This window comes from Bombina bombina, chromosome 3, assembly GCF_027579735.1.
Source record: "Bombina bombina isolate aBomBom1 chromosome 3, aBomBom1.pri, whole genome shotgun sequence".
In the NCBI taxonomy this organism is placed as follows: Eukaryota; Metazoa; Chordata; class Amphibia; order Anura; family Bombinatoridae; genus Bombina; species Bombina bombina.
Genome location: NC_069501.1, coordinates 830,984,179 through 831,056,267, shown reverse-complemented (window position 1 = coordinate 831,056,267; position 72,089 = coordinate 830,984,179). Strand labels below are relative to the sequence as shown.

The window sequence follows — 72,089 nt, the reverse complement described above, 5'->3', positions numbered from 1 at the left end:
AATGCTGGTGTTGACTGTCCCTTTAACTTTAGTTGTGACAGGTGTATAGGTTGTAATGTTTAACAGTATGGTTGTTTTGGTTGTCTTTCCTATTGTCTGTATTATATATTAATGATTGTTGATCCAAAGGTACAATCTGACTTATTGCTTCATCTATATTTTCCTTATTGTATCCCCTTTGTAGGAACTTTGTTCTCATGATATCTAGTTGATGAGTTTTCTTAGTTATGTCTTTATTATTGCATACTACTCTCAGTAGTTGTGATTTAAGTATGTTCTTTTTAAACTGCATTGGATGATAACTATCAAACTGTAATAATATGTTTCTTTCTGTGAGCTTAGTGTAAAGTGTTGTATTGAATTTGCAACTCCATTGAAATTTTTGTAAATGCATAGATCCAAAAAATTTACTTCTGTTTCACTTGTTTCCATTTTGAATTTGATTGACTGTTCACAACTATATATATAAATATCAGAAAAGAGAGAACAGCACTCCTGAGATGGAACAAAAGCTAGAATAACTTCCATGCCTGCTCATTTCAATTGCAACTCAGGGTGCACGTTCTTTTAGCACACGTTGATGCCTTTCCACAGAGAAAAAATATGATGTAGCCTATCAGTCTGATCCTGCCCAATGACAGTCCAGCGCCGAAATACCAGGCAATTCTTCTCTGAACAAAAGAAACCACAACCCCAGACGATCGTTTCGGCCTTCTGTGGGCCTCATCAGTGAGGTGTAGTTGTATCTCTCTAAGGGCATGAGTGCAAGGAGTCCACGTCTGGTTTCCCCCATTACTCTGAGGGAGACCTAAGATTAATTTGCATAATTATCAGAAAAGAGAGAACAGCACTCCTTAGATAGAACAAAAGCTAGAATAACTTCCATGCCTGTTCATTTCAATTGCAACTCAGGGTGTATATATATATATATATATAAAACAAAAGGCAAAGATTGCACTCACAGTTCTTTTTCAAGTAAGTAAACAAAATACTTTAATGTAACGTTTTCGGGGATCTGGTCCCCTTCGTTATTTATATACAGGGAGTGCAGAATTATTAGGCAAATTAGTATTTTGACCACATCATCCTCTTTATGCATGTTGTCTTACTCCAAGCTGTATAGGCTCGAAAGCCTACTACCAATTAAGCATATTAGGGGATGTGCATCTCTGTAATGAGAAGGGGTATGGTCTAATGACATCAACACCCTATATCAGGTGTGCATAATTATTAGGCAACTTCCTTTCCTTTGTCAAAATGGATCAAAAGAAGGACTTGACAGGCTCAGAAAAGTCAAAAATAGTGAGATATCTTGCAGAGGGATGCAGCACTCTTAAAATTGCAAAGCTTCTGAAGCGTGATCATCGAACAATCAAGCGTTTCATTCAAAATAGTCAACAGGGTCGCAAGAAGCGTCTGGAAAAACCAAGGCGCAAAATAACTGCCCATGAACTGAGAAAAGTCAGGCGTGCAGCTGCCAAGATGCCACTTGCCACCAGTTTGGCCATATTTCAGAGCTGCAACATCACTGGAGTGCCCAAAAGCACAAGGTGTGCAATACTCAGAGACATGGCCAAGGTAAGAAAGGCTGAAAGACGACCACCACTGAACAAGACACACAAGCTGAAACGTCAAGACTGAGCCAAGAAATATCTCAAGACTGATTTTTCTAAGGTTTTATGGACTGATGAAATGAGAGTGAGTCTTGATGGGCCAGATGGATGGGCCCGTGGCTGGATTGGTAAAGGGCAGAGAGCTCCAGTCCGACTCAGACGCCAGCAAGGTGGAGGTGGAGTACTGGTTTGGGCTGGTATCATCAAAGATGAGCTTGTGGGGCCTTTTCGGGTTGAGGATGGAGTCAAGCTCAACTCCCAGTCCTACTGCCAGTTTCTGGAAGACACCTTCTTCAAGCAGTGGTACAGGAAGAAGTCTGCATCCTTCAAGAAAAACATGATTTTCATGCAGGACAATGCTCCATCACACGCGTCCAAGTACTCCACAGCGTGGCTGGCAAGGATATAAAAGAAGAAAATCTAATGACATGGCCTCCTTGTTCACCTGATCTGAACCCCATTGAGAACCTGTGGTCCATCATCAAATGTGAGATTTACAAGGAGGGAAAACAGTACACCTCTCTGAACAGTGTCTGTGAGGCTGTGGTTGCTGCTGCACGCAATGTTGATGGTGAACAGATCAAAACACTCACAGAATCCATGGATGGCAGGCTTTTGAGTGTCCTTGCAAAGAAAGGTGGCTATATTGGTCACTGATTTGTTTTTGTTTTGTTTTTGAATGTCAGAAATGTATATTTGTGAATGTTGAGATGTTATATTGGTTTCACTGGTAAAAATAAATAATTGAAATGGGTATATATTTGTTTTTTGTTAAGTTGCCTAATAATTATGCACAGTAATAGTCACCTGCACACACAGATATCCCCCTAAAATAGCTAAAACTAAAAACAAACTAAAAACTACTTCCAAAACTATTCAGCTTTGATATTAATGAGTTTTTTGGGTTCATTGAGAACATGGTTGTTGTTCAATAATAAAATTAATCCTCAAAAATACAACTTGCCTAATAATTCTGCACTCCCTGTATATATAGTATTTATATATACAAATAACATATTTCCTCATGTGGAGAACATTGGACTGTGAAATATTTAGAGTAATACACAGTATAACACTTTATTAAAAATGAATATTGCATAAAATGATTTGACATGTTTTCAGCTACTTAATATATACTGTACATATATATGTACATATGTTTTTGTGTTTTTGTGTTTATATGTGTTTTACTATACATATTTAACATTCCAGTTTTCTTCACTTACAGGATAATGTCCCTTTTATTGTTTAATGCATATATATATATATATATATATATATATATATATATATATATATATATATATATATATATATATATATATATATATATATATATATATATATACCTATACCTGCATATCTATTCCTATAGATATATAGTTATAGATATGTATCTATCAATAACAGTATGATATATAAATAAAAAAATATATTTAATAATAAAAAGTACATTATTTTCTATGTGAAGAACATAGGATTGTAAAATATGTGTTTTTTGCATCACGTTTCTCAATTTAAATTTTTTAACACGGTTATGTTATCATATTAGAACTTAGTATTCTTAAGGCATGTTATTGAAATATTACATATAAAATATTAATACAAATTAATATAAATTATTAAAAATTAATAAACATACTGTAAAATATTCTAAATAATCCATAGAATATATCTATATATTTTACAGTATGTTTATTCATTGTTAATCATTTGTATAGGTCTCTTGAATTCTGTTCCTTTTTTCACTCCTTAACTAAACTGTATGTCTCCTGTCTGCCACAGTTCCAGCTTGGAGACATACTGTACATGTATTGGGCTAGATTACAAGTGGAGCGCTAATTTGCCCATTTACAGGCACGTGATAAATATTTAGCCATTACAAGTGGCTGGTTATTGCTGCCGTGAGCTTGTGGTAGCAGTTAGTGCTTCTAAAATTAACCAGAGATCAGATCTCTGGTTAATTTTAAAAATGTGCCCCAATGTGGTGTGTATATTACCAAAAAATTTAAATTGCAGCATTTTAATGTTTAATAAAATAAATGCACCAGGCAGTTTTTGGGGGCTAAAGTTGGCAGTTGTGGGGTGTTAGAAAAAAAAATGACACTGAAAGTACCTTTACAATGAGGTCAATGGGAACTGTGTGTTCCCAGTAAATATTTTTGTATATGCTTATATACATATATATTTATGTTTTAATATGTGTATATTTACAATTTACTGCCATTCATGTGCGACTTACAACCTTTACAGCACTTTGGTTCTGTGCTGTGTTTGATGGCATCAGAACAAGACTCCTTCTTGTGAATGCAATGCTTCCCAGCAATGTGAACACGAGCATGCGTTCGCCTTGCTGTTAACTTGTAAAACCAGCGCACATTAGAGTGCGCTGGTATTACTCAGTGGAGCACAAATATCGCTTTCACAAAAGTGATATTTAGCGCTCCACTTTTAATCTGGCTGTTTCTGTGCACCTCTCTGGCATTGTTATATGAGTTTTCCTAGTTGCTGTATGGCTTTCTTATTATAAATGTTTTAAATATAATATTAGTTTATGTGTGATATGCTAGTTATTGTTTACTACTCTTCACATTTATGCTTTCCAGTAAGAAATCTGCAAATATATAGAACAATAGTGCAATATCGCCAATATAAAGTACAAAGATTGAAATAAGGCTTACCAGTTTGTCAATGTGTTTCGGCCCTTATATGGGGCCTTTCTCAAGACTCTTGAGAAAGGCCCCATATAAGGTCCGAAATGCGTTGACAAACTGGTAAGCCTTATTTCAATCTTTGTACTTTATATTGGCGATATTGCACTATTGTTCTATATATTTGCAGATTTCTTACTGAAATTGGCGGATTCACTATAGAGGACATCTATTGGAGGATTGACCACACTCTGCATGTATGGATAACCCACAAATTGTTTAACTTCTATTTTTTACATTGTTCACTTTCATATTTTTAATAACATTTATATACAATTTTTATCACATTTTTATCTCTGGCACTAAAGTTTTTTCACTTTTTTTGGCTTTTTTAAATTTTTGGATCACTTTTTTGGATCATCACTTTTGAGATTTTCTGATTGTTTTGATTTTTCTGTTTTTTCAATTTTTTGAATCTCACATTTGACTATTTCATCTTCTGGACACGAACATTGTTTTTTGAACTCTGCATTCACTGTGGGTTCTTTTGCAATCATTTATATAATTTTACATCATCAGTGGTAAGCACATAAGGAACACCACACCTAATTGACTGCATTGGACTACCAAGTTCATCTAGGTCTATCAGACTAAGATCAACACATTTGATTGGAAATTGGAATTGAGGGGGCATTACTAGATTTATCTGTATGGGCAATATATCTATGCATTATATGTAATCTATAAAGTCTAAGTTTTAGTCTAGGTGCACCTAGTATTCTAAGCGTTATTTATACAATCTGTATCGATTCTGTTTTTTATATGGTTTTACATACATATTTACATTCAAATTAACTCATTGGGGTAGGGTGTATTGGGCCACTCCAAAATTTGGTCAGTATCTTGCACGATTGACATATGTATTTTTTAATATTTTTTATATTGTTTTAATAAAGTAGGCATTGTTTTTACACCTCTTCTTAGGCACTTTTATATTGTTGTTAATATATTCGGTCTCAGGGTGAGCTAGAACACCCTTATATTTAAGCGACAGAGGAAGGTCCAATCCTAAGCGCTTTAACTCACCCAAACTTGTAAACTGACATATGCGTTTCACCCCTTAGTGCTATACATACTGGGGCTTCGTCAGGGCTTAGAATACCTTTGCTCAACCTCGATTTAAACACATTTGTTAGCCCTTCCTACTTAATTGGTTCCTTAGACAAATAGTTCCTTTCTCTAAATCCCTATATATACACTATTTACATCTATACATAGTAGTTAATTGAACAGTACTGTTTCAAAAAGTGTAAGAAGTCTTTCACTTACTTATTTTAAAAGAGCATAATGTCTTAAAAAACTACAAGAGCTCCTCTTTATAGGATTTCAGAAAATTTAGGCACACATATTCTCAGATTTTATTTTCTTACAGGCTTTCCAAAAATATATATATCAAAACACATATTATACTGTTCTTTCCTTTTAATTTTTTGCACTTTTTTGCAATGGGAAGTTACAAACCTCACCATGTAATTCAGATATATATGTAGAGAGGATAATTATAAAAAGCAGGCATAGTCACTTTTATAATTGAAACCTGATAGATACTTTTATTTTAATCTAAATATCCACGTTGCCTCTTTTTGCAAAAGATTTTTATTGACATTGCCCCTCTATTAAAAGGGTCACCTTTATCTATGCCCATAAATTTCAATGATAAGGGGTCACTATCATGGTACTCCCTAAAATGTCTCGCAACATTAGTGTCCCTATTGTAGGTTATATAATCCCTGTGTTCCTGGATTCTACCCTTCAGAATCCTCTTTGTTTTACCCACATATAAAAATGGCCAATTACAGTGCAAGAGGTAAACTACCCCATAGAGTCACAGTTAAAGAAAAACCTGATTGTATATTCTCTATCTTCACCACCTTTAAAATTTATGACCTTTTTCCATAAAGGGACAGTAAACACATTTTCTACATGGAAAGTTACCCTTAAAGGGACACTCAACCAAAATTAAACTTTTAATATTCAGATAGAGCATGTCATTTTAAACAACTTTCCAATTATCTTCCATTAACAAAATGTGCACAGTCTTTTTATATTTAAACTTTTTGAGTCACCAGCTCCTACTGAGCATGTGCAAGAATAAGTGTGTATGTATTTGTGAATGGCTGAGGTCTGTCACATGGTGTGTGTATGGATTTATGATTGACTGATGGTTGTCACATGGTACAGGGGGAGTGGAAAAAGACATAACTTTCAAAATTATCAGAAAAAAAATCTACTACTCATTTGAAGTTCAGACTAAATTCTATTGCATTGTCTTGTTATCTTGCATTTGTTGATTATGCAAATCTACTGTGTTGACTGGTCCTTTAAGTCCCCTATTCTTTCTCAACCAATCTGCTGTGCAGGGGCTTTTTTCATATCTACTATTAACAAGCTTATCTATTAACAAGCTTATCTCTAGGCTGATTGGTAGAATTGGATTTTGGAATATGCTTCACAATGATTTCAGTGAGATAACGATATGGTAGTTTGATCGATTGATTAATAAAAATATACTTTAATATATTTTAGTATTCCCTTTCTTTGTAAGAAAGAGGTTAATTTCTCCTTACAATATTCTTTCTTGACAATTTTCAAAATAAATTAACTCTTAAATGGTCTGCACCATTACCTTTATTATATAAGGGGTTTTTTTTTGAGACAGAAGTCTCTTCCATATATATAAACAGGTGAAACTCTCTCTCCATCTTTTAAGAAATTATATATATATAAATATATATATATATATATATATATATATATATATATATATATATATATATATATATATATATATACATACATACATACATACATACACACACATGCATTTGTTTTTAAAGAGATTTTGTCAGTATGCTTTTGTTTTCTTTCATTTTTTAAGGTTTAAATACTTACCTTAACACGCTGGAGTGCACACTAAAACCAATCCTCTTCTTTCCAGAGCCCCGGACACGCTAACAGGAGGTTTAAAGATGGTGCAGATCCTGAGTACTGAGCACGTTAAACCAAGTGTTAGCGTGTCCAATGCTCTGGCAAGATGAGGATCAGGTTAGCACACTCTCCAGAGCACGTTAAGGTAAGTATTTTTTATCTACAGTGAACTTTCACTCATAGCTTCTAAACATTTACTTTCTTGATCTTGATAAAGGACGGTAACGCTGCCGAAATGCATAGATCTGATCACTAACCCTTCAAAGCCAAGTCTGCTATAGGAGCTTAACAGATGCAAGTTATACTTTGTGAATAACGAGTATAAACTTAAAGTGAAAGTAAGTTTTCGGAACCACACTTTAATAACATCTATTCATCTTCTAAACTTCTATGTAAGTGCTACCTTTTTTATTTATTTTTTATTTAGTATTGTATGAACATACTAATATTTATGTTGCTCCACCCATCCGCTCATTTCCGGATTTTCCATTTTCAATAGTAAGAGTGGTCCCACCTGCAATACGCATGCGTGTCTCATGAACATGCTTGTTTGTTGTCATTCAATTCAATGAGACACACATGCGTACTTTAATTTAGGGGCATAAAGTTAGAATTCAGACGCCACTGGGGGACCTATCAGAATGTAGGAGATGATCTTCGTCATGTAAGAATATTTTATTTTTAGAGACAGGCGGAGTGATGGCGGTTTAGATTAGCGTATCTAAAGGTAAAATTATAGTTTTATTAGAACAAAAGAAAAAAATTAATGAATTAAACTCCACCTTAATTGATTTATACTTTCAGTTGTGACTTAGAGGTTCAGTATAGTTTACTTTCACTTTAATTCTTAATATCATGTTGAAGCGCTTCTGAATATAGCACGTATTTGTTTCTACTCACGTTTATATATATATATCATTCATTCAATGGATGATATGTCACAACTGTGAGTAAGTCAGGAGCCACAGATTCACTGAAAGCTGATAGCCTGCTAGTGAATTCAACTATACTTATACACGGAGATTGACCATTCTTATACACCTCAGATGCACTGTATCTAAAAGATTATTCTGCAAGAAACAACGGTCCAGGATTAAGCGATTTCGATTGGACATCTAACGATCACATTACCAGGAAGTCTTTGCTTCACAAAAGAACAACCGCTCGCGAACAGTAAGGTATTTCACAGCTGTGCACAGCAAGGATTAAATACCTTAGTATTAAACTATTATTATTATCAGGACTTTCCATGATTAATTTTGGATAACTCTATAAGATTAGTAACAAAGGAATCCTCATCATATCTAACAAACCAATATTTATCTGTGCACTTGCATTATCTATGTGTTTAACATCACCTTAATTTGTCATTTAAGTAATTTGCTAAGTATTTTGCTGTTTTCAACGAACTAGGAATACTTCATCTGTTTTTATACAATTTTAGACTCATTTTAGATTAATTTATATGTACTTTTTTATGCAAAATGTTGTTTTCTCATCGATGCCGGCATCTTGTGTATTTATACAGTTATCTATTTATTATTGATTGTCCATTTATACATTGGGGCATATTTAACAATGTGTGAGCAGACATGATACGAAGTAGCTTATCATGTCCACTGCACATCGCTGCCCATCGATAAATGCCGACCAGCATACGCTGTCGGCATTTATCATTGCACCAGCAGTTCTTGTGAACTGCTGGTGCAATTCCGCCCTCTGCAGATTTGCGGGCAATCGGACGCTAAAAGGGGGTGTCAATCAACCAGATCGTATTTGATCGGGTTGATTTCTGCCTGCCGCCTTAGAGCAGGCGGACAAGTTATAGAGCAGCGGTCTTTAGACCGCTGCTTCATAACTTCTTGATAACTTCTTGATAAATATGCCCCATAGTCTCATACGAGTTGAATAAATTAACTTTTTATCACTTGATATTTTAAGTCTTTATTTTATATATTTGTCAATATCTTTTGAGCGCTTACCCTAACCCCATACAATCACTTTGATCAGTTTTCATTTAGAGAGATTAGTGTGAACACTTGGGTATAGCAAACCGATTATTAGAGCTATCACACCACCCACACGTTCCACATGAAATACTTACCTTAACACGCTGGCGTGCACACTAAAACCAATCCTCTTCTTTCCAGAGCCCCGGCCACGCTAACAGGAGATTTAAAGTTGGTGCAGGTCCTGGGTACAATGAGCTCGTTAAGCCAAGTGTTAGCGCGGCCAAAACGAAAATTTTGTCTGAAATTAAATTATCTGGCCTGCAGAGAGAGAGAGAGAGAGAGAGAGAGAGAGAGAGAGAGAGAGAGAGAGAGATATTGCAGTATGTGAAAATCCCTTTTATATTGGACTAACACAAAATTTAAAAGACATCGTTATTTTTTTGTCGTTATTTGTGCCTTCCACAGCCCGTCACTGAGCCCCTCCAGTTTTCCTTTGGAGCAGATGGTTGTCACCAGCATTGTGGGCATCACAGCAATACAAAATGCACCCACTGAACTATTTTTTTTGCAAGTCTCTAGAGGTCTTAAGCTTTCAAGTTTCTTTCTCTCATGTCTTTTCTTATAAAATCTTACTGATCTGCCCTTCAGTCTTCTGTTTCATTTATGCTCTTAAATAAAATATTTCCGTTTCCAGGATAGCCATTTTATAGGGTTTGTGTTTATAATCTGAATTTGCATATTTGAATTAAAATTGAGAAAAATGCCTTTTAAAAGTAGCTAACCCATGAATATGCAACCCTACTGGGAGAACAATGACCTTCAAGGTATTTATTATAAAAAAATAATAATGCCAAAATAGATTTATTATATTTTTATAGGAACCCAAACTCAATATTAATTCACCACCTGTGTTGCTTAATAGATTTTGTCTAGTGTCATTTCCTCCTCTTTAGATTAAGCAGATTACAGGAGTATTACCCTCACCCACCAATGGCTTCATAGCTTCACCCACTCTGCTCTGCACATTAAACACCCACTGTATATTTTACACAGTATGCACATAATATTAAATATTGTATTATTCAGTCTCATCTGTACATTGCAGGAGATACATACTTGCAGATTGGAAATAATATTTTGATACAGGGTTGTTTTACAGTTGACCCAATTGTCAGAGCAGTAAAGCAAATGTGGTTTCCATAGTCACACATTCTAATGCCAGGCATATACCTAAAGGTAGATTTTTATTTACCAAAAATAACCACTGTACTGGGAAACTAATTACAGTTAACAAGTATGTGCTTATTTTTTTGGGTTCTCTCAATATTGATACTGACTTCTCTATTCAGATGCCGGCATACATACATAATTCTTCATTTTTGAGAGATAACAGTTTTGTTTTATGAAGTACAAATGTTGACAAATATAACCCCCAGTCTGAAGAAAAAAGATACACACGCTAAAATATTTTTCTTTCTTTAACCATATGTCCTTTAAATACATGCAGCTACCTCTGAGCACATGGTTGATTTATTCATACTGACAGTCAATTCCAAATGTATACAGATTTTGTGACAAGAACAATGCCCTTGGCTTTATTAAACATGTGTCTGCAACAAAGTCCACAGAAGTGTAGTTTCACTAACAGCCTTTCTCAATAACTCCTGTGGCCTTCTATGTAGTAGACCATTTGTTAGAGAACAAAGAGGTGTTTATGGTTTAGTGAATGCATTCTATATGAAATGTGAGATTAGTGCTAGATGATCTGGAGAGGCTGCTAGTGAGTCTGCCCACTGTTTTTTTGACCATTTATAACTTCCTTTCATAATAAACTTTGAAACTGACTATAAACATATTCTAGATTTATTTGTAAGAACTTACGAGAATTCTCCTTGATTGAATTAACCAGCCAGGAAGGAAGCATGTTATACTGATATCTTATTTATTCACAAATTCGTAAAACATTAAGGGCTTAAGAGTTAACTGCACTTGAAGTAAGCTTTTTGCACGCGTTGGGTTGCGCTCGTATTATGAGTTGAAAATAAACAGTCTAACTTAGAATATTGCGCGTGCGATAACCTATTCCCCAATAGAAGTCAATGGAGCAAAAAAAGTGAATAAATAAACTAACACCCTACTCATGCACAAAGACGATCGCATATTCTCAAGTGTGCCAACCCGACATGAGAATATCAATATTACACATTCCAATGTTCTTCACGTAGCAGAATATGTTCTATTTATTCATAAATACATATTATATATATATATATATATATATATATATATATATATATATATATATATATATATATATATATATGATTGGAATTTTGCACAATTATATATTTATACCTATATATATATATAGATGATTATAACTATAGATATATACAGATATAAGACAAACAACAGGTATTGGCGCACATCCAAGCACTTAAGTCCACATATATTCTTTTTACATATTAATTTCATATTTAAATATGCTGCAAATAATTTTGCTACTAAATATTCTTTGGGATCTTAGTCACACAATATGGCCATATTCTGCTCAGCCAGTCACCACTTACAAGGTGTCCCAAGATTGACTGGTCCTTATATATTTCTACCTATATATATATATATATATATATATATATATATATATATATATATATATATATATATATATATATATATATATATATATATATATATATAGATGATTATAACTATAGATATATACAGATATATATATTTAAAAATACGCAGAACATATTCTGCTATGTGCAGAACATTAGAATGTGAAATATTTACAGTAAATACACACTATAATATTTTATTAAATTTGAATATTGAATAAATATGATTTTACATGTTTTCATCTACTTAACTGCAAAGGGGTCCAATGCACAAATATATTTAACATGCAAGTAGAATGTAGCAGTCCAGGAACCCTGATCTGCAAACATGCAGTACTCAGGTTTGAGCTGGTCAAGTTTAAGGAAGAAAATGACAGCTGTTAAGAACAAATGCATCAAGGGGTTGCCCCTGTGATGTAAGAGTTAAACAAGTGTACAAGGGGATAACAGCGCTAACAAATTCTTGTATCTTTAAAACAATAATAAAATGAATCAATATATATATATATATATATATATATATATATATATATATATATATATATATATATATATATATATATATTATTTCAATACCAGTCAGTGTTTATATATATAGAAAATCAATATTCTCATTAGTGTAGAGAGTATCACAGAGAGTCCATTAAGTGATCTTTAGTAAAATGAATCCCCTTACCAGAATTTACCTCAATCATATGAGGTAAGTTGCCGCACTGGAAGGGGTACTGGGTTGCTGATGTTGGTAGATCTAGTATGCCAGTATATACTTCTACAGTCTCGTCCACCTCTTGGAGTATGTAGAGAGGTTCGTCCAATGGTTTCCTTCCAGGTTATATGTAGATATGCCAGCCACCTCTTGGAGTATGTAGTCTTGATATGCACTTTTCTCACAGGCTGAATTCCTGTGAGGAGCGGTTACTGATGATCAGTTGCGGCCACAGAAGGAACAGGATACCGTGAGGTGAAAGAGAGCATTACCTGCTTGTAGTACTACAGCGTAATGCAATAGCGGTGAGACGCACAGGCCTGGAGGCGACTGACAAGGTGTGATGACGTCAGTGAAAACTCTGTTCGGCAGTGTCCACCGAAGTAACAATTACCTGCTCTCTTCCTGACTATGGTGCATTGTGGGGATAATATATATATATATATATATATATATATCAATTGATTCATTTTATTATTGTTTTATAGATACAAGGATTTGTTAGCGCTGTTATCCCCTTGTACACTTATATATATATATATATATATATATGTGTGTCTTTATTTGTGTTTATATGTCTGTAAATACATATGTACACATATAAATACATATGTACACATATCTAGACATATACATACATATACATCTTTAGACATGTATATGTATGCATGTCTATGTTAAAGCCATTTGACAATTTTTGGGTCACAGCATCTCCAAAACTGGCAAGTCTTGTTGGGTGTTCCCGGTATGCAGTGGCTAGTACCTACCAACGTGTTGCAAGGAATGACATGCGGTGAAACGACGTCAGGGTCATGGACAACCCAAGGCTCATTGATGTGCATGGGGAGTGAAGGCTAGCCCATCTGGTCCGATCATACAGAAGAGCTACTGTAGCTTAATTTGCTGAAAAAAATAATGCTGGCCATGATAGAAAGGTGTCAGAACACACAGTGCATTGCAGTTTGCAGCATATTGGGCTGCATAGCCACAGACCATCCAGAGTGTCCATGGTGACCCCTGTCCACCACCAAAAGCTTTTGTCTAATGAATCACATTTTCTTTTAGATCAGGTGGATGTCCGGGTGTGTGTGCATCATTTACCTGGAGAAGAGATTGCAGCAGGATGCACTATGAAAAGAAGGAAGGTCAATAGAGGCAATGGTATGCTCTGGGCAATGTTTTGCTGAGAAACCTTGGCTCCAGGCATTTATTTGGATGTTATTTTGAAACATACCACCTACCAAGAGATTTTGGCAGACCACATAAACTCTTCAATGGTGTTCCCTGATGGCAGTGGCCTCTTTCCGCTGGACAATGCACCCTGCCACACTGCAAAAATTGTTCAGGAATGGTTTGAGGAACACAACAAAGAGTTTATGGTGTTTAATTGGCCTCCAAATTTTCCAGATCTCAATCTGATTGAACATCTGTGGGATGTGCTGGAAAAAAATAATCTGATCCATGGAGGCCCCCCCTTGCAACTTGCAGAACTTAAAGGATCTGCTATTAATGTCTTGGTCAAACGGATCCGCGATCTTCAAGATAAAAGTCTTTTATTGAACAAAATATTTAAAAAAGTATGTAGGACACATCCACTCTGTTTCCCCTGGATGCGTCCTACATACTTTTTTAAATATTTTGTTCAATAAAGAGCGAAGAGGGTCTCTGTACTAGCAAGTATACCTTGCAGCTCCTGCATTTTCGCCAAAGGACAGGATAACCCTGACTTTTCAGATACTGAATTATAACAATGTTTTATGGATATTTTAACTCTGGGGCTGCTATAAGAGTGAGTTGTGTTTAAGGCCCGTAACTAAACAAGGCTTGTTCACATTATCTGCATTATTCTCTGCATAAGAATACTTCTTCTGACTTTTCACGTTAATGTCTTGGTGCCAGATATCACAGGACATGTTTAGAGATCTTATGGAGTCCATGCCTTGACTCATCAAAGCTGTTTTGGCAGCACGAGGGGGACCTACATGATATTAGGCAGGTGGTTTTAATGTTGTGGCTGATTAGTGTATAGAAATATTTATTTGTGAATAAAAATAAAATATTCTTCTATGGGAAGAACATTTGAATTTTTGGTTAGTGCACTTGGTTAAATGCAATCAGGATTTAATGCAAGTATGGGTGTTTTTTTCCACTTTTTGCACTCCATTGAAGTCATAAGGGGGAATAGGTTAACACGGTCGTGGTATTCTAAGTTTGGCTTTTTGTGCACATCTGATTATCACTTGTGTGAATTTTACTTTTAATTTGTAATATCCACACAACCCGATGCATACAAAAAGCTCACTTCTAGAGGAGTTAACGCGCAAGCTGGAGTGCCAAATACTGCTCTACTCCTAATCTAGCCCTAAATATACCTCTTACATTTTTTTCCTATGGCATGGAGAGTCTACGAAACATTCTAATTACTCGTGGGATATTCACTCCTGGTCAGCAGGAGGAGGCAAAGAGCACCCCAGCAGAGCTGTTAAGTATCACCTCCCTTACCCATAACCCCCAGTCATTCTCTTTGCCTTGATCACTAGAGGATGGCGAAGATGGTGTCTGAAGATTTTAATCCTTTTAATGGGTACTTGTCCCTGCAAGCAAGGATTGGGGCTATGCTGTGTCCATGTCAGTCTCTTTAGTAAGAATAATAGTGGCTATTAGTAGTTAGAAGACGGAGAGGTAGTCTTTGCTTACACTTCTAACGTTATTGCTACCCCTATTATAGAAAGCCAGAGTTGGTTAATCTGTTCTTTCTTTTCTATAGGTCCCTGGTAGATATGATGAAGCTGCCACACCTCAGAAAACATCTCCTGCCTAACAGAGCAGGACCCAGAGGTAAGTGCTTTCCCTTCTAGGTTTGAAGGTATCAGCACTATAGGGGTTAAATCCTTGTGGAAAGTATTTAAATCTGTTTTAGGGGCACTGCTTTTATGTGAAAAGAGGCATCATTTTTATTGGGGGCTCAGAGATGGGAGAGTGTATGAAGTGTTTGACAGGTGTTTGTTTTACTTCTTACTTGTTGCAATCACTTTTCAGTTCAGCTTATTGGCCCAATCCCTTTTGCTGTGCTGCTGTTGTTTTTTGCGCTGTTTTTGTTTGGCGCAATTTTTTTTTAAAATAAAAAAGGTTTTTTATTGCGGTCACATGACCACTCCTCTGCACTTCCGGTTTTCGGCTTCTCTGTTCAGATCGGAGTTTGCTGCGGCAAGTGTTGAGGCTGCATTTTCTTCTATCTACAGTGGCAAGTGGATTTGGGCTGTTCCGGAAACAAGGTGGCATTTTTTGCTACCGGGTGTATCCGGTTTTCTGCGCTAGTGGGATAGCAACTTCTGGAGGGGTAAGACCTCAGCAGAGCTGAAGGGTTTTAAGTGCTTATTTATGTTGTATTGCTTCATATAAATAAGCTTAATTTGGCATTTAAATTGTATTGTTAATTGTGAACTGATACTCAATTATGGACAATAATACTGAAGTTGATTAATTTGAAAAATGCTTATTGTGTTTGGAAGCTAAGATAATTCATCCTGTACAGTTTTGCTCTTCATGTTTGAATAAAACTTTAAAGTTTAAAGATAAGATGTCACTCCCTGAGCCTTCTGTCTCTCAGGATAGTGTTATACCAGCTACTCCTCAGCTTTCCCCTAAAGCTTCCCAAGATTCACATGCAGTGCCCTGCGGTTCCTCTCAACCTCCTGGGGTGTGTGTTTTTTACCTGAGGATTTTGCTGCGCAGATAACTTCTGCTGTTTCTGCAGCTTTATCAGCTTTTCCAAAGGTTTCTGGTAAACAAAAGAGGAAATCTAAACATATTGATGTTAGTAAGGATTATTCTTCAGTGGCTTCTGAGGGGGAAATGTCAGATTCTAATACTGTGGTGAAAAATTCTGCAAATTCAGAGGAGATTAATTTCAGATATAAGTTAAAACACCTTCTAGTTTTTTTAAAGAGGTTCTTGCTACTTTGCAAGAATCTGAATCTGTTGCGGAGAATCCAAAGAGGTCTAATAAGCTTAAAATGGTATATGATGTACCCTCATCTGTGGAGGTATTTCCAGTTCCAGACCATATGGCAGATATTATAACTCAGGAATGGGATAAATCAGGGATTCCTTTTTCCCCGTCCCCTGTTTTTAAAAATATGTTTCCTGTTGCTGACTCAATTCGTGACTCGTGGTGCACGGTGCCCAAGGTAAAGGGAGCTATCTCTACTCTGGCTAAGAGAACTACTATTCCTATTGAAGATAGTTGTTCTTTCAAGAAGATGTACATTCATCCGTGATTACATTGACAACCTGTTGCTAGTATTGCTACAGTTGCAGGGGCAGCATCTTATTGGTGCAATGATTTATCTAATGTTATCCTAGAAGAGACTCCTCCTATAGAGGAGATCCAAGACAGGATCAAGGCTCTCAAGCTAGACAATACCTTTATTTGTGATGTCAACATGCAAGTTCTTAGGTTGGGTGCTTATATTTCTGGTTTTACAGTTTTACCTGGCAGAGCTCTCTGGTTAAAATCTTGGTCTGCAGATGTTACATCCAAGTTAAAGCTTTTATCTCTGCCTTATAAGGGTAAAACCTTGTTTGGACCAAGTCTGGCAGAAATTATTTCTGAAATTAAAATTAACCAAGCTAGGGGGCGCTCTCTACTACATAAATGAATATATGACCATCTAAAAGTAAAAAAAAACCACAAAATAAATTAAAACAAATAAAATAAGTAATATATAATCAATCACAAATGCATCAGATCAATCACAAATGCATCAGATCAATCGCAAATGCCTAAAAAGTAATATAAAATATCGCAACTACAGTACAAGTCCAATATATGAGAGGACAGGTCAGAGATATTGCTATCTCACAAAACGGTTAGTCCATCATTTCCAGATACAGGGCTGCTCTCCTTCTTGCAGATCACTCTTGATCAGGCTCTAGACATGGATACAAAAGACAAAGGGGCGCCTCATGTGTAGATCAGAGATGTAACAAATCCCACACTGAAAAGAAAGTCAAATGGATACTCACATTTAGCTGAAGCACCCTTGTGTGCTTGTGGTAGCAGGCTAATAACTGAGGGTGTATCAGCTAACCCAGGCAGCAGGTAACACTCAGGAACACCAGATGCAGTACCCAGATGGAGTACTGAATGCAGTTCACCCCAAAGAGCGATAGGGATAAAAGTAAGGTCCTAACACGTGGCTTATGTAAAACACAAGGTTTATTAAAACTCACATAAAAACAAAAGCTTCACGTGATAGGAGGGCATAAACACGTAGACCCCCTAATGCAACGCGTTTCTCGGCTATAAAATTGTCGTTTCCTCAAGCATATAGGCACCTTACTATCTCCTAAACCTTTATACAATGAATAACCAATTAGAACAAAGGATAAAACACACACCCTTGGAGGCATGATTAAACACATGTGTTTACAATTAAAGTTTCTTTGTGAAACAATACCTAATAACAATAACAATGTATAACATATATTTGAAATCTGATGGAACACTTACAGTATAGCACCCTAATCACACCTATGTGCAATATCTGATTGTAATATTGTGTTGTGTCCACAAAGTTAAGTGTTATGCAAAAATAAAAGCTATCTCAAAATTATCTAAATTGGGAGACCAGTCTCGATACTGCTTCATACTTAGTAGAATATATGGTATGTTTGCTTACTTTATTTTAAAATCGTTGTGTCATAGATCCATTTCTCTCTTTCATGAGTCCCTGGTGTTTTATTCAATCTGCTGTGTGCAGCTTGTGTGGAATAGACCCCTATTGGACTGTTAAGGTCACAAGTGTATAGAGACCAATCATAAAATCTCATATTTGCAACAACACTAGTTACTAGGTAGTTCTATTATTGACCCCTATTGGACTGTTAAGGTCACATGTGTATAAAGACCAATCATAAAATCTCATATTTGCAACGTCACTAGTTACTAGGCAGTTTTATTATTGACCCCTATTGGACTGTTAAGGTCACATCTATATAGAGACCAATCATAAAATCTCATATTTGCAACGGATCACAAAAGAGCTACAGTGGTCTGACTTGGTTAAAAAGGTCCACAACGGGGTTTATCAACCCCTGACGCTGTATAGACTTTGTGCATGTTATTTTGTGAATGTACTGCTTTCTCTCTTTACAGTGCTGCTGACCTTTGTTGACCCGTGTTTGTTTTATTATTACGGGCCTGCAGGGTTGGTTTCACTTTACCAATATGTTTTTGTTCTGGTTGTGCCAATATTCTCAATGTTTATGAGGAGTGAGGTAATTGTATTTAAATATTGTATAATCTATATGTGTCTGTACCTGCAAAGGCAAAACCTGACTAAATACTTACAGATAACACTGGTGGATGATAATATAGGAACACCTATACTGTGTGTTCTGGCTCATACAACATTGACATCTACTGATGTTAAGTCTATAACAAGAGTTTTAGTTTTCACTGTGTTGTTGGCCTTTGAAGACCTGTGTTTGTTTCAAGATTGCGGGTCTGCGCCTGGGTCGGTTTCACACCTTAAATTTTTGTCAAACAGACATTGGATAAACAATAACCGGTGCCTGAGAAAACAGACATCAAGAAATGTTGACACACTAAGGGACACTCAAATAAAGGTTTTTAAGTTAGTTTTAATGTTTATATTGTTAACTACTGTTACCAGTTTAGTTATGTTAAAGTATGGTTTATATAAGATAATATATCTACTTATGCAAAAATCTAATAAGTGCACCTCAACTGTTGGTGAACCAAAGAGGGAAATGGGATTGTGTGTTAGTTATTCTACAGAGCCATTGATTCTCCTTTCTGAGGTGTTGTTTATCCTGGTGGGCTTGTGTTTGTTTCATAGTCGTGGGTCCGTAGGATTGACTTCCTTATACAAGTATTTGCTAATTAAGCCAGTGAAAAATAAAGTCTATTCTCATACAAAACACACATTTATAGTTAGAAAGGCTTTGTGGTTTACCAAAAAAGGGGATTTCACAGCTAGTTCTAATCTTAATCCTGTTGCTTAATGTTACTAGTTCGCATATATTCACTTACTATACCTAATGTGTATACTTCGACAAATAATAACATATCAGATGGGATGACTAAATCAATCTGTTTGATCACACCTTTATGTATAGATGTCACAGTTATTATGTGCTATCTAATGTGTTTAGGACTTACCCCGCTTTAAGAGAGGGAGGAGGGGCAGGTTTTTTTTCTCTTCCCCTCCTTTATTGGTATAATAAATGTCACTTAAGTTAACTTCATGGAATGTGGGGGGCATCAACTCCCCAGTAAAGAGAAGTTCGGTTCTGACTCACCTAAAGAGACTTGACTCTGACATTGCATTTCTGCTAGAAACTCACCTAACAGACACAGAACATGAGAAACTTAAAAGATTCTGGGTGGGATCGCTATCATATCTTTCTTATACAAGTGCAAGCAGAGGACTTGCCATTTTGTTTGGGAAAAGACACACAGTTGATATACTTCACACTACCACAGATAAAGAGGCAGGTTTCTTTTTCTTAAAATTAAAATACATAATGCAATTTATGTACTCTGCAATATTTATGCGCCAAACACCAAAGATTTATCCTTTTGGGATAAACTAATACAGGCTTTGGCCTCGTTTGTGGGATTACCACTTATAATAGGTGGGGATTTTAATCTAGCTCCTAATATTCAGCTAGATAGATCCTGGTTACAAACTCATAATGTCAATCTTAGACTACAGAGATATAAAGGTAAATTTGAACGCAAAATATTCCGGAGGTTGCAGTCAGAACTAGAAGTATGCGATATTTGAAGAAGGAGACATCCAACAGACAAAGATTATACATGCCTCTCAAAAACTGCCGGCTCACTCTCCAGAATTGATATGTTCTGGGTGTCGGACTTCTTGATCCCATGTATCAGGCAGGAAAAAATACACACAATCCTGTTATCAGATCATGCCCCTATTGAACTGACACTGAGACTCGGTAGACCCCAGTCAAACAGAAATATACTTAGATCCCCATCCTACCTGTTACACTCTGAAACCTTCCAGAAATATTTAATTCATTGCTGGAATGATTTCCTTACTGATAACCAACAACATTTAAAAACTCCACACTTGTTTTGGGACACAGCCAAAGCAGTCCTCACAGGTCACATAATTTCTTATGTGGCAACTTTAAAACACAAACTCCAAAAAAAAATATAATGATCTACAAAAGGATCTTGAGCAATCCTATCAAACATAAGCCTCCAATAAGTCCAGAGATCCATATGACACCTTTTTAATGGTTAAGGAGGAAATGGATACTTTTCTCAAGCAGAAAGCGTCAACCCGGCTTCTGAGAGTAGTGGGCAAATTTCATAAATTTGGAAATAGATCAGGCAGACTTTTAGCATCACTGGTAAACAAGAAAGAAACGCGACTGGAAGTGGCAGCCTTACGATACAAAGGCAATACTTATAAAACGACGGCGGAAGTGGCACAGTGCTTTGCACTATACTTTAGGAACCTTTACAAGAAACAACCTGCAGCAGGGGCAGATGCCTTGGAGCAATTTTGGAGTACGATATCACTCCCTAAAATGAATATAGATCAGTTAGATTCTCTCAATGCGCCCATTTCCGTAGATGAGAAACAATCCACAATAAAATCGATAGCTTTGGGTAAGGCAACAGGCCCTGATGGCCTACCGATTGATGCCCCAGGTATCCCCTATCCTGAGAAAACTTTATAATGGCCTTATTCAAATTAAGACAGCAGTTTTTTTTGTCTAGAACTCAGGCACCTCTATACCCTTGTGTTATCTTCTTTTTCTGTTTCCCGTTTCCCTTTGGCCGAATGACTGGGGGTTATGGGTAAGGGAAGTGATACTTAACAGCTCTGCTGGGGTGCTCTTTGCCTCCTCTTGCTGGCCAGAAGTGAATATCCCACTAGTAATTAGAATGTTTAGTGGACTCTCCATGCCCGGAAAGAAAGAAATTTATCAGGTAAGCATAAATTTTGATTTTCCTTATACATACATATGGCCCATATTAAAAATGTCTTCAAATGCAATATCCCAGTTTTTTATTGGTGAACTGAGAATTTTGCAATGTGGCACATGGACATTTGTTGGAGCGTTAAAGGGACATGAAACCCAAAAATATTTCTTTCAGGATTCAGATTAAACATACATTTGTAAACAACTTTCCAGTTTACTCCTATTATCAAACTGGCTTTATTTAAGGACCAGCAATACACTACTGGAAGTCAGCTGAACATATAGGAAGAGTCAATGACAAGAGGCATGTATGTGCAGCCACCAATTAGCAGCTAACTCCCACTAGTGCATTGCTTTTTAACAAATGATACCAAGGTACCAAAGCAAATAATAGAAAAGAAGTACATTTAAAAGTTGTTTAAAATTGCATGCTCTATCTGAATCATGAAAGTTAATTTTGTTACTTTACTGTCCCTTTAAGCTAATCAGTAGCTCCCGCAAAGGGAAATTTTCCAAGTAAACCAGAGCTCCTAAAACAGAGAGGATTAACAAAAGCCACTTGGTACAAGGTTTTTGCTTCCTTTTAAAGCTACCGTGTCATTAGCCGATGCAGTATTCTATATTTTATGCTCCTGCTTGTAGACATATGCTCTTACAGAGATGCTGAGCAAACCACTTTTGCTTTCATAAAATCCATAGAGCAGCTTGACAAAAGATCTGGCATAGCTACTTAATAAACTGCTTTCACTTGCACTGTGATAGTAGAATCTGAACAAGCTTTTGAGTTAAAAAAGATTTGAATAAAGGAAAAATAAATATTTTCCTTGCTGTAAAACATTTGCTTAATACTTTTGATAATTTAAAAATTGGTATCACAGTATCTGTTTAAGTGAATCACAAAGAAGGCTTATAGGTAAGAGAACAGGGATTAAGGCCACTGTCTGTTTCCTTTGGGGTATGTATTAATGTAGTTGTGTTGGTCTAGAGAGTAGAGAATATTAATGCAATTTGTTGGGCTCACTGGCCTAGATTTATAGACACTTGTGAGATTGCCAAGTGTCCGCGTTTTAAATGTGAGATCGTCAGAGGTAACCGGAACCCAGTGATGAATTTATTCACATGCTGTGCACAAACCTCACGTTTGAGGTTTTATTTGTGAGTGTATATTTTGGAATATTTTATTAAACATTTTAAGACATTTTAATACTACACTTAGATTTGTGGTTTGTGCTTCATTTTGTGTATTGATTACAGATGGAGATGCTGAAGTGTTTGCCAGTGAAATTAATCAATCTATTTCATAGTGTCTGGGTTTTTCCCTGATGGCTCAGAAGCCATACTATCAGAGGTCTATTTCCATTCCGTGTAGGTGTTAAATCATTGTCTTTTAATTATGCACTTGTTAATTAGGCAATTCTACTGCATTTAGTGGTCCTATAAACCAATTCAATACAAATTTTCAAAAGAGGTATAATAATCACATATTAAACCGGTATATTAAAACTATGTCCATTTGTACAGTTTGCATGAACAGAACCGCAACCACAAGTTCTTTGTGTGATGCAGAGTCCCTATGTGCTTTCATCTCAACCGGTATCTGCCCCTCCTCCTGACATTCCTCCTTTAAAAGACTAACGACTAATGTTTCACTGCTCTGGGTGGCTTTTTCATGGATGTCTAATCTGGAAATATCTTGTCTAAGGTATGAAGTCATTGTTTAATTCATTTAAGCAGTTCAATAATCTATCATTAGCTGAAAATAATGTTGTTATCCTGTGAATAAAATAAAGTACAAGACAATGTGAAAAAAACTACAACTCAAGATTTAAGTATATTAGACAAATTGGGAAATGTAATCTATACACATTTATACTATTTACAAATAAACACGCAAGTGTACATTTGTTTTTGCATTTAGACTAAATGTTCTATTTAATTCAACATAGAACTTCTTATATGTAACAGTTCCTCAAAATAAGAAATACACAGTGCAGCTTTGTATCTTTTGTTAATTCCTCTTTGAAAGAGGAAACAGACACTCACATTCATCAGAGCAACTATAGCTCTGAGTATACAGCATTATATAGCAACCTGGATCTCTTCTCAACATATTTATTAAAACTAATTCAATACAAAACTTTAAAAAGAAGGTGCAATAATCACATATAGGACTGAAACTGGTAGCACAAAATAAAAACTCTGTTTGTAAAACTTGCATCAACAGGACCATAGTCACAAGTTCTTAACCGAATGTGTTTAGGTTGTAGATGTTTTAGTAATAGTGAAAGATGTACAAAGACATTACTCAAGTATTAACATGTAAAACTTATAATGTAATGTATTTATTGAAATGTTTCTACAAACTACAGTATGTTGGCTGCATCTCTAGGCCATTAAAGAAAAGATTGGAAGAACATGTTTATAATATAAAAAATGGTTGAGATAAATTTATATTAAAAATTAACTGGAAAAAACAGAAATGAGGTGGATTTACACATTAGGAACCCTTATCCTAGCCTAGGATGATTAAATAAAGTTTTCAAGTTGCACTACTTTTTGCAAATATATTGATTATTACCATAATATTTTTTTTTTTCAGTCTCCGTAGAGACTGTCAAAAATTGCCGGTGTCGGCTATATTTCAAACCGCCACAGCGGGGTATTGGGAAAAGTTTTCAATTAGCAATAATCGAGCCTCGGATAGACCTCATTGGCTACGATGCTGCCACTGCGCAAAGCTAATACCATAATATTTTTTATAGAAAATATAACTTTTTAGTTTGTAATCATGTAAAAAAAAATATATATATTAAAAAAGAGAAGACATCAAATGTAAATCTAATGTAATTATAGGGTTTTTTTCACAGGGTAGGGTGAAAATATTAATTTAGATTAATATTTGGTTTTAAATATGGTTATGAATATAAGTATTATGACATTGTGTGTGTTAAAGTGTGTTTCCTAAGTAGACTAGTGGTGCTAATAGAGTTTTAGGATCCAGGAGATAAGGATTCATTTCCAGTATAGATAAAAAAACATTTTTATTAATAGATGCAGATGTATTTAAATCCCACTTGTCTTTTTCGATACATCCCTTAAAATACACAAATGTACACTGTATTTGTAAATAGTATAAACGTGTATAAATGAAATTTTCTAATTTGTATAATATACTTCCATCTTGACTTGTAGGTTTTCAAAATTATTTTGTATTATGTTTTTCTCACTGGATGACAACAATATTATCAAATAAGGGTACATCATTGAATGGGTTAAATCAACCTCTGCATCATACAAAGAACTTGTGACTATGGTCCTGTTGATGCAAGTTGTACACATGGACAGAGTTTCTATTTTGTACTACCAGTGTCAGTCCTATATGTGATTATTGCACCTTCTTTTTAAAGTTTTGTATTGATTTGGTTTTAATAAATGTGTTGTTGAGAAGAGATCCAGATTGCTGGACTGATTGATATAATGCTGTATACTCAGAGCTATAGTTGCTCTGATGAATGTGAGTGAATGTTACCACTTAGGGAATTAACACAAAATGCAAAGTTGCACTGTGTATTTATTTCTTTATTTTGAAGAACTGTTACATATAGGAGGTGCTATGTGGAATTAAATGGAACATTGAATCTAAATGCAATAACATTTTGATGATTTTATTTTTATATGTACACTTGTTTTAATTTATCACAATTTTATTTTCTGGTTACAAATCATACATCTTGCAAAATTCCAGTTGGGGCAGTTCTCTCAGGAATTGTTGGGTAAGCCATTGTGGCATGTGTGCTTTTGTATAGATCATGTGTCTTACCTTTTATAACTTTTTGGTCTACTCTATGAGGCAGATTTATTAAAGACCAGGCAGACATAGGCGTACATCTTCGCCCCTGTCTGCCCGGCATTGCATCTGGCAGGCTGCAACACGATGCCCACATTTATCATTGCAAACCAATTGATGTGTGCACCAGCGAACCATGCTAACATGCAGCCAAATGTGTGCAAGCAGGAGCTGTCAATCTCCCCAGTCGGAAAAGTCAGGTGGGGGGGATTGACATACACCACATAACAGGTGACCACTGCTTCTTTACTCTGGGCTGCAGGCTCGCTCATATCAGAGCTTCATAAATGGAGCCCTATGTCTGATGGATTTTTGCTAATTACATTTTTTTAATTTAAAATTGTGTGTGTATGTATTTAGCATGCAATATTATTTATATATATATATAATTCACTAAAAATAAATCATTCATTTTTATATGCATATTTATAATCTTACACCATTTAAAGTATCTGAATTTTAATTTATGTTTTTTTTATAAGAATCTCTTCCAAGAGTTTCTTTGTATACTTACGTTTATGTAGTGCCACAAAAATCACCATCTACGCTCAAATACAGAACGCTCTCCCAGACCAGTAGTTATTGATAGATCGTTAGCCAAAACATTCATGAATCGATTCAAAAATATTATACAAAGTACACTTACACTCATACAAACACTCAACAATTTTTTTCTCAGAATGTATTTAGAAAAAATATATAAAGGATAAAAGAAACGAGATCTTGGGTGTTAGAAAAAAAGGCACCACATTTTTTTCCACATTGACTTACATAGACATTCGTGAACATACACTCATATAGCTACATCTACGTACAATTATCATCACATACATACAGAATTAGATACATACAAACAATATACAGCACATTACGTACATAAAACATTTTTTAATAGGCAATTAACACGATTTAGCTACTTTTTAACAGAAGGACATGACGTCACTCACTTTACGCTCAGCACAAGTGTCGGAAGTTTTTTTCATGGAAATTTCTAGCCTCTATTGACTTCTATGGGGAATACGTGCTCATGCATGTGACTGGCAGATTTCCCTAATGCAAGACTGATTTTTCTCCTTTAAAACTCGTAATAGCAGCGTTACAATTGTGGCGCTAATTCATTCATTCTTGCGTTGGTCCCACTATTACAAATAGTGATGTTGCAAACTTAAAATTTTCCATTCGCGAATGGCGAATGCGAATTTCCACAAATGTTTGCGAACGGGCAAACCGGGCGAACCGCCATTGACTTCAATAGGCAGGCGAATTTTAAAACCCACAGGGACTCTTTCTTTCCACAATAGTGATGGAAAAGTTGTTTCAAGGGTACTAACACCTGGACTGTGGCATGCCGGAGGGGGATCCATGGCAAAACTCCCACGTAAAATTACATAGTTGATGCAGAGTCTGGTTTTAATCCATAAAGGGCATAAATCACCTAACATTCCTAAATTGTTTGGAATAACATGCTTTAAAACATCAGGTATGATGTTGTATCGATCAGGTAGTGTAAGGGTTATGCCCGCTTCACAGTGACAGACCAAACTCCCCGTTTAACGCACCGCAAACAGCCGCAAACAGTCCATTTGCACAACCGCAAACTCCCCATTTGCACAAGGTTGGATACCAAGCTAGCCATGTCCCGTTCCTTGTCCTCACTGATGTCATTGAAGGTCTCTTCCTCCACCCAGCCACGTACAACACCAAGGGTCCCCGAAAGGTGACAACAAGCCCACTGGGATGCCTGTTGTGTTTGGTCTTCCACCTCCTCAAAGCCACCTTCCTCCTCTGACTCCTCTTCTACAGACTCCTCTCTCTGCGTTGCCTTTCTCTGCGTTATTATAAGGTGTGTTAAGTAGTACTATTCCTATCAGTTTAATCCCTGTTACGTCCCCTATCAGGGGACGTGTATATGGCATGGATTTTAGGAACCGGGAGATGGAAAAAGATGCTTGGTCAGTCCTCCTACTTCAAATTTGGGGCACTGCGCGTGTAATCTATTGTGCCACCAGATATGAGTGGTGTGTTAAGTAGTACTATTCTTATCAGTTTAATCCTATCAGGGGACGTGTATATGGCATGGATTTTAGGAACCGGGAGATGGAAAAAGATGCTTGGTCGGTCCGGCCACGAGATAGATAGATTTGATAGATAGATACATAGATTAGATAGATAGATCAATAGATGCAACAGATACATTTGATAGATACGATAGATAGATAGATTTGATAGATAGATAGATAGATAGATTTGATAGATAGATAATTTCCCAGACAGAGAATTACAAGACGTGCGGTCTGGGACCCATGGTAAGGTTACTTCCTTTTGCACAATCGAGTACAGGTTGGGGATTGTCTTTTGTGCAAAGAAATTTCGGCCGAGTACCTTCCACTGCGGTGTCCCCTATCAGGGGATGTGTATATGGCATGGATTTTAGGAATCGGGAGATGGAAAAAGATGCTTGGTCGGTCCTCCTCCTTCAAATTTGGGGCACTGCGTGTGCAATCTACTGTGCCACCAGATATGAGTGGTGTGTTAAGTAGTACTATTCTTATCAGTTTAATCCCTGTTATGTCCCCTATCAGGGGACGTGTATATGGCATGGATTTTAGGAACCGGGAGATGGAAAAAGATGCTTGGTCGGTCCGGCCACGAGATAGATAGATTTGATAGATAGATACATAGATTAGATAGATCAATAGATGCAATAGATACATTTGATACATACGATAGATAGATAGATAGATAGATATATTTGATAGATAAATAGATAGATTTGATAGATAGATAGATAGTTTCCCAGACAGAGAATTAAAAGAGGTGTGGTCTGGGACCCATGGTAAGGTTACTTCCTTTTGCACAATCGAGTACAGGTTGGGGATTGCCTTTTGTGTACAGAAATTTCAGCCGGGTACCTTCCACTGCGGTGTCCCCTATCAGGGGACGTGTATATGGCATGGATTTTAGGAACCGGGAGATGGAATAAGATGCTTGGGCGGTCCGGCCACGAGATAGATAGATTTGATAGATAGATAGATACATAGATTAGATAGATCAATAGATGCAATAGATACATTTGATAGATACGATAGATAGATAGATTTGATAGATAAATAGATAGATTTGATAGATAGATAGATAGATAATTTCCCAGACAGAGAATTACAAGACGTGCGGTTTGGGACCCATGATAAGGTTACTTCCTTTTGCACAATAGAGTACAGGTTGGGGATTGCATTGCCTTTTGTGCAAAGAAATTTCGACTGGGTACCTTCCACTGCGGTGTCCCCTATTAGGGGACGTGTATATGGCATGGATTTTAGGAACCGGGAGATGGAAAAAGATGCTTGGTCGGTCCCCCTACTTCAAATTTGGGGCACTGCGTGTGTAATCTGCTGTGCCACCAGATATTAGTGGTGTGTTAAGTAGTACTATTCTTATCAGTTTAATCCCTGTTACGTCCCCTATCAGGGGACGTGTATATGGCATGGATTTTAGGAACCGGGAGATGGAAAAAGATGCTTGGTCGGTCCGGCCACGAGATAGATAGATTTGATAGATAGATACATAGATTAGATAGATAGATCAATAGATGCAATAGATACATTTGATAGATACGATAGATAGATAGATAGATAGATAGATAGATTTGATAGATAGATAGATTTGATAGATAGATAATTTCCCAGACAGAGAATTACAAGACGTGCGGTCTGGGACCCATGGTAAGGTTACTTCCTTTTGCACAATCAAGTACAGGTTGGGGATTGCCTTTTGTGCAAAGAAATTTCGGCCAAGTACCTTCCACTGCGGTGTCCCCTATCAGGGGATGTGTATATGGCATGGATTTTACGAACCGGGCGATGGAAAAAGATGCTTGGTAGGTCCTCCTCCTTCAAATTTGGGGCACTGCGTGTGCAATCTACTGTGCCACCAGATATGAGTGGTGTGTTAAGTAGTACTATTCTTATCAGTTTAATCCCTGTTATGTCCCCTATCAGGGGACGTGTATATGGCATGGATTTTAGGAACCGGGAGATGGAAAAAGATGCTTGGTCGGTCCGGCCACGAGATAGATAGATTTGATAGATAGATACATAGATTAGATAGATCAATAGATGCAATAGATACATTTGATACATATGATAGATAGATAGATAGATTTGATAGATAAATAGATAGATTTGATAGATAGATAGATAGATAGATAGATAGATAGATAGATAGATAATTTCCCAGACAGAGAATTAAAAGAGGTGTGGGCTGGGACCCATGGTAAGGTTACTTCCTTTTGCACAATCGAGTACAGGTTGGGGATTGCCTTTTGTGCAAAGAAATTTCAGCCGGGTACCTTCCACTGCGGTGTCCCCTATCAGGGGACGTGTATATGGCATGGATTTTAGGAACCGGGAGATGGAATAAGATGCTTGGTCGGTCCGGCCACGAGATAGATAGATTTGATAGATAGATAGATACATAGATTAGATAGATCAATAGATGCAATAGATACATTTGATAGATACGATAGATAGATAGATTTGATAGATACATAGATAGATTTGATAGATAGATAATTTCCCAGACAGAGAATTACAAGACGTGCGGTTTGGGACCCATGATAAGGTTACTTCCTTTTGCACAATCGAGTACAGGTTGGGGATTGCATTGCCTTTTGTGCAAAGAAATTTCGACTGGGTACCTTCCACTGCGGTGTCCCCTATTAGGGGACGTGTATATGGCATGGATTTTAGGAACTGGGAGATGGAAAAAGATGCTTGGTCGGTCCCCCTACTTCAAATTTGGGGCACTGCGTTTGTAATCTGCTGTGCCACCAGATATGAGTGGTGTGTTAAGTAGTACTATTCTTATCAGTTTAATCCCTGTTACGTCCCCTATCAGGGGACGTGTATATGGCATGGATTTTAGGAACCGGGAGATGGAAAAAGATGCTTGTTCGGTCCGGCCACGAGATAGATAGATTTGATAGATAGATAGATACATAGATTAGATAGATCAATAGATGCAATAGATACATTTGATAGATATGATAGATAGATAGATTTGATAGATAAATAGATATATTTGATAGATAGATAATTTCCCAAACAGAGAATTACAAGACGTGCGGTCTTGGACCCATGGTAAGGTTCCTAGAGGCAGTTGCAGCACCAGGTGACGTGTAAATGGCATGGATTTTAGGAACCGGGAGATGGAAAAAGATCCTTGGTCGGTCCTCCTACTTCAAATTTGGGGCACTGCGCGTGCAATCTAATGTGCCACCAGATAGGAGTGGTGTGTTAAGTAGTACTATTCCTATCAGTTTAATCCCTGTTACGTGCCTTTTTTTTGGTTTGGTTTTTGAAGCCACAGTGCAGCACCAGAGGCCATAAAAATTTGGCATGTACACATGCCTGAAAAATTAGGTATTGTTGCAGCCGCTGCTTTAGCAGCAGCCAGAAAAATTGATGTTTGTTTCCCAGGCAGAAAGTGCCCTAAAACATTGCGGCTTGAACCCTAGTTGGTGGTGGATAAATCACGCAAATCATCCGGCATTTGAAGATAAAATACAGCACTGTGTGGACCATTTTTAGACCAAGGCAGCTCATCTCATCAGTCCTTTTTTACTCGAATGTATCACCCAATGTCAGTCCCTTCAGGATCCCTCCCTCATTCATCTTAATAAAGGTGAGGTAATCTAGACCTTTTTGAGCTAAGCGACTTCTCTTCTCAGTGACAATACCTCCTGCTGCACTGAAGGTCCTTTCTGACAGGACCCTTGAAGCGGGGCAGGCCAGAAGTTCTATCGCAAATTGGGATAGCTCAGGCCACAGGTCAAGCCTGCACACCCAGTAGTCAAGGGGTTCATCGCTCCTCAGAGTGACGAGATCTGCAGTTAAGGCGAGGTAGTCTGCTACCTGTTGGTCGAGTCGTTCTCTGAGGTTGGACCCCGAAGGGCTGTGGCGATGCATAGGAGTTAAAAAGCTCTGCATGTCCTCCATCAACAACACATCTGTAAAGCATCCTGTCCTTGCCGGAGTGGTCATGGGAGGAGAAGGATTACTTTCACCTCTTCCCCTGTTAGATTCCCGTTGTGCTGTGACATCACCCTTATTCGCTGTGTAAAGCATACTTTTCAATTTATTTTGGAACTGCTGCATCCTTTCCGACTTGTGGTAATTCGGTAACATTTCAGGCATTTTATGCTTATACCGGGGGTCTAGTAGCGTGGACACCCAGTACAGGTCATTCTCCTTCAATTTTTTATACGAGGGTCACTCAACAGACACGATAGCATGAAAGACCCCATTTGCACAAGGTTGGATGCCGAGCTACTCATGTCCCGTTCCTCATCCTCAGCGATCTCCCTGAAGGTATCTTCTTCCCCCGAGCCACGTACAACACCATGGGTACCAGATAGGTGACATCGAGCATCCTGGGATGCCTGTTGTGGTTGGTCTTCCTCCTCCTCCTCCTCAAAGCCACATTCCTCCTCTGACTCCTCTTCCTCACAATCCTCTTCCAGCATTGCCGCTGGTCCAGCAAGCAATGCTGATAAGGCTGTTTCTGGTGGTGATGGTGACCACAACTCTTCCTCTTCCTCTTCATGCTCATCTACGGCCTGATCCAGCACTCTCCAGGAAGAAAACAAATGGTATGATGTCGCTGATGGTGCCTTCGGTGCGACTGACTAGGTTTGTCACCTCCTCAAAAGGATGCATGAGCCTGCAGGCATTGCGCATGAGCATCCAGTAACGTGACAAAAAAATTCCCAGCTCCGCAGAGGCTGGCCTAGCACCCCAGTCATACAAATACTTATTAACGGCTTTTTCTTGTTGGAGCAGGCAGTCGAACATTAGGAGTGTTGAATTCCATTGTGTCGGGCTGTTGCAAATCTAGCGCCTCACTGGCATGGCTGCTGGATATCGGAAAAGTGCGCCATGGCCGTGTAGGAACGCCTCAAATGGCCACACACCTCCCTGTCCTGCTTCAGGACATCCTGTAAGCCTGGGTTCTTATGCACAAAGCGTTGTACGATCAGATTACACACATGTGTCATGCACGGCACATGTGTCAACTTGCCCAATTTCAATGCCGCCACCAAATTACTTCCGTTGTCATAAACCACTTTGCCGATCTCCAGTTGGTGCGGAGTTCAGGGTGGACAGGAGTGCTGGGCCGGTGTGACTCTCTGCCTTCAGGCAAGTCAACCCCAAGACGGCATGACACTGCCATATCGGGGATGTGGAATAGTACCTGCGGAGCTGGGGGAGTGCCGTTGATGTGCAGCAAGACGCAGCAGCAGAAGAGGACTCAGCTGAGGAGGTTATGGAGGAGGATAGAGTAGGAGGAGTAGAGGAGGTGGAAGCAGGCCTGCCTGCAAGTCATGGCGGTGTCACCAACTCCTCCTCTGCAGAGCCACGCATTCCATGCTTGGCAGCCATCAGCAGGTTTACCCAATGCGCAGTGTAGGTGATATACCTGCCCTGACCATGCTTTGCAGACCAGCTATCAGTGGTCATATGAACCCTTGCCCCAACACTGTGTGCCAGGCATGCCATTACTTCCTTTTGCACAATCGAGTACAGGTTGGGGATTGCCTTTTGTGCAAAGAAATTTCGGCCGGGTACCTTCCACTGCGGTGTCCCAATAGCTACAAATTTTTTGAACGCCTCAGACTCCACCAGCTTGTATGATAAAAGCTGGCGGGCTAAGAGTTCAGACAAGCCAGCTGTCAGATGCCGGGCAAGGGGGTGACTTTGTGACATTGGCTTCTTACGCTCAAACATGTCCTTGAAAGACACCTGACTTTGGGCAGATGAGCAGGAACTGCTCCTGAAGAGAGACGGAGTGGTGTATGGTTGAGAGGGGGCAAGGAGGACAGCAGTGGTTGATGTGGCTGAAGATGCTGGACCAGGAGGAGGATGGCAGCTTTGAGTTTGTGTGCTGCTTCTAATCATGTGTTGATCCCATAGGCGTTTGTGATGTGCGATCATGTGCCTTCGCAAAGCAGTTGTACCTAGGTGGGTGTTGGACTTCCCACAACTCAGTTTCTTTTGGCACAGGTTGCAAATGGCATCACTGTTGTCAGAGGCAGACACACAAAAAAAATTCCACACTGCTGAGCTCTGCGATGACGGCATTCTGGTGGTGGCAACAGCATGCGTTTATTGGCGTGCTGTCTGGCTGACCCCGGGTGCCTATGCATGCTGTCTGACTGTGCCACTAGCTCCTTGAAACAACCTCCCCCTGCTTTCAACTCGTCTCCTCCTCCTCCTCTCTGTCTCCCCATCTGATCTTTCACCCTGTTCTTCTTCTCTTCTAGCTGGCACCCACATGACATCCACGGATGCATCGTCATCATCAACCGCTTCACTTGTATCTGACAAATCAACAAAGGAAGTAGCAGCGGGTACAACATCATAATCATCTCACCGTACGTCCATGTCTGTAATGCTGCCTGACTGAGACATATCACTGTTATCTACATCCTCTGTCAATGATGGTTGCGCATCACTCATTTCTTCCAACTGATGTGTAAAAAACTCCTCTGACAGATCAAGTGAAGCGGCTATAGTGCTAGTGTTGGTGGTGGCGGCAGGCGGACGAGTGGTAACTTGAGAGATGCCCGAAGATAAGCTGGAGAAGGATGGTGCGTCAAGGTTCAGATCGGAAGCTATAGAAGATTGGGTGTCCTGTGTTAAAAAGTCAACTATTTCCTCAGAACTTTTCGAGTTCATGGGACGTGGCCTATGAACACTAGGCATTATTCTAGTGCCAAAGGGAATCACAGCACCATAACCACGACAGCACCTTCAGGGTGGCCTGACTCTGCCTGTCATTTTTTTTTAAATGTACACTTACACTACTATTAAACCAGATATGAGTGGTGGCACTGGGCAAGTGGGCCCAGTATAAGCTGTGAGCCTGACACAAAAAAGCTGACTAATGTTTCACAGTCCAAAAAGTTTTTATTTTTTTAAATGTACACTTACACTACTATTAAACAAGATATGAGTGGTGGCACTGGGCAAGTGGGCACAGTATACGCTGTGAGCCTGACCCAAAAAAGCAGACTGATGTTTCACAATCCCCAAATTTTTTTTTGGTTTTAAATGTACACTTACACTGGTATTAAACAAGATATGAGTGGTGGCACTGGGCAAGTGGGCACAGTATACGCAGTGAGCCTGACACAAAAAAGCAGACTGATGTTTCACAGTCCAAAAAGTTTTTATTTTTTTTAAATGTACACTTACACTACTATTAAACAAGATATGAGTGGTGGCACTGGGCAAGTGGGTACAGTATACGCTGTGAGCCTGAAACAAAAAAGCAGACTGATGTTTGACAGTCCAAAAAGTTTTTTTTGTTTTTAAATGTACACTTACACTACTATTAAACAAGATATGAGTTGTGGCACTGGGCAAGTGGGCACAGTATACGCTGTGAGCCTGACACAAAAAAGCAGACTGATGTTTCAAAGTCCAAAAAGTTTTTTTTGTTTTTAAATGTACACTTACACTACTATTAAACAAGATATGAGTGGTGGCACTGGGCAAGTGGGCACAGTATACGCTGTGAGCCTGACACAAAAAAGCAGACTGATGTTTCACAGTCCAAAAAGTTTTAATTTTTTTAAATGTACACTTACACTACTATTAAACAAGATATGAGTGGTGGCACTGGGCAAGTGGGCACAGTATAAGCTGTGAGCCTGAAACAAAAAAGCAGACTGATGTTTAACAGTCCAAAATGTTTTTTTTTTTTAAATGTACACTTACACTACTATTAATCAAGATATGAGTGGTGGCACTGGGCAAGTGGGCCCAGTATAAGCTGTGAGCCTGACACAAAAAAGCAGACTGATGTTTCACAGTCCAAAAAGTTTTTATTTTTTTAAATGTACACTTACACTACTATTAAACAAGATATGAGTGCTGGCACTGGGCAAGTGGGCACAGTATACACTGTGAGCCTGACACAAAAAAGCAGACTGATGTTTCACAGTCCAAAATTTTTTTTTTGTTTTTAAATGTACACTTACACTACTATTAAACAAGATATGAGTGGTGGCACTGGGCAATTGGGCACAGTATAAGCTGTGAGCCTGACACAAAAAAGCAGACTGATGTTTCACTGTCCAAAAAGTTTTTTTTTTTTTTTTTTTAAATGTACAAAACCTATACTATTACCCTAACACTGCGCTAACTGACAACTGCTGTAGAGCCTATTGTAACTTATTATCAACCGGCTGAACTCTACACACTTAAACGCTTACAGGATTTGCATACACAGTAACAATTCACAATGTGAAATATAGTTTTAAGTGAGCCAATTGCTAAGCACTCCTTATACACACTATAACAATACAGTAGATATGGACAAAATTAAATATCAATTGAATATCAATTGAATTGACACATGTAACGCAATATTCAAAAGTGAAAATAAAACACAATCTAACTATCACACATAACTTTTAACACAAACTAAAAAGTAGCATAACAAATGCTACCTATCTCACCTCGATGTCCCCAGGAGTATGGTAGATTTGCACATATATTCGAATGTCAGAGTAAAGATCCTCCTGCCTCTGTTATTGAGAGCGGTGCTGCTTTGATGCTCGTTAGACGCTGAAGAGCGCCCAAACTACGGGAAAATGCACACTTACACTACTATTAAACAAGATATGAGTGGTGGCACTGGGCAAGTGGGCCCAGTATAAGCTGTGAGCCTGACACAAAAAAGCAGACTGATGTTTCACAGTCCAAAAAGGTTTTTTTTTTAAATGTACACTTACACTACTAATAATCAAGATATGAGTGGTGGCACTGGGAAAGTGGGCACAGTATAAGCTGTGAGCCTGATACAAAAAAGCAGACTGATGTTTCACAGTCCAAAAAGTTTTTATTTTTTTTAAATGTGCACTTACACTACTATTAAACAAGATATGAGTGGTGGCACTGGGCAAGTGGGCACAGTATATGCTGTGAGCCTGACACAAAAAAGCAGACTGATGTTTCACAGTCCAAAAAGTTTTTATTTTTTTAAATGTACACTTACACTACTATTAATCAAGATATGAGTGGTGGCACTGGGCAAGTGGGCCCAGTATAAGCTGTGAGCCTGACACAAAAAAGAAGACTGATGTTTCACAGTCCAAAAAGTTTTTATTTTTTTAAATGTACACTTACACTACTATTAAACAAGATATGAGTGCTGGCACTGGGCAAGTGGGCACAGTATACACTGTGAGCCTGACACAAAAAAGCAGACTGATGTTTCACAGTCCAAAAATTTTTTTTTGTTTTTAAATGTACACTTACACTACTATTAAACAAGATATGAGTGGTGGCACTGGGCAATTGGGCACAGTATAAGCTGTGAGCCTGACACAAAAAAGCAGACTGATGTTTCACAGTCCAAAAAGTTTTTTTTTTTTTTTAAATGTACACTTACACTACTATTAAACAAGATATGAGTGGTGGCCCTGGGAAAGTGGGCACAGTATAAGCTGTGAGCCTGATACAAAAAAGCAGACTGATGTTTCACAGTCCAAAAAGTTTTTATTTTTTTTAAATGTGCACTTACACTACTATTAAACAAGATATGAGTGGTGGCACTGGGCAAGTGGGCACAGTATATGCTGTGAGCCTGACACAAAAAAGCAGACTGATGTTTCACAGTCCAAAAAGTTTTTATTTTTTTAAATGTACACTTACACTACTATTAAACAAGATATGAGTGGTGGCACTGGGCAAGTGGGCACAGTATAAGCTGTGAGCCTGAAACAAAAAAGCAGACTGATGTTTCACAGTCCAAAAAGTTTTTATTTTTTTAAATGTACACTTACACTACTATTAAACAAGATATGAGTGGTGGCACTGAACAAGTGGGCACAGTATAAGCTGTGAGCCTGACACAAAAAAGCAGACTGATGCTTCACAGTCCAAAAAGTTTTTATTTTTTTAAATGTACACTTACACTACTATTAAACAAGATATGAGTGGTGGCACTGGGCAAGTGGGCACAGTATACGCTGTGAGCCTGAAACAAAAAAGCAGACTGATGTTTCACAGTCCAATAAGTTTTTTTTTTTTAAATGTACACTTACACTACTATTAAACAAGATATGAGTGGTGGCACTGGGCAAGTGGGCCCAGTATAAGCTGTGAGCCTGACACAAAAAAGCAGACTGATGTTTCACAGTCCAAAAAGTTTTTTTTAAAAAAATATACACTTACACTACTATTAATCAAGATATGAGTGGTGGCACTGGGCAAGTGGGCCCAGTATAAGCTGTGAGCCTGACACAAAAAAGCAGAATGATGTTTCACAGTCCAAATAGTTTTTATTTTTTTAAATGTACACTTACACTACTATTAAACAAGAAATGAGTGGTGGCACTGGGCAAGTGGGCACAGTATACGCTCTGAGCCTGACACAAAAAAGCAGACTGATGTTTCACAATCCCCAAATTTTTTTTTGGTTTTAAATGTACACTTAAACTACTATTAAACAAGATATGAGTGGTGGCACTGGGCAAGTGGGCACAGTATACGCAGTGAGCCTGACACAAAAAAGCAGACTGATGTTTCACAGTCCAAAAAGTTTTTATTTATTTTAAATGTACACTTACACTACTATTAAACAAGATATGAGTGGTGGCACTGGGCAAGTGGGTACAGTATACGCTGTGAGCCTGAAACAAAAAAGCAGACTGATGTTTGACAGTCCAAAAAGTTTTTTTTGTTTTTAAATGTACACTTACACTACTATTAAACAAGATATGAGTTATGGCACTGGGCAAGTGGGTACAGTATACGCTGTGAGCCTGACACAAAAAAGCAGACTGATGTTTCAAAGTCCAAAAAGTTTTTTTTGTTTTTAAATGTACACTTACACTACTATTAAACAAGATATGAGTGGTGGCACTGGGAAAGTGGGCACAGTATAAGCTGTGAGCCTGACACAAAAAAGCAGACTGATGTTTCACAGTCCAAAAAGTTTTTATTTTTTTTAAATGTACACTTACACTACTATTAAACAAGATATGAGTGGTGGCACTGGGCAAGTGGGCACAGTATAAGCTGTGAGCCTGAAACAGAAAAGCAGACTGATGTTTCACAGTCCAAATAGTTTTTATTTTTTTAAATGTACACTTACACTACTAATAATCAAGATATGAGTGGTGGCACTGGGAAAGTGGGCACAGTATAAGCTGTGAGCCTGACACAAAAAAGCAGACTGATGTTTCACAGTCCAAAAAGTTTTTATTTTTTTTAAATGTACACTTACACTACTATTAAACAAGATATGAGTGGTGGCACTGGGCAAGTGGGCACAGTATACCCTGTGAGCCTGACACAAAAAAGCAGACTGATGTTTCACAGTCCAAAAAGTTTTTATTTTTTTAAATGTACACTTACACTACTATTAAACAAGATATGAGTGGTGGCACTGGGCAAATGGGCACAGTATAAGCTGTGAGCCTGAAACAAAAAAGCAGACTGATGTTTCACAGTCCAAAAAGTTTTTATTTTTTTAAATGTACACTTACACTACTATTAAACAAGATATGAGTGGTGGCACTGGGCAAGTGGGCACAGTATAAGCTGTGAGCCTGACACAAAAAAGCAGACTGATGCTTCACAGTCCAAAAAGTTTTTATTTTTTTAAATGTACACTTACACTACTATTAAACAAGATATGAGTGGTGGCACTGGGCAAGTGGGCACAGTATACGCTGTGAGCCTGACACAAAAAAGCAGACTGATGTTTCACAGTCCAATAAGTTTTTTTTTGTTTTTAAATGTACACTTACACTACTATTAAACAAGATATGAGTGGTGGCACTGGGCAAGTGGGCACAGTATATGCTGTGAGCCTGACACAAAAAAGCAGACTGATGTTTAACAGTCCAAAAAGTTTTTTTTTTTTTTTTTAAATGTACACTTACACTACTATTAAACAAGATATGAGTGGTGGCACTGGGCAAGTGGGCCCTGTATAAGCTGTGAGCCTGACACAAAAAAGCAGACTGATGTTTCACAGTCCAAAAAGTTTTTTTTTTTTAAATGTACACTTACACTACTATTAATCAAGATATTAGTGAAGGCACTGGGCAAGTGGGCCCTGTATAAGCTGTGAGCCTGACACAAAAAAGCAGACTGATGTTTCACAGTCCAAAAAGTTTTTTTTTTTTTTTTAAATGTGCACTTACACTACTATTAATCAAGATATGAGTGGTGGCACTGGGCAAGTGGGCCCAGTATAAGCTGTGAGCCTCACACAAAAAAGCAGACTGATGTTTCACAGTCCAAAAAGTTTTTATTTTTTTAAATGTACACTTACACTACTATTAAACAAGATATGAGTGGTGGCACTGGGCAAGTGGGCACAGTATACGCTGTGAGCCTGAAACAAAAAAGCAGACTGATGTTTCACAGTCCAAAAAGTTTTTTTTGTTTTTAAATGTACACTTACACTACTATTAAACAAGATATGAGTGGTGGCACTGGGCAAGTGGGCCCTGTATAAGCTGTGAGCCTGACACAAAAAAGCAGACTGATGTTTCACAGTCCAAAAAGTTTTTATTTTTTTAAATGTACACTTACACTACTATTAAACAAGATATGAGTGGTGGCACTGGGCAAGTGGGCACAGTATACGCTGTGAGCCTGAAACAAAAAAGCAGACTGATGTTTCACAGTCCAATAAGTTTTTTTTTGTTTTTAAATGTACACTTACACTACTATTAAACAAGATATGAGTGGTGGCACTGGGCAAGTGGGCACAGTATATGCTGTGAGCCTGACACAAAAAAGCAGACTGATGTTTAACAGTCCAAAAAGTTTTTTTTTATTTTTTTAAATGTACACTTACACTACTATTAAACAAGATATGAGTGGTGGCACTGGGCAAGTGGGCCCTGTATAAGCTGTGAGCCTGACACAAAAAAGCAGACTGATGTTTCACAGTCCAAAAAGTTTTTTTTTTTTTAAATGTACACTTACACTACTATTAATCAAGATATGAGTGGTGGCACTGGGCAAGTGGGCCCAGTATAAGCTGTGAGCCTGACACAAAAAAGCAGACTGATGTTTCACAGTCCAAAAAGTTTTTATTTTTTTTAAATGTGCACTTACACTACTATTAAACAAGATATGAGTGGTGGCACTGGGCAAGTGGGCACAGTATATGCTGTGAGCCTGACACAAAAAAGCAGACTGATGTTTCACAGTCCAAAAAGTTTTTATTTTTTTAAATGTACACTTACAATACTATTAAACAAGATATGAGTGGTGGCACTGGGCAAGTGGGCACAGTATAAGCTGTGAGCCTGAAACAAAAAAGCAGACTGATGTTTCACAGTCCAAAAAGTTTTTATTTTTTTAAATGTACACTTACACTACTATTAAACAAGATATGAGTGGTGGCACTGAACAAGTGGGCACAGTATAAGCTGTGAGCCTGACACTAAAAAGCAGACTGATGCTTCACAGTCCAAAAAGTTTTTATTTTTTTAAATGTACACTTACACTACTATTAAACAAGATATGAGTGGTGGCACTGGGCAAGTGGGCACAGTATACGCTGTGAGCCTGAAACAAAAAAGCAGACTGATGTTTCACAGTCCAATAAGTTTTTTTTTTTTTGTAAATGTACACTTACACTACTATTAAACAAGATATGAGTGGTGGCACTGGGAAAGTGGGCCCAGTATAAGCTGTGAGCCTGACACAAAAAAGCAGACTGATGTTTCACAGTCCAAAAAGTTTTTTTTTTTAAATGTACACTTACACTACTAATAATCAAGATATGAGTGGTGGCACTGGGCAAGTGGGCCCAGTATAAGCTGTGAGCCTGACACAAAAAAGCAGACTGATGTTTCACAGTCCAAAAAGTTTTTATTTTTTTTAAATGTACACTTACACTACTATTAAACAAGATATGAGTGGTGGCACTGGGCAAGTGGGCACAGTATAAGCTGTGAGCCTGAAACAGTAAAGCAGACTGATGTTTCACAGTCCAAATAGTTTTTATTTTTTTAAATGTACACTTACACTACTAATAATCAAGATATGAGTGGTGGCACTGGGAAAGTGGGCACAGTATAAGCTGTGAGCCTGACACAAAAAAGCAGACTGATGTTTCACAGTCCAAAAAGTTTTTATTTTTTTAAATGTACACTTACACTACTATTAAACAAGATATGAGTGGTGGCACTGGGCAAGTGGGCACAGTATACGCTGTGAGCCTGAAACAAAAAAGCAGACTGATGTTTCACAGTCCAAAAAGTTTTTTTTTGTTTTTAAATGTACACTTACACTACTATTAAACAAGATATGAGTGGTGGCACTGGGCAAGTGGGCCCTGTAAAAGCTGTGAGCCTGACACAAAAAAGCAGACTGATGTTTCACAGTCCAAAAAGTTTTTTTTTTTTAAATGTGCACTTACACTACTATTAAACAAGATATGAGTGGTGGCACTGGGCAAGTGGGCACAGTATATGCTGTGAGCCTGATACAAAAAAGCAGACTGATGTTTCACAGTCCAAAAAGTTTTTATTTTTTTAAATGTACACTTACAATACTATTAAACAAGATATGAGTGGTGGCACTGGGCAAGTGGGCACAGTATAAGCTGTGAGCCTGAAACAAAAAAGCAGACTGATGTTTCACAGTCCAAAAAGTTTTTATTTTTTTAAATGTACACTTACACTACTATTAAACAAGATATGAGTGGTGGCACTGAACAAGTGGGCACAGTATAAGCTGTGAGCCTGACACAAAAAAGCAGACTGATGCTTCACAGTCCAAAAAGTTTTTATTTTTTTAAATGTACACTTACACTACTATTAAACAAGATATGAGTGGTGGCACTGGGCAAGTGGGCACAGTATACGCTGTGAGCCTGAAACAAAAAAGCAGACTGATGTTTCACAGTCCAATAAGTTTTTTTTTGTTTTTAAATGTACACTTACACTACTATTAAACAAGATATGAGTGGTGGCACTGGGCAAGTGGGCACAGTATATGCTGTGAGCCTGACACAAAAAAGCAGACTGATGTTTAACAGTCCAAAAAGTTTTTTTTTATTTTTTTAAATGTACACTTACACTACTATTAAACAAGATATGAGTGGTGGCACTGGGCAAGTGGGCCCTGTATAAGCTGTGAGCCTGACACAAAAAAGCAGACTGATGTTTCACAGTCCAAAAAGTTTTTTTTTTTTTAAATGTACACTTACACTACTATTAATCAAGATATGAGTGGTGGCACTGGGCAAGTGGGCCCAGTATAAGCTGTGAGCCTGACACAAAAAAGCAGACTGATGTTTCACAGTCCAAAAAGTTTTTATTTTTTTTAAATGTGCACTTACACTACTATTAAACAAGATATGAGTGGTGGCACTGGGCAAGTGGGCACGGTATATGCTGTGAGTCTGACACAAAAAAGCAGACTGATGTTTCACAGTCCAAAAAGTTTTTATTTTTTTAAATGTACACTTACAATACTATTAAACAAGATATGAGTGGTGGCACTGGGCAAGTGGGCACAGTATAAGCTGTGAGCCTGAAAAAAAAAAGCAGACTGATGTTTCACAGTCCAAAAAGTTTTTATTTTTTTAAATGTACACTTACACTACTATTAAACAAGATATGAGTGGTGGCACTGAACAAGTGGGCACAGTATAAGCTGTGAGCCTGACACTGAAAAGCAGACTGATGCTTCACAGTCCAAAAAGTTTTTATTTTTTTAAATGTACACTTACACTACTATTAAACAAGATATGAGTGGTGGCACTGGGCAAGTGGGCCCAGTATACGCTGTGAGCCTGACACAAAAAAGCAGACTGATGTTTCACAGTCCAAAAAGTTTTTATTTTTTTAAATGTACACTTACACTACTATTAAACTAGATATGAGTGGTGGCACTGGGCAAGTGGGCCCAGTATAAGCTGTGAGCCTGACACAAAAAAGCAGACTGATGTTTCACAGTCCAAAAAGTTTTTTTTTTTTTAAATGTACACTTACACTACTATTAAACAAGATATGAGTGGTGGCACTGGGCAAGTGGGCCCAGTATAAGCTGTGAGCCTGACACAAAAAAGCAGACTGATGTTTCACAGTCCAAAAAGTTTTTTTTTTTAATGTACACTTACACTACTAATAATCAAGATATGAGTGGTGGCACTGGGAAAGTGGGCACAGTATAAGCTGTGAGCCTGACACAAAAAAGCAGACTGATGTTTCACAGTCCAAAAAGTTTTTATTTTTTTTAAATGTACACTTACACTACTATTAAACAAGATATGAGTGGTGGCACTGGGCAAGTGGGCACAGTATAAGCTGTGAGCCTGAAACAGTAAAGCAGACTGATGTTTCACAGTCCAAATAGTTTTTATTTTTTTAAATGTACACTTACACTACTAATAATCAAGAAATGAGTGGCGGCACTGGGAAAGTGGGCACAGTATAAGCTGTGAGCCTGACACAAAAAAGCAGACTGATGTTTCACAGTCCAAAAAGTTTTTATTTTTTTAAATGTACACTTACACTACTATTAAACAAGATATGAGTGGTGGCACTGGGCAAGTGGGCACAGTATATGCTGTAAGCCTGACACAAAAAAGCAGACTGATGTTTCACAGTCCAAAAAGTTTTTATTTTTTTTAAATGTACACTTACACTACTATTAAACAAGATATGAGTGGTGGCACTGGGCAAGTGGGCACAGTATACCCTGTGAGCCTGACACAAAAAAGCAGACTGATGTTTCACAGTCCAAAAAGTTTTTATTTTTTTAAATGTACACTTACACTACTATTAAACAAGATATGAGTGGTGGCACTGGGCAAATGGGCACAGTATAAGCTGTGAGCCTGAAACAAAAAAGCAGACTGATGTTTCACAGTCCAAAAAGTTTTTATTTTTTTAAATGTACACTTACACTACTATTAAACAAGATATGAGTGGTGGCACTGGGCAAGTGGGCACAGTATAAGCTGTGAGCCTGACACAAAAAAGCAGACTGATGCTTCACAGTCCAAAAAGTTTTTATTTTTTTAAATGTACACTTACACTACTATTAAACAAGATATGAGTGGTGGCACTGGGCAAGTGGGCACAGTATACGCTGTGAGCCTGAAACAAAAAAGCAGACTGATGTTTCACAGTCCAATAAGTTTTTTTTTGTTTTTAAATGTACACTTACACTACTATTAAACAAGATATGAGTGGTGGCACTGGGCAAGTGGGCACAGTATATGTTGTGAGCCTGACACAAAAAAGCAGACTGATGTTTAACAGTCCAAAAAGGTTTTTTTTTTAAATGTACACTTACACTACTATTAATCAAGATATGAGTGGTGGCACTGGGCAAGTGGGCCCAGTATAAGCTGTGAGCCTGACACAAAAAAGCAGACTGATGTTTCACAGTCCAAAAAGTTTTTATTTTTTTTAAATGTGCACTTACACTACTATTAAACAAGATATGAGTGGTGGCACTGGGCAAGTGGGCACAGTATATGCTGTGAGCCTGACACAAAAAAGCAGACTGATGTTTCACAGTCCAAAAAGTTTTTATTTTTTTAAATGTACACTTACAATACTATTAAACAAGATATGAGTGGTGGCACTGGGCAAGTGGGCACAGTATAAGCTGTGAGCCTGAAACAAAAAAGCAGACTGATGTTTCACAGTCCAAAAAGTTTTTATTTTTTTAAATGTACACTTACACTACTATTAAACAAGATATGAGTGGTGGCACTGAACAAGTGGGCACAGTATAAGCTGTGAGCCTGACACAAAAAAGCAGACTGATGCTTCACAGTCCAAAAAGTTTTTATTTTTTTAAATGTACACTTACACTACTATTAAACAAGATATGAGTGGTGGCACTGGGCAAGTGGGCACAGTATACGCTGTGAGCCTGAAACAAAAAAGCAGACTGATGTTTCACAGTCCAATAAGTTTTTTTTTTTTAAATGTACACTTACACTACTATTAAACAAGATATGAGTGGTGGCACTGGGCAAGTGGGCCCAGTATAAGCTGTGAGCCTGACACAAAAAAGCAGACTGATGTTTCACAGTCCAAAAAGTTTTTTTTTTTTTTAAAATGTACACTTACACTACTATTAATCAAGATATGAGTGGTGGCACTGGGCAAGTGGGCCCAGTATAAGCTGTGAGCCTGACACAAAAAAGCAGAATGATGTTTCGCAGTCCAAATAGTTTTTATTTTTTTAAATGTACACTTACACTACTATTAAACAAGAAATGAGTGGTGGCACTGGGCAAGTGGGCACAGTATACGCTGTGAGCCTGACACAAAAAAGCAGTCTGATGTTTCACAATCCCCAAATTTTTTTTGGTTTTAAATGTACACTTAAACTACTATTAAACAAGATATGAGTGGTGGCACTGGGCAAGTGGGCACAGTATACGCAGTGAGCCTGACACAAAAAAGCAGACTGATGTTTCACAGTCCAAAAAGTTTTTATTTATTTTAAATGTACACTTAATTACTATTAAACAAGATATGAGTGGTGGCACTGGGCAAGTGGACCCAGTATAAGCTGTGAGCCTGACACAAAAAAGCAGACTGATGTTTCACAGTCCAAAAAGTTTTTTTTTGTTGTTAAATGTACACTTACACTACTATTAAACAAGATATGAGTGGTGGTACTGGGCAAGTGGGCACAGTATACACTGTGAGCCTGACACAAAAAAGCACTGATGTTTCACAGTCCAAAAAGTTTTTATTTTTTTAAATGTACACTTACACTACTATTAAACAAGATATGAGTGGTGGCACTGAGCAAGTGGGCCCAGTATAAGCTGTGAGTCTGACACAAAAAAGCAGACTGATGTTTCACAGTCCAAAAAGTTTTTTTTTTAAATGTACACTTACACTACTATTAATCAAGATATGAGTGGTGGCACTGGGAAAGTTGGCACAGTATAAGCTGTGAGCCTGACACAAAAAAGCAGACTGATGTTTCACAGTCTATAAATTTTTTTATTTTTTTTAAATGTACACTTACACTACTATTAAACAAGATATGAGTGGTGGCACTGGGCAAGTGGGCACAGTATAAGATGTGAGCCTGAAATAGAAAAGCAGACTGATGTTTCACAGTCCAAAAAGTTTTTATTTTTTTAAATATACACTTACACTACTATTAAACAAGATATGAGTGGTGGCACTGGGCAAGTGGGCACAGTATACGTTGTGAGCCTGACACAAAAAAGCAGACTGATGTTTCACGGTCCAAAAAGTTTTTATTTTTTTAAATGTACACTTACACTACTATTAAACAAGATATGAGTGGTGGCACTGGGCAAGTGGGCCCAGTATACGCTGTGAGCCTGACACAAAAAAGCAGACTGATGTTTCACAGTCCAAAAAGTTTTTATTTTTTTAAATGTACACTTACACTACTATTAAACAAGATATGAGTGGTGGCACTGGGCAAGTGGGCACAGTATAAGCTGTGAGCCTGACACAAAAAAGCAGACTGATGTTTCACAGTCCAAAAAGTTTTTATTTTTTTAAATGTACACTTACACTACTATTAAACAAGATATGAGTGGTGGCACTGGGCAAGTGGGCACAGTATATGCTGTAAGCCTGACACAAAAAAGCAGACTGATGTTTCACAGTCCAAAAAGTTTTTTTTTTTTTTTTAAATGTACACTTACACTACTATTAAACAAGATATGAGTGGTGGCACTGGGCAAGTGGGCACAGTATACACTGTGAGCCTGACACAAAAAAGCAGACTGATGTTTCACAGTCCAAAAAGTTTTTAATTTTTTAAATGTACACTTACACTACTATTAAACAAGATATGAGTGGTGGCACTGGGCAAGTGGGCACAGTATACCCTGTGAGCCTGACACAAAAAAGCAGACTGATGTTTCACAGTCCAAAAAGTTTTTATTTTTTTAAATGTACACTTACACTACTATTAAACAAGATATGAGTGGTGGCACTGGGCAAATGGGCACAGTATAAGCTGTGAGCCTGAAACAAAAAAGCAGACTGATGTTTCACAGTCCAAAAAGTTTTTATTTTTTTAAATGTACACTTACACTATTATTAAACAAGATATGAGTGGTGGCACTGGGCAAGTGGGCACAGTATACGCTGTGAGCCTGAAACAAAAAAGCAGACTGATGTTTCACAGTCCAATAAGTTTTTTTTTGTTTTTAAATGTACACTTACACTACTATTAAACAAGATATGAGTGGTGGCACTGGGCAAGTGGGCACAGTATATGCTGTGAGCCTGACACAAAAAAGCAGACTGATGTTTAACAGTCCAAAAAGGTTTTTTTTTTTAAATGTACACTTACACTACTATTAATCAAGATATGAGTGGTGGCACTGGGCAAGTGGGCCCAGTATAAGCTGTGAGCCTGACACAAAAAAGCAGACTGATGTTTCACAGTCCAAAAAGTTTTTATTTTTTTTAAATGTGCACTTACACTACTATTAAACAAGATATGAGTGGTGGCACTGGTCAAGTGGGCACAGTATATGCTGTGAGCCTGACACAAAAAAGCAGACTGATGTTTCACAGTCCAAAAAGTTTTTATTTTTTTAAATGTACACTTACAATACTATTAAACAAGATATGAGTGGTGGCACTGGGCAAGTGGGCACAGTATAAGCTGTGAGCCTGAAACAAAAAAGCAGACTGATGTTTCACAGTCCAAAAAGTTTTTATTTTTTTAAATGTACACTTACACTACTATTAAACAAGATATGAGTGGTGGCACTGAACAAGTGGGCACAGTATAAGCTGTGAGCCTGACACAAAAAAGCAGACTGATGCTTCACAGTCCAATAAGTTTTTTTTTTTAAATGTACACTTACACTACTATTAAACAAGATATGAGTGGTGGCACTGGGCAAGTGGGCCCAGTATAAGCTGTGAGCCTGACACAAAAAATCAGACTGATGTTTCACAGTCCAAAAAGTTTTTTTTTAAAAAATGTACACTTACACTACTATTAATCAAGATATGAGTGGTGACACTGGGCAAGTGGGCCCAGTATAAGCTGTGAGCCTGACACAAAAAAGCAGAATGATGTTTCACAGTCCAAATAGTTTTTATTTTTTTAAATGTACACTTACACTACTATTAAACAAGAAATGAGTGGTGGCACTGGGCAAGTGGGCACAGTATACGCTGTGAGCCTGACACAAAAAAGCAGACTGATGTTTCACAATCCCCAAATTTTTTTTGGTTTTAAATGTACACTTAAACTACTATTAAACAAGATATGAGTGGTGGCACTGGGCAAGTGGGCACAGTATACGCAGTGAGCCTGACACAAAAAAGCAGACTGATGTTTCACAGTCCAAAAAGTTTTTATTTATTTTAAATGTACACTTAATTACTATTAAACAAGATATGAGTGGTGGCACTGGGCAAGTGGACCCAGTATAAGCTGTGAGCCTGACACAAAAAAACAGACTGATGTTTCACAGTCCAAAAAGTTTTTTTTTGTTGTTAAATGTACACTTACACTACTATTAAACAAGATATGAGTGGTGGTACTGGGCAAGTGGGCACAGTATACACTGTGAGCCTGACACAAAAAAGCACTGATGTTTCACAGTCCAAAAAGTTTTTATTTTTTTAAATGTACACTTACACTACTATTAAACAAGATATGAGTGGTGGCACTGGGCAAGTGGGCCCAGTATAAGCTGTGAGTCTGACACAAAAAAGCAGACTGATGTTTCACAGTCCAAAAAGTTTTTTTTTTAAATGTACACTTACACTACTATTAATCAAGATATGAGTGGTGGCACTGGGAAAGTTGGCACAGTATAAGCTGTGAGCCTGACACAAAAAAGCAGACTGATGTTTCACAGTCTATAAATTTTTTTATTTTTTTTAAATGTACACTTACACTACTATTAAACAAGATATGAGTGGTGGCACTGGGCAAGTGGGCACAGTATAAGATGTGAGCCTGAAACAGAAAAGCAGACTGATGTTTCACAGTCCAAAAAGTTTTTATTTTTTTAAATATACACTTACACTACTATTAAACAAGATATGAGTGGTGGCACTGGGCAAGTGGGCACAGTATACGTTGTGAGCCTGACACAAAAAAGCAGACTGATGTTTCACAGTCCAAAAAGTTTTTATTTTTTTAAATGTACACTTACACTACTATTAAACAAGATATGAGTGGTGGCACTGGGCAAGTGGGCCCAGTATACGCTGTGAGCCTGACACAAAAAAGCAGACTGATGTTTCACAGTCCAAAAAGTTTTATTTTTTTAAATGTACACTTACACTACTATTAAACAAGATATGAGTGGTGGCACTGGGCAAGTGGGCACAGTATAAGCTGTGAGCCTGACACAAAAAAGCAGACTGATGTTTCACAGTCCAAAAAGTTTTTATTTTTTTAAATGTACACTTACACTACTATTAAACAAGATATGAGTGGTGGCACTGGGCAAGTGGGCACAGTATATGCTGTAAGCCTGACACAAAAAAGCAGACTGATGTTTCACAGTCCAAAAAGTTTTTTTTTTTTTTTAAATGTACACTTACACTACTATTAAACAAGATATGAGTGGTGGCACTGGGCAAGTGGGCACAGTATACACTGTGAGCCTGACACAAAAAAGCAGACTGATGTTTCACAGTCCAAAAAGTTTTTAATTTTTAAATGTACACTTACACTACTATTAAACAAGATTTGAGTGGTGGCACTGGGCAAATGGGCACAGTATACGCTGTAAGCCTGACACAAAAAAGGAGACTGATGTTTCACTGTCCAAAAAGTTTTTTTTTTTTTAAATGTACACTTACACTACTATTAAACAAGATATGAGTAGTGGCACTGGGCAAGTGGGCGCAGTATAAGCTGTGAGTCTGAAACAAAAAAGCAGACTGATGTTTTACAGTCCAAAAAGTTTTTTTTGTTTTTAAATGTACACTTACGCTACTATTAATCAAGATATGAGTGGTAGCACTGGGTAAGTGGGCACAGTATACGCTGTGAGCCTGACACAAAAAAATCAGACTGATGTTTCACAGTCCAAAAAGTTTTTTTTGTTTTTAAATGTACACTTACACTACTATTAAACAAGATATGAGTGGTGGCACTGCGCAAGTGGGCCCAGTATAAGCTGTGAGCCTGACACAAAAAAAGCAGACTGATGTTTCACAGTCCAAAAAGTTTTTATTTTTTTAAATGTTCACTTACACTACTATTAAACAAGATATGAGTGGTGGCACTCGGCAAGTGGGCACAGTATACGCTGTGAGCCTGAAACAAAAAAGCAGACTGATGTTTCACAGTCCAAAAAGTTTTTTTTTGTTTTTAAATGTACACTTACACTACTATTAAACAAGATATGAGTGGTGGTACTCGGCAAGTGGGCACAGTATACACTGTGAGCCTGACACAAAAAAGCACTGATGTTTCACAGTCCAAAAAGTTTTTCTTGTTTTTAAATGTACACTTACACTACTATTAAACAAGATATGAGTGGTGGCACTGGGCAAGTGGGCACAGTATAAGCTTTGAGCCTGACACAAAAAAGCAGACTGATGTTTCACAGTCCAAAAAGTTTTTATTTTTTTAAATGTACACTTACACTACTATTAAACAAGATATGAGTGGTGGCACTGGGCAAGTGGGCACAGTATAAGCTGTGAGCCTGAAACAAAAAGCAGACTGATGTTTCACAGTCCAAAAAGTTTTTATTTTTTTAAATGTACACTTACACTACTATTAAACAAGATATGAGTGGTGGCATTGGGCAAGTGGGCACAGTATACGCTGTGAGCCTGACACAAAAAAGCAGACTGATGTTTCACAGTCCAAAAAGTTTTTATTTTTTAAATGTACACTTACACTACTATTAAACAAGATATGAGTGGTGGCACTGGGCAAGTGGACCCAGTATAAGCTGTGAGCCTGACACAAAAAAGCAGACTGATGTTTCACAGTCCAAAAAGTTTTTATTTTTTTTAAATGTTCACTTACACTACTATTAAACAAGATATGAGTGGTGGCACTGGGCAAGTGGGCACAGTATACGCTGTGAGCCTGAAACAAAAAAGCAGACTGATGTTTCACAGTCCAAAAAGTTTTTTTTGTTTTTAAATGTACACTTACACTACTATTAAACAAGATATGAGTGGTGGTACTGGGCAAGTGGGCACAGTATACACTGTGAGCCTGACACAAAAAAGCACTGATGTTTCACAGTCCAAAAAGTTTTTCTTGTTTTTAAATGTACACTTACACTACTATTAAACAAGATATGAGTGGTGGCACTGGGCAAGTGGGCACAGTATAAGCTGTGAGCCTGACACAAAAAAGCAGACTGATGTTTCACAGTCCAAAAAGTTTTTATTTTTTTAAATGTACACTTACACTACTATTAAACAAGATATGAGTGGTGGCACTGGGCAAGTGGGCACAGTATACGCTGTGAGCCTGACACAAAAAAGCAGACTGATGTTTCACAGTCCAAAAAGTTTTTATTTTTTAAATGTACACTTACACTACTATTAAACAAGATATGAGTGGTGGCACTGGGCAAGTGGACCCAGTATAAGCTGTGAGCCTGACACAAAAAAGCAGACTGATGTTTCACAGTCCAAAAAGTTTTTATTTTTTTTAAATGTTCACTTACACTACTATTAAACAAGATATGAGTGGTGGCACTGGGCAAGTGGGCACAGTATACGCTGTGAGCCTGAAACAAAAAAGCAGACTGATGTTTCACAGTCCAAAAAGTTTTTTTTGTTTTTAAATGTACACTTACACTACTATTAAACAAGATATGAGTGGTGGTACTGGGCAAGTGGGCACAGTATACACTGTGAGCCTGACACAAAAAAGCACTGATGTTTCACAGTCCAAAAAGTTTTTCTTGTTTTTAAATGTACACTTACACTACTATTAAACAAGATATGAGTGGTGGCACTGGGCAAGTGGGCACAGTATAAGCTGTGAGCCTGACACAAAAAAGCAGACTGATGTTTCACAGTCCAAAAAGTTATTTTTTTTTTTTAAATGTACACTTACACTACTATTAAACAATATATGAGTGGTGGCACTGGGCAAGTGGGCCCAGTATAAGCTTTGAGCCTGACACAAAAAGCAGACTGATGTTTCACAGTCCAAAAAGTTTTTATTTTTTTAAATGTACACTTACACTACTATTAAACAAGATATGAGTGGTGGCACTGGGCAAGTGGGCACAGTATAAGCTGTGAGCCTGACACAAAAAAGCAGACTGATGTTTCACAGTCCAAAAAGTTTTTATTTTTTTAAATGTACACTTACACTACTATTAAACAAGATATGAGTGGTGGCACTGGGCAAGTGGGCACAGTATACGCTGTGAGCCTGACACAAAAAAGCAGACTGATGTTTCACAGTCCAAAAAGTTTTTATTTTTTAAATATACACTTCATTACTATTAAACAAGATATGAGTGGTGGCACTGGGCAAGTGGACCCAGTATAAGCTGTGAGCCTGACACAAAAAAGCAGACTGATGTTTCACAGTCCAAAAAGTTTTTTTTTTTTTAAATGTACACTTACACTACTATTAAACAATATATGAGTGGTGGCACTGGGCAAGTGGGCCCAGTATAAGCTTTGAGCCTGACACAAAAAAGCAGACTGATGTTTCACAGTCCAAAAAGTTTTTATTTTTTAAATGTACACTTACACTACTATTAAACAAGATATGAGTGGTGGCACTGGGCAAGTGGGCACAGTATAAGCTGTGAGCCTGAAACAAAAAGCAGACTGATGTTTCACAGTCCAAAAAGTTTTTATTTTTTTAAATGTACACTTACACTACTATTAAACAAGATATGAGTGGTGGCACTGGGCAAGTGGGCACAGTATAAGCTGTGAGCCTGACACAAAAAAGCAGACTGATGTTTCACAGTCCAAAAAGTTTTTATTTTTTTAAATGTACATTTACACTACTATTAAATAAGACAAGAGTGGTGGCACTGGTCAAGTGGGCACAGTATACACTGTGAGCCTGACACAAAAAAGCAGACTGATGTTTCACAGTCCAAAAAGTTTTTATTTTTTTAAATGTACAATTACACTACTATTAAACAAGATATGAGTAGTAGCACTGGGCAAGTGGACCCAGTATAAGCTGTGAGCCTGAAACAAAAAAGCAGACTGATGTTTCACAGTCCAAAAAGTTTTTTTTGTTTTTAAATGTACGATTACACTACTATTAAACAAGATATGAGTGGTGGCACTGGACAAGTGGGCACAGTATACGCTGTGAGCCTGACACAAAAAAGCAGACTGATGTTTCACAGTCCAAAACGTTTTTTGTTTTTAAATTTACACTACTGGTACACCAGATATGAGTGGTGGCACTGGGCAAGTGGGCACAGTATACGCTGTGAGCCTGGCACACACACTGACAGGCACGGAACTGCAATTAGATTACACTAGCAGACTGATGTTTCACAGTCAAGATTTTTTTTTTTTTTAAATTTACACTACTGTTACACCAGATATGAGTGGTTGACAGTGGGCAAGTGGGCCTGGCACACACGCTGGCAGGCAGGCAGGCAACTGAAATTAGATTACACAAGTAGACTGATGTTTCACAATCAAAAAAACTTTTGTTTTTAAATTTACACTACTGTTACACAAGATACGAGTGGTGTGGCACTGGGCAAGTGGGCCTGGCACACATGCTGGCAGGCAGGCAACTGCAATTAGCTTACACTAACAGACTGATGTGTCACAGTCAAAAAAGTTTTTTTTTTTAAAATTATTTACACTACTGTTACACCAGATATGAGTGGTGGCACTGAGCAAGTGGGCCTGGCACACACGCTGGCAGGCAGGCAACTGCAATTAGATTACACAAGCAGACTGATGTTTAAAAAAAAAAACTTTTTTGATTGTGAAATTTACACTTATGTTACACTAGATATGAGTGGTGGCACTGGGCAAGTGGGCCTGGCACACACGCTGGCAGGCAGGCAACTGCAATTAGATTACACTAGCAGACTGATGTTTCACAGTCAAAAAAGTTTTTTTTTTTAAATGTACACTTCTGTTACACCAGATATGAGTGGTGTGGCACTGGGCAAGTGGGCCTGGCACACACACTGACAGGCAGGCAACTGCAATTAGATTACACTAGCAGACTGATGTTTCACAGTCAAAAAAGTTTTGTTTTTTTTAATTTACACTACTGTTACACCAGATATTTGTGACATCACTAATTACAAATAGATCAAGAAATAGACTATTTCACACTGGAGTTATGGCTTTTACTTGTGTGAACACCACTACAACATCAAATTCATTTACAAAATTACATTACATCAACTAGAAATCACCATCAATTCAATCATAAACTATACAAAATCGGTTTCATGAATTAAATCATATTTAAACGGACAGAAAAACATAATTTATGTAACAACTTACCTGATAAATTAATTTCTTTTATATTTGCAAGAGTCCATGAGCTAGTGTCGTATGTGATATACAATCCTACCAGGAGGGGCAAAGATTCCCAAACCTCAAAATGCGTACAAATACACCCCTCACCACACCCACAATTCAGTTTAGCGAATAGCCAAGTAGTGGGGTGATAAAGAAAGGAGTAAAAAGCATCTACAAAGGAATTTGGAATTAATTAATTGTGCTTTATACAAAAAGTCATAACCACCATAAAAAGGATAGGTCTCATGGACTCTTGCCAATATGAAAGAAATTAAATTATCAGGTAAGTTCTTACATAAATTATGTTTTCTTTCATGTAATTGGCAAGAGTCCATGAGCTAGTGACGTACGGAATAGTAATACCCAAGATGTGGAACTCCACAGAAGAGTCACTAGAGAGGGAGGGATAAAATAATAACAGCCATTTTTCACTGAAAAAATGAATTCACAACCCAAAATATAAGTTTATTCTCATAATGAAAAGAAAAAACTTAAACATAAGCAGAGGAATCAAACTGAAACAGCTGCCTGAAAAACTTTTCTACCAAAAACTGCTTCCGAAGAAGCAAATACATCAAAACGGTAGAATTTAGTAAATGTATGCAAAGAAGACCAAGCTGCTGCTTTGCAAATCTGATCAACTGAAGCTTCATGCTTTAAAGCCCATGAAGTGGAGACTGATCTAGTAGAATGTGCTGTAATTCTCTGAGGTGGGGCTTGATCCGACTCCAAATAAGCCTGATGAATCAAAAGCTTTAACCAAGATGCCAAGGAAATGGCAGAAGCCTTCTCACCTTTCCTAGAACCAGAAAAGATAACAAATAGACTAGAAGTCTTCCTGAAATCTTTAGTAGCTACAACATAATATTAAAAGCTCTTACCACATCCAAAGAATTTAAGGATCTCTCCAAAGAATTCTTAGGATTAGGACAAAAAGAAGGGACAACAATTTCTCTATTAATGTTATAGGAATTCACAAAGTTAGGTAGAAATTTAAATGAAGTCAGCAAAACTGCCTTATCCTGATGGAAAATCAGAAAAGGAGATTCACAAGAAAGAACAGATAATTCGGAAACTCTTCTAGCAGAAGAGATGGCCAAAAGGAACAACACTTTCCAAATGGAGGAGCCTGTAAAGCCTTCAAAACCAAATTAAGACTCCACGGAGGAGAGATTGATTTAATGACAGGCTTGATACGGGCCAAAGCCTGTACAAAACAGTGAAAATCAGGAAGCTTAGCAATCTTTCTGTGAAATAAAATAGAAAGAGCAGAGATTTGTCCCTTCAAGGAACATGCAGACAAACCCTTATCCAAACCATCCTGAAAAAACTGTAACATTCTAGGAATTCTAAAGGAATGTAGAGAGAATCTATGAGAAGAACACCATGAAATATGTCTTCCAAACTCGATAATAAATCTTCCTAGAAACAGATTTACGAGCCTGTAAAATAGTATTAATCACTGAGTCAGAGAAACCTCTATGACTAAGCACTAGGCGTTCAATTTCCATACCTTCAAATTTAATGATTTGAGATCTTGATGGAAAAATGGACCTTGAGACAGAAGGTATGGCCTTAATGGAAGTGGCCAAGGTTGGCAACTGGAGATCCACATACCAAAACCTGTGAGGCCATGCTGGAGCTACCAGCAACACAAACGATTGTTCCATGATGATTTTGGAGATCACTCTTGGAAGAAGAACTAGAGGCAGGAAAATATAAGCAGGTTGGTAACACCACAGAACTGTTAACACATCCACCGCTTCCACCTGAGGATCCCTGGACCTGGAGAGGAACCTGGGTAGTTCCTTATTTAGATGGGAAGCCATCAGATCTATTTCTGGAAGACCGAACATCTGAACAATCTGAGAAAACACATCTGGATGGAGCGACCACTCCCCTGGAAGTCTGACGGCTGAGATAATCCGCTTCCAAATTGTCTATACCTGGGATATGAACCGCAGAATATAGACAGGAGCTGGATTCTGCCCAAGCAAGTATCCAAGATACTTCTTTCATAGCTTGGGGACTGTGAGTCCCACCCTGATGATTGACATATGCCACAGTTGTGATTATGAGGCCTATTTATCAAGCCGTCAACCGCAAATAAGCTGGAGTTCCGCAGCGTAATTGTGGCGAGCTTGATTCGCCTCATGCATCAAAGCCTACAGACCGGCAAAAGTTGAAATCTATGACGTAACATACGATCCGCTGATATCAGTCTGACACAGATCGATGCTTACATCATTGCAGATGTTCTGAATGCAAATTCGGCACTATCTGACTACTTTTGCTAGTTAACAAATAGCTAACAGGTACGCTCGCCACTATTCCGGCCCAGCGTACCTGATTTTCAATCCACCGCCCTGGAGGCGGCAGATGCCATAGGAATCAATGGGAGTCTGAAAGCAGTGAAAGCTCATGTTCGCTGCTGCCCGATATCCCATTGATTCCTATGGGAGAATAAAAGTTACGTTTACACCTAACATTAACCCCAAGTCTAAACACCCATAATCTGCTGCCCCTACATCGCCGCCACCTACATAAAAGTATTAACCCCTATCCCACCGCTCCCGGACCCCGACGCCACCTAAATACTGTATTAACCCCTATCCCGTCGCTCCTGGAGCCCACCGCAACTAAATAAAGTTATTAAACCCTAAACCCCTGGCCTCCCACATCACTACCACTTATTAAACCTATTAACCCCTAAACCGCCAGCCCCCCACATCGCCATAAACTAAATTAACCTATTAACCCCTAAACCTAACAACCCGCTAACTTTATATTAAATTTTAACTCATCCCTATCTTATAATAAATTAAAACTTATCTTTAGATTTAAATTAAACTATATTAAACTATTAATTAATCTACCCTATTATACTAAAATTACATTAAACTATATTAAACTAATAATTAATCTACCCTAACTATTATAATAAAATTACAATAAACTATATTAAACTATTAATTAATCTACCCTAACTTTTATAATAAAATTACAATAAACTATATTAAACAAATAATTAATCTACCCTAACTGTTATACTAAAATTACATGAAACTACAAATTAAATTAAATATATTATATAGTTAAAACCTAACCCTACTCAAATAATTTAAATCTACTATTAAAAATTACAAAGTTACAAAAAACGAACAACTAAGTTACACAAAATAACAAAAACTAAGTTACAAAAAAAATTACACAAAATAAAAATAAATTATCAAATATTTAAACTAATTACACCTAATCTAAGAGCTTTATGAAAATAAAAAAGCCCCCCAAAATAAAAAAAAACCCTAGCCTACAATAAACTACCAATGGCCCTTAAAAGGGCCATTTGCGGGGCATTGCCCCAAAGAAATCAGCTCTTTTACCTGTAAATCAAAATACAAACAAACCCCAACAGTAAAACCCAGCACCCACACAACCAACCCACCAAATAAAAACCTAATCTAAAAACCTAAGCTTAAAAGGGCATTTAGCTCTTTTTCCTTGCCCAAACCCTAATCTAAAATTAAAACTCACCCAATAAACCCTTAAAAAATATAACACTAACCCCCGAATGATCCACTTACAGTTTCTGAAGACCCGACATCCATCCTCAACGAAGCGGCAGAAGTCCTCAGCGAAGCCGGCAGAAGTCTTCATCCAAGTGGGCCGAAGTCTTCATCCAACCGGGCAGAAGTCTTCATCCAGACGGCATCTTCTATCTTCATCTATCCGGCGTGGAGCAGCTCCATCTTCAAGACATCCGGCGCGGAGCATCCCCTTCTTTCGATGTCTTCTTTACAATGAGGTTTCCCTTTAAATTATGTCATTCAAGATGGTGTCCCTTAGATTCTTAGAATTCTATCAGCCAATCAGAATTAAGGTTGAACAAATCCTATTGGCTGTTGTAATCAGCCAATAGGATTGAGCTTTCATCCTATTGGCTGATCCAATCAGCCAATAGGATTGAGCTTGCATTTTATTGGCTGATTATAACTTTATTTTTTTTTTGTAACTTAGTGTTTGTTATTTTGTGTAACTTAGTTGTTAGTTTTTTGTAACTTTGTAATTTTTAATAGTAGATTTAAATTATTTGAGTAGGGTTAGGTTTTTAACTATATAATATATTTAATTTAATTTGTAGTTTAATGTAATTTTAGTATAATAGTTAGGGTAGATTAATTAGTAGTTATAATTTATTTAATATAAAGTTAGAGGGTTGTTAGGTTTAGGGGTTAATAGGTTAATTTAGTTTATGGTGATGTGGGGGTGCTGGTAGTTTAGGGGTTAATAGGTTTAGTAAGTGGTAGAGATGTGGGAGGCCAGGGGTTTAGGGGTTAATAATTTTACTTAGTTGCAGTGGGCTCCGGGAGCGGAGGGATAGGGGTTAATACATTTAGTTAGTTGCGGCGGTGTTGGGGAGTGGCGGAATAGGGGTTAATACGTTTATTTAGTTGTGGTGGGGTCCGGGAGTGGCGGGATAGGGGTTAATAACTTTATTTCGTTGCGGCAGGGTCTGGGGGTGGCGGGATATGGGTTAAATATTTTAGTATAGTGGCGGTGTTTAGTGACAGTATATAAATAAAGCTGGAAAAAGCCGAATAGCAGCGAGATAGATGACTGTTAGTTAGCAACAGTCTGCTGCTCATTGCCCCGTACTTGGTGCGCAGCTTTTTGACAGCTTTTTATATAAATATGGAGAGCATATTCAGGTCCGCGGCCGCAATGTTAGGCGATGTCAGGCAAGTGTATTGCTGCCGTTGAATACAAGAAGGTTGACGGCTTGATAAGTAGGCCTCAATGTCTGTCTGAAAACAAATGAACGGTTCTCTCTTCAACAGAGGCCAAACCTGAAGAGCCCTTAAAATATCACGGAGTTGAAAATATTGATTGGTAACCTCACCTCTTGAGATTTAAAAAAAAAACCCTTGTGCTGTCAGAGATCCCCAGACAGCTCCCCAACCTGAAAGACTTGCATCTGTTGTGATCACAGTCCAGGTTGGACGAACGAAAGAGGCCCCTTGAAATATACGATGGTGATCTAACCACCAAGTCAGAGAGAGTCGAACATTGGGATTTAAGGATATTAATTGTGATATCTTTGTATAATCCCTGCACCATTGGTTCAGCATACAAAGATGGAGCGGTCTCATATGAAAACGAGCAAAGGGGATCGCATCCGATGCTGCAGTTATGAGACCTAAAAACTTCCATGCACATAGCTACTGAAGGGAATGATTGAGACTGAAGGTTCCGACAAGCTGAAACCAATTTTAATCATCTCTTGTCTGTTAGACGCAGAGTCATGGACACTGAATCTATCTGGAAACTTAAAAGGTGTCCCTTGTCTGAGGAATTAAATAACTTTTTGGGAATTTGATCCTCCAATCATGTTATTGAAGAAACAACACTAGTTGATTTGTGTGAGATTCTGCAGAATGTAAAGACTGAGCTAGTACCAAGATATCATCCAAATAAGGAAACACTGCAATACCCCGTTCTCTGATTACAGAGAGTAGGGCCCCGAGAACCTTTGAAAAGATTATTGCAGCTGTCACTAGGTCAAATGGAAGAGCGACAAATTGGTAATGCTTGTCTAGAAAAGAGAATCTCAGAAACTGATAGTGGTCTGGATGAATCAGAATATGAAGATATGCATCCTGTAAGTTTATTGTGGACATATAGGGGCCTAGTTATCAAGCCGTCAACCTCAAATACGCTGGAATTCCGCAGCGTATTTGTGGCGAGGCTGATTCGCCTTAGTTATCAAAGGCTCGAGACCGGCAAAAGTAGAATTTTGTGACGTAAACTTCGATCCGCCGGACTCAGTCCGACACAGATCGATTCTTACGTCACTCCAGATGTTCCGCACACAAGTGCGGCACAATCTCACTACTTTTGCTAGTTATCAAAAAACTAGCAGGTACGCTCGGCACTTTTACGGCCCAGCGTACCTGGTTTTCAAAGCGCCAGCCTGGAGGCGGCGGATCCCATAGGAATCAATGGGAGTCCGACCATAGCGAAAGTACAAGTTCGCTGCTGCCAGACATCCCATTGATTCCTATGGGATCTGTCTGCACCTAACACCCTAACATGTACCCCGAGTCTAAACACCACTAATCTGTCCCCCCTAAACCGCCGCAACTAAATAAAGTTATTACCCCCTAAACCGCCGCTCCTGGAGCCCACCGCAAGCTACTCTATACATATTAACCCCTAAACCGCCGCTCCCGGAGCCCACCGCCAACTACATTATACCTATTAACCCCTATCCTGCCCCCCCATACCGCCGCCCTCTATAATAAATGTATTAACCCCTATCCTGCAGATCCCACACCTCGCCACAACTAAATAAATAGTTTAACCCCTAAACCGCCGCCTCCCGGAGCCCACCGCAACTATAATAAATGTATTAACCCCTAAACCGCCGCTCCCGGAGCCCACCGCCACCTACATTATACCTATTAACCCCTATCCTCCCCCCCTATACCGCCGCCCTCTATAATAACGTTATTAACCCCTAAACCTAAGTCTAACACTAACCCTAACGCCCCCCTAACTTAAATATTAATTAAATAAATCTAAATAATATTTATATTATGAACTAAATTAATCCTATTTAAAACTAAATGCTTAACTGTAAAATAAACCCTAATATAGCTACAATATAAATAATAATTATATTGTAGCTATCTTAGGATTTATATTTATTTTAAAGGTAACTTTGTATTTATTTTAGCTAGTTAGAATAGTTATTAAATAGTTATTAACTATTTAATAACTACCTAGCTAAAAGAAATACAAAATTACCTGTAAAATAAATGCAAACCTAAGTTACAATTAAACCTAATACTACACTATCATTAAATTAATTAAATAAACTACCTACAAATAACTACAATTAAATACAATTACATAAACTAACTAAAGTACAAAAAATAAAAAAAGCTAAGTTACAGAAAATAAAAAAATAAGTTACAAACATTTTACAATATTACAACAATTTTAAGCTACTTACACCTAATCTAAGCCCCTAATAAAATAACAAACCCCCCAAAATAAAAAAATGCCCTACCCTATTCTAAATTAAATAAAGTTCAACGCTCTTTTACCTTACCAGCCCTTAAAAGGGCCATTTGTGGGGGCATGTCCCCAAAAGTTCAGCTCTTTTGCCTGTAAATGAAAAATACGAACCCCCCCAACATTAAAACCCACCACCCACATACCCCTAATCTAACCCAAACCCCCCTTACAAAAACCTAACACTAAACCCCTGAAGATCATCCTACCTTGAGTCGTCTTCACTCAGCCGAGCAGCGATGGAACCCAAGTGGACATCCGGACCGGCAGAAGTGATCATCCAAGGGGCGCTGAAGAAATCTTCCATCCGATGAAGTCATCATCCAGGCGGCGCTGAAGAAGTCTTCGATCCGGGCGATGTCATCTTCCAAGCCGGGTCTTGAATCTTCCTTCCGCCGCCGCGGAACATCCTTCTTCAACCGACGGACTACGACGTATGAAGGCTCCTTTAAGGGACGTCATCCAAGATGGCGTCCCCTCAATTCCGATTGGCTTGATAGGATTCTATCAGCCAATCGGAATTAAGGTAGGAAAAATCTGATTGGCTGATGGAATCAGCCAATCAGATTCAAGTTCAATCCGATTGGCTGATCCAATCAGCCAATCAGATTGAGCTCGCATTCTATTGGCTGATCGGAACAGCCAATAGAATGCGAGCTCAATCTGATTGGCTGATTGGATCAGCCAATCGGATTGAACTTGAATCTGATTGGCTGATTCCATCAGCCAATCAGATTTTTCCTACCTTAATTCCGATTGGCTGATAGAATCCTATCAGCCAATCGGAATTGAGGGGACGCCATCTTGGATGACGTCCCTTAAAGGAGCTTTCATTCGTCGTAGTCCGTCGGTGAAGAAGGATGTTCCGCGGCGGCGGAAGGAAGATTCAAGACCCGGCTTGGAAGATGACATCGCCCGGATCGAAGACTTCTTCAGCGCCGCCTGGATGATGACTTCATCGGATGGAAGATTTCTTCAGCGCCCCTTGGATGATCACTTCTGCCGGTCCGGATGTCCACTTGGGTTCCATCGCTGCTCGGCTGAGTGAAGACGACTCAAGGTAGGATGATCTTCAGGGGATTAGTGTTAGGTTTTTTGTAAGGGGGGTTTGGGTTAGATTAGGGTATGTGGGTGGTGGGTTTTAATGTTGGGGGGGGTTGTATTTTTCATTTACAGGCAAAAGAGCTGAACTTTTGGGGGGCATGCCCCCACAAATGGCCCTTTTAAGGGCTGGTAAGGTAAAAGAGCGTTGAACTTTATTTAATTTAGAACAGGGTAGGGCATTTTTTTATTTGAGGGGGTTTGTTATTTTATTAGGGGCTTAGATTAGGTGTAAGTAGCTTAAAATTGTTGTAATATTTGTAAAATGTTTGTAACTTATTTTTTATTTTCTGTAACTTAGCTTTTTTTATTTTTGTACTTTAGTTAGTTTATGTAATTGTATTTAATTGTAGTTATTTGTAGGTAGTTTATTTAATTAATTTAATGATAGTGTAGTATTAGGTTTAATTGTAACTTAGGTTAGCATTTATTTTACAGGTAATTTTGTATTTCTTTTAGCTAGGTAGTTATTAAATAGTTAATAACTATTTAATAACTATTCTAACTAGCTAAAATAAATACAAAGTTAACTGTAAAATAAATATAAATCCTAAGATAGCTACAATGTAACTAATAGATATATTGTAGCTATCTTAGGGTTTATTTTACAGGTAAGTATTTAGTTTTAAATAGGATTAATTTATTAAAGTAGAAGTGTAGTGTTAGGTGTAATTGTAACTTAGGTTGGGATTTATTTTACAGGTAAATTTCTCTTTATTTTAGCTAGGTAAGCTATTAAATAGTTAATAACTATTTAATAGCTATTGTACTTAGTTAAAATAAATTGAAAGATGCCTGTAAAATAAAAATAAATCCTAAGATAGCTACAATATAATTATTATTTATATTGTAGCTATATTAGGGTTTATTTTAAAGGTAAGTATTTAGTTTTAAATAGGATTAATTTAGTTCATAATATAAATATTATTTAGATTTATTTAATTAATATTTAAGTTAGGGGGGCATTAGGGTTAGTGTTAGAGAGTGAATGTAGATCCTGCGCAGAAGACAGATGGGGGGGAGGGGATTGGGAATACCTCTAGCTCTCCTCAACGGATACCCTAGTGTACCCGATGTAGACAGAAAACGATAGGGGGTGGAGGTGAGCGCCAAAGTAGGCTGAGGAAGGGAAAGGGGGACAACTGTAGCCCACAATGTGGGTCCTCCTACTAGTAGTTAGGGAGTGAATGTACAAAAGATATATGCTAAAATGGGTATACAAGTTAAAAAGTATATCACTATTTATTCCACACAATCGGTGTCATGATTGCTTCCGTTCATCGCCGTGTCGCCGCGGCTCCCGGAACTTCTCTGTGTGTCTGACGTCATGTTGCTTAGCAACATGACGCTTTCTCTCACACCCCTCTGATGACGGTTACGCTCCTGCCCTTTAAATCACGGCGGGAGATCTGAATCTGGGCCCGTTTGTTTGTTTCCCTGGATTGTGAGTACCATATCAATTTTGTTCTTTGTGTACCGACTTCTGCCTGCCTGACCAAGCCTCTTGCCTAATCCCTACTTGCTGATATTTGGATATTGACTTCTGCCTGCCTGACCTTGCCTGTAGCTTTTACCCTTTTGCTGATACTTGGATGCCGACTTCTGCTTGCCTGACCTGTCTTTTGCCTATACCTTTTGCTGATATTTGGATGCCGACTTCTGCCTGCCTGACCTTGCTTTTTGCCTTTACCTTTAAACCTTTTCTTTGATAAACAAAACCTGCTTAAAGAGACATTTTACTTTTACAAGCTGCAAAAGAGAACTTTGCCTTTCTGTTTGTTATACACCTGCTTAAATGGGACATTTACTTTTACAAGCTGCAAAAGAGAACTTTGCCTTTCTGTTTGTTATAAACCTGCTTAAAGGGACATTATACTTTTACAAGCTGTACAAGAAACTGTGCTATTCTGTTTGTTCTAAACCTGTTAAAAAGGGGACATTTACTTTTACAAGCTGCAAAAGGAGAACTTTGCCTTTCTGTTTGTTATACACCTGCTTAAAAGGGACATTTACTTTTACAAGCTGCAAAAGAGAACTTTACCTTTCTGTTTGTTATACACCTGCTTAAAAGGAACTTTTACTTTTACAAGCTGCAAAAGAGAACTTTTCCTTTGTTTTACAAGCCTGCTAAAGAGGACCTTTTTCAGAAGCTTCAAGTAAGAGCATTTCCTTTTTGTTCTTGTACTACTTAAAGGGACGTTTTATCCTTTGTGGCTTTCCTGCATTCTGGAACAATATTCATTTTTGTTATCTTCTAATCTGCTTCCTGAGTGGGTCACGTCCTGGATATTTCTCAGTGTGCTAGCGTGTGCTTTCAATTCACGCTAGCAGTTGGGTTACATCCCGGATTGATTCCAGAGCGGCTGACATTACAAACGGGAGATAAAAATGGACCCCACTGAATTATCTATGGCCGTGGCTCACCAGGGACAGCTCTTGGGTTCTCATGCCACTCACTTACAGTCTCTGGACACTAAACTTGATCAAATTACTGCTCTATTACAAAATTTGGTTGCTACCAGGCACCTCCCAATCCTAATCCCAACCAAATCCGATTGAGGCATTACCTCCTCCGATTCCTAACAATCAGTCTCAGGTACAACTAAGTCCCAGGATACCTCTTCCGGATAAATATGATGGGAATCCTGAAGAATGTAGAGGCTTTCTGAATCAATGCCGTCTTCATTTCCGAAATAGCCCTACTCTCTTTGCTACTGCCTCTTCTAGAATCACGTTTCTTATTTCTTTAATGAAAGGAAAAGCCTTGGCTTGGGTGTCCACCTTTGCTAGAAAAGAATGATCCTATACTGTTGGATGTTGATACATTTCTATCTACATTCTCAAACGTATTCGATAAACCTGGAAGGTCATCCGCTGCTGAAGCTACTCTCCTGGATTTACGTCAAGGAAATCAACCAGTCTCTCAATATGCAATTGAGTTCCGCACCCTTGCCTCTGAAACCACTTGGAATCAGGGAGCACTCAGAGCCGCTTTCCGTAAAGGACTTTCTGAGCGTCTCAAGGATGAATTGGTGTATCGTGAACTTCCAGAGTCCTTAGAAGCCTTAATAAATCTCTGTATCAGTCTCGACGCCAGGTTTCGTGAACGCCAACAAGAAAAGGATAGAACACAGAGGACTTCAACTCGAACTCCTTTTCGTTTAGCTCCTCGTTTTTCTAATCCAGTCACTCCAGCCTCTCCTACTACTGATCAGGCTGAACCCATGGAAGTAGGAAGTATAAAATTAACTGAGACTGAACGCTTGAGAAGACGGACTCTTGGCTTATGTCTGTACTGTGGCCTTAAAGGGCATTATTAAGGATTGTCCTACTAGGCCAGTAAAAGCCAGGGCTTAACTCTAGTCCAGGGAACTGAGTTAAGCCAAAATAGTGGTCATTCCCTATACAAGAAACTCTTTGTTCCAGTAACTCTTCTATTGGACATAAGAAGATCTATACCCAAGCTCTAATTGATTCTGGTGCTGGAGGTGTGTTCATTGACTCTACATTTGTTTCTACTCATTCTATACCCTTACTAAAGAAGGAGTATTCCATTTCAGTCTCTACGGTCAGTGGAGATCCTTTGGGTTCTGGATACATTCAGTTTTCTACTCAACCCTTACTCCTCACCGTAGGAATACTTCATTCTGAGACAATTTGTTTCGATGTCATTCCCACTCCGCAATTTCCCATTATCTTGGGATTACCCTGGCTCCAGATTCACAATCCCATTTTTTCTTGGACTTTCGGTGAACTCACTTCCTGGGGATCTACATGCCAGACTAAATGTCTTCAAAAGATTACTAAGTTACCACTCACTATTGCTCTCACAGTTGAAACTCCGGAATCCTTACCTATGCATTACCATGACTTTGTGGATGTCTTCTCCAAAAAAGAAGCTGAACGTCTTCCTCCTCATCGCCCTTTTGATTGTCCCATTGATCTCCTTCCTGGGGCTGCCTATCCTCGAGGCAAGACATATCCACTTTCTAAACCAGAAAACATGGCTCTGGAAGAATATATAAAAGACAATCTGGCTAGGAGATTTATTCGACCCTCCTCTTCCCCTGTAGGGGCTGGTTTCTTTTTTGTGGGAAAAAAGGATGGCGGATTAAGACCCTGTATTGATTATCGTGGATTGAATCAGATTACCATCAAGAACAGTTATCCTCTGCCCCTTATTCCTGAACTTTTTACTTATCTTCAGGGAGCCACCATTTTCACCAAACTCGACCTACGTGGTGCATACAACTTGATCCGTATACGCAAAGGGTATGAGTGGAAGACTGCCTTAACACTCGATTTGGGCATTATGAATATTTGGTCCATGCCCTTCGGGCTATGCAATGCTCCGGCGGTTTTCCAGCATTTTGTAAACGAGATCTTTCGTGATTTTTTGAATATTTTTGTTATCATATACCTGGACGACATCTTAATTTTTTCTCAGAACCACCAAGATCATGTGCACCACGTCAAGAAAGTACTTCAACGTCTAAGAGAATTCCATCTGTTTGCTAACTGGAGAAATGTTCTTTCCATCAAAAATCCATACCCTTTCTGGGTTATGTAATATCGGCATCTGGATTCGAAATGGACCCTACTAAACTTTCTGCCATTTTGGATTGGCCTAGACCTGATTCTTTGAAGGCTTTACAACGTTTCCTAGGCTTCGCCAATTATTACAGAAAGTTCATCAAGAATTTTGCTACTATTACTTCTCCTCTTACTTCTCTCACAAGAAAAGGACAAAACTGTAAGGTATGGCCGTCTGAGCTATAGAAGCTTTTGAATCTCTCAAAGAAGCTTTTTCCTCAGCTCCTATCCTTCGTCATCCAAATCCTGAGTTTCAATTTATTCTGGAGGTGGATGCTTCCTCTGTTGCTGCTGGAGCTGTTCTGTCTCAACGAATACCAGAGACTGGAAGGATTCATCCTGTTGCTTTTTTTCTCTAAAAAAATTCACTCCTTCCGAATTTAACTATGACGTAGGGAATAAAGAGTTTGCTTGCCATCAAAATGGCATTGGATGAATGGAGACATTGGCTGGAAGGTACTTCTTTGCCAATTACTATACTTACTGATCATAAGAACCTTCTGTATCTTCAACAGCCAAACGATTAAATTCCAGGCAAGCACGCTGGTCATTATTCTTCTCTCGGTTTCACTATAATTTGTCTTACATACCTGGTTCAAAAAATATTAAAGCAGACGCACTTTCCAGACAATTTCATGATACCCCAGTTCCTGAGTCTGGTACCATTCTCTCAACCTCATGAAGTCATTGCCCAGTTAACAACTTCTTGGTTACAAGAATTACAGTCCGCTCAAGAGCATCTTCCTTTGTCCAGTAAACCTCCCAGAATGTTTACTCTTTGTTCCTGAACTCCTTCGTTCCAAGATTTTATTTTGGGCTCATGATAGTCCCCTTTCTGGACATCCTGGCATCAGTATTACCACTCGAAACCTCATACAACATGTCTGGTGGCCTACACTCTCTCAAGATGTGAAGGATACGTCTCAGTATGCAACAATGTGCCATGAACAAAACTCCACGCCAACTTCCTTCAGGATTACTCCAACCATTGCCTATACCTCACCAGCCTTGGACTCATGTATCCATGGACTTTATTACCGATCTTCCCTTGTCCACTGGGAAACAATACTATCTGGGGTGGGTGGTCGACAGGTTCACTAAGACGGCTCATTTTGTACCCTTGCCAGGAATACCATCTGCCAAAAGGACGTCTCTGAACTTTTTATTCTACATATTGTAAGAATCCATGGATTTCCTCTAGATATTGTTTCAGATAGAGGGTACAATTCGTTTCTCGATTTTGGAGGTCACTTTGTAAACATTTTGGTACTACTATATCTCTCTCTACTTCTCACCACCCACAATCGAATGGTCAGACTGAAAGAGTAAACCAGTGTCTTGAAACATATCTTAGACATTATGTGATCATTATCACTCCTAACTGGGACTTCTTCACTTCCTTTGGCTGAATTGGCTCATAATGCCCGGTACAATTCCTCCCCTTCAGACTTCTCCTTTTCATGCAGCTTACGGATATCAGCCTAGGACATTCCCTTTGCATACTTCCTCCACAGTGAATCCTGCTTCTGATCTTACAGCCCGAAGATTAACTCGACATTGGCAGAAGATACATCGTATTCTTCTGTAACTTCTAGACGTTACAAGTTCTTTTCGGATCTTCGACGGAAGAAGGCTCCCAAATATCGCCCTGGTGATAAAGTTTGGATTTCCTCTCGATTTCTTCGCCTGAAACAACCTTCTAACAAATTGGGACCACGATATGTGGGTCCTTTCCGAATACTGGGTCAGGTATGTTCCACTGCTTATCGGGTAGCTTTACCCAAGTCTCTCAAAGTCCCATCCGGTATTCCATGTTTCTCTTTTAAAACCTGTGATGATTAACAGGTATTCTAAGCCTTTTTCTAAACCTCCACCGTTATTGGTGCATGGACATCCTGAGTTTGAGATCAGCCATATTCTAGATTCCAAGTGGCGGGGCACGAAATTGTATTATCTCATTCATTGGAAGGTTATCCAGTCACGGAACGTTCTTGGGAACCTGCTCATCAAGTAAATGCTCCTATTTTGGTCAAGACCTTCCACAAGACTCATCCTGATAGACCTGGTCCTGTCCCCCGGAGGGGTCCTTGAGGAGGGGGTGCTGTCATGATTGCTTCCGTTCATCGCCGTGTCGCCGCGGCTCCCGGAACTTCTCTGTGTGTCTGACGTCATGTTGCTTAGCAACATGACGCTTTCTCTCACACCCCTCTGATGACGGTTACGCTCCTGCCTTTAAATCACGGCGGGAGATCTGAATCTGGGCCCGTTTGTTTGTTTCCCTGGATTGTGAGTACCATATCAATTTTGTTCGTTTGTGTACCGTCTTCTGCCTGCCTGACCAAGCCTCTTGCCTAATCCCTACTTGCTGATATTTGGATATTGACTTCTGCCTGCCTGACCTTGCCTGTAGCTTTTACCCTTTTGCTGATACTTGGATGCCGACTTCTGCTTGCCTGACCTTGTCTTTTGCCTATACCTTTTGCTGATATTTGGATGCCGACTTCTGCCTGCCTGACCTTGCTTTTGCCTTTACCTTTAAACCCTTTTCTTTGATAACAAAACCTGCTTAAAGGGACATTTTACTTTACAAGCTGCAAAAGAGAACTTTGCCTGTCTGTTTGTTATACACCTGCTTAAAAGGGACATTTACTTTACAAGCTGCAAAAGAGAACTTTGCCTTTCTGTTTGTTATAAACCTGCTTAAAGGGACATTTACTTTTACAAGCTGTACAAGAAACTGTGCTATTCTGTTTGTTCTAAACCTGTTAAAAAGGGGACATTTACTTTTACAAGCTGCAAAAGAGAACTTTGCCTTTCTGTTTGTTATACACCTGCTTAAAAGGGACATTTACTTTTACAAGCTGCAAAAGAGAACTTTACCTTTCTGTTTGTTATACACCTGCTTAAAAGGAACTTTTACTTTTACAAGCTGCAAAAAGAGAACTATTCCTTTGTTTTACAAGCCTGCTAAAGAGGACCTTTTTCAGAAGCTTCAAGGTAAGAGCATTTCCTTTTGTTCTTTGTACTACTTAAAGGGACGTTTATCCTTTGTGGCTTTCCTGCATTCTGGAACAATATTCATTTTTGTTATCTTCTAATCTGCTACCTGAGTGGGTCACGTCCTGGATATTTCTCAGTGTGCTAGCGTGTGCTTTCAATTCACGCTAGCAGTTGGGTTACATCCGGATTGATTCCAGAGCGGCTGACAATCGGTTAAAAATATCGGTGATCTTCTAAAACATACAGTCAAAAAGATATATTACACATTCATAAATAATCATGGATCCATGTTACAATAACGAAATGTAGAAAATGACATAAAATAATAAAAATAAAAATAAAAGTAAAAATGACCTGGTGCACCTAAAAACGTCTGACAATGAATGACCTGATAGGCCAAGTGTCTTAGTATGGGTGGTACTCTATGGTACAATCCGGATATTGATGAGTGTTCTTATGATTGTATTTATCCAAACAGATATGGTGTGAAAAAAGGAAAAGGTGTCTATATTATATATCCAATTCAGAAAAATTCCAAAATAGTGTGTATCCTGTGATTAGAAAAATACAAACTAGAAATGTGAAAACAATGCGATCACTGGATATCAAAAAAAGTGGAAAAAATTAGTCCCAAATGCGAAGAAAATATAAGTAACTTTGCGAAAAAATGTGGAAATCCTCAAATTGGTGAAGCAAAAAGAAATTAGTCTTTCAAAGTTAATCAATAAGTGTCCAAAATGATATAGTGATTTCTGTGCAGTGAATGTTGTCTTCCATTGGATACAATAAAACAAAATAAAACTGTGCAAAAACCTGCAAAGAAAACAAACAATACTATAATATATATAAACTGTTCAGTGGATATATCAGTTATTATGCTTACTCAAATCAGTCGACGTCGTTTCGGCCATATCCTCCTGGCCTTTATCAAGACAACATTTGAGTAAGCGTAAGGCAATTTATAAGAGCTGTAATTGATGTTTGGGCGCCAAAACCTAATAGGCCACGCCCCTTCCTGTTAAGTGCATATGGGTATGGGCAAAATGTTTCGATTTAAATCGTGCTATTAAGAAAAAATTTATTTTAACTACTTGCTGTTACTGTTTTCTCAGGGTCAATTCTGTCTGGGCTATTGCTTTACATATAAGCCCTTGGTTAGCATATTTAAGGTTGATTAGATTGATATCGACCTACACTTCCGGTTTCGCTAATGTTTACTGTGTTGACTTCCGGTTTCCCTTCTGTATACTGATTATGGCTTATGTCCTATGAGTGAATTTTAGTGTCTTGCTTGAAATGACCTCTCTATTTGTTTATTAAACATGAACCCCCTTTTGCTTATTTATAGATAAATTAGAAGCTTCCGATTTATGTTTCTGTTATCTCTATATGTTAGTATCATAGGTGCAACTTTCACTTCCGGTATCGCTGTTTTATAGCACTTCC

At 38.1% G+C, this 72,089-nt stretch overlaps 1 non-coding gene across 1 annotated transcript; it reads right to left on the bottom strand.

Moving 5' to 3' along the window:
* Positions 1 to 24,121: 24,121 nt before the first annotated feature.
* On the bottom strand, positions 24,122 to 24,262 carry LOC128655097 (U4 spliceosomal RNA). The gene has a single exon (XR_008401656.1). It is a non-coding gene; the product is annotated as a U4 spliceosomal RNA (small nuclear RNA).
* Positions 24,263 to 72,089: the final 47,827 nt, after the last annotated feature.